This window comes from Psittacula echo (genome assembly GCF_963264785.1).
Source record: "Psittacula echo genome assembly, chromosome: 3".
In the NCBI taxonomy this organism is placed as follows: domain Eukaryota; kingdom Metazoa; phylum Chordata; class Aves; order Psittaciformes; family Psittacidae; genus Psittacula; species Psittacula echo.
In genome coordinates, this window is record NC_137736.1 from 109,762,540 (window position 1) to 109,819,550 (window position 57,011).

Here is a 57,011-nt window from a genome sequence, read left to right on the forward strand (position 1 = left end):
ATGTTATTATTTAACGTCTCAATGACTGCAGATCAAACATGTTCTGTCCATACGCCAAATAACGATTTCTGTAACTAACATCTTTGCACACACTCAACCAAGGCTGTACAAACCCTCAGCTACCTCTGTGTAGTCAGGGCCACAACCCCCAACATAAGGTTCACAATCTAATCCAATTGGCAATACTAAACAAACTAGACTGAAATCCTGCCCACTCTGACCACTCAAAATAAATAAAAAATGAAACCTCATCTTTGTAACTGCAAAAATACCCAGGAGATTGCCATGAGACTGCAAAATGGCCCTAGTTCAGGTAAAGATAGACTAAAATTAAGATGCTTTCTTCAGTGTCAGTATTAAGTGCTTTGCTGAACTGGGGCCTTAAAGATGACCAAGATCATATCCAAACATTTTCAGAAAGTCAATTTGGAAGCCTTAAATAAATTCTAGCTTTGGATGAAGGATACGGGACTTTCAGCCTTACAACATTGCTTTGAGGTATTTCACACTGAAAGGTGAAATTTTAGAGGCTGCTGTGTTTCCTATTATCACTAGACATATCTCTGAAAGCAAAAGCTTTACAAATTTGGTACAGCTTGCCATGAGTAACTGTAGTTTTTATGCATGACTGAAATAATCTCAGCATTTATTAAAAAATAAAAACAATTATAAAAGATTGCAACTTCAAATCCATGTGTTTAATGTAAAATACCATATACCCAAAGTGTTTCACAAAGATTTTATCAAAATCCAGGTCATCATGGATCAAAGTGTTTTTGCTAAAAAATTTAAAAGGATAAAAAGTTGTGAGTGGACCATATGCTACTCTGGAAGCATATCCTCTCCTAGTTCTTCATCAGCAAAGTCATCTTCCTCAGCTCTTTTTCTTGCAGCAGTTTTTGGTCTTTCTGCTTGTGGGCCAAGTGGATCTATATAGGAGACATCTAGGTTTTAAAAAAATACATTTGAAACAGTTACCCACAAGTAATTTTAGCTTTGTTTCAAACATATATAATCAAACACAAGGGTGAGGTTTAGCATTATACATCTGTAAGATATGTCATTACACATCTTGTCTTTGATATGCAGACCAGAAAGAGGTATGAACAGAAGAACAAGATACGGCATTCAGGATAACTGGGCAGGCATGCCCCATGAGCAAAGTACCTGAGTGCTAGTGATAGGAGCTTTGTTCTTAAAGATAAAGTTATCTTATTACAGTCATTAAGTGAGAAAAAGACTTAGGAAAAGTGCATGGAGCGGCAGTACTGATGAGCTGGTTAAGGAAGGGCATTTTAGGAAATACCACGTTCCACATGGATTTGGATTTTTAAACTCCTTTGAAAATTCAGTCTTAGTGAAGAACTTCTAACTGCAGAACCACGAGAACTGGCAGCAGATGTATCAAAAGTAGTAAGTATTTACATGGGCCACATTTCTTAATATTTACTATTACTTTATAGTGAGCTCTAAACAATGAACATAAAGCCACTCTTCACATTTATTTTACAAGGAAAATGTATTTCTAATTGTCTAATTTACATGTTCTTCCAATAACTTATTTTTTCCATTTCCCCATCTTTAAGGGCCAGTAAAGTAAGAAGGTGTAAGATGCCCACTTACCTATTTCTTTACAGACGCTACTTTCATAGGGTTCCCTTGTTTCAGGAAAAGCTTTTAGTCTGGCATTCAGCCTTTCCCCTTTGGTGCCACCACTATCTGGGAGGGGGGAGAAGTTGAAGACAAATAACATGCTGTTACTTTCTATGAAATCCCTATACAAGGGCAACATAAATTCAGCTACTATCTGTCAAACAAGATTTGGATGAAGTCATCTTTTCATGATGGATACAGTACTTATTTGTAATAGTGGTCATTAAAACACAACAGACACTGTGTCTACACGTGTGTGTTTTAATTTGAAATACATATACATATACAGCCTTATTTACTTTGGAGTAAACACATTAAAATATTTCTGCTTCAAATGCCGACATTTCAGTTGCTTATACATTACAGTCACATTTTGGAGTTAAAATAAGCATGATAAATATAAACACTGTCACAATGTATATGGACATTTCATACATCTGTGTGCTTACTAATATGTTAGTATGATCCACCTGTCGAATACTGTCAAGATTAAATACAACACTAAGATTGCTTTTAATTAGAAGAGTATATTTGGCATGTGCTGTCTGCATGGCAGGCAGGTACAGTTCATGTACACAGACCATCCTGGCCCTGCATCTTGCTGTAAACACTGCTGGCAGCTCAGCTTGCAGCAGGGCCCCAAGGAATGTGTCAGCTCCAAGGGCTGCCTCCTGCCCAGACGTCAGATTAACATTCTCTTGCCACAGCAGTATTCCAGACACTTTAAATATTCTGTTCACTTCTGAATCTCTTTCTCACATTCATGGCAAGCTTTCAATCTCTTCTGCTACAACAAATTTTAATGCAATTTTTCTCCTAGGAGAAAACTTTTCATGTTTGGCTTGCTATATTTACAAGGCAAGATATGCCATGCAGCCAAATACAAACACGCTTATTTACAATACAGAACAATGCTGTTACTAAAACTCCTCCATCTGTATGGAGGAAAAACGGGTTTAATTCAGCAAACATGCATTACAAAGTCTGGACTTGGCGACACACTTCCATTGTATTGTTTACTATAAATGTTCTTTTCATAAATGCTGTTACTATTAAAAAAACCCAAAACAAACCAAACCCAAAACCTCTTCCACAAAGATGACAAACCTTTATTTCTCTATAAACACCACTGCAGACTTCAGTTTACTCAGAATTGCAGGACAATGTCTCTGCTCCAAGAAAGATTTAACACAGTCACGTGTTAAACACTTAGTATGTTTACAAGACACAAATTACAGTCGAAGTGTTGAAGCATGGAAAATCTATTTTAATGTACATCAGCCTCCCTTGGATCAATTCTCACTGATAGGTTTAATAGAAGAAGTGAATGCTTGATGAAGGATTTGAAGGAACTTAAAATAAATCAATGGGTTTGATTGGGAGGGCTCAACAAACAGGTTGTAAAATGACAAAAGGGCTGCATCTTGATTTCAGTGGGCTTTGGACACCCCTGCACAACAAGGAGGTGCGCACTGAGCTTCAAAGATTGTATGGATGAAAACATTCTGTGGTCAGTTTAGAGGAGAATACAGAACATTTTAACAGGGAGAGAAAGAGTACGACAGAAGCAGGCACAAACTCTTGTGCAATGGAAAACAAGTAATTTACAAACTGGTGAATAAAGTTGCAAGAAGCAGCAAGGAAATGCGAAGACAGGAACAATACAGCAGCAACTACACTAGGAGAAGACTGAACTAGTGAAATAAACTCCATAGGTTTAGTTGGTTGGTTCCAGAAAGGAAGAACTGGGTGTAACAACAATATAAGAGGAAGAAGCTGGCATAGCAAAGGTTTTCAACTGTGAAGGAGAAAAATACACAGCTTTTAGTGAAAGTACCAGAAGAAGGCAAAAGATTTTATATTAACTAAAAGAAGAAAAAGAAGTATACCAGTCAAACCAAAATGGCTGTGATAAACATAACACTGGAAGTTACGTGTACTTCTTACTGCCTTAAACCAGCCGAAACCAGAAGCATTCTTGGGCATCCTAGGACCCTTAAGTTTTATTAGGACTACATCCAAGATGGGAATAAAGCAGCATGTCCAAAATTTGAAGCTGGATTTCCCTCCCTTTTCTCTGTCCATCTACTGGATGTCCAACCTTTGAAGTATCTAAACCTCACCAACTGCACCCCCCACCCCCACCCCGGCATGGCTCTGATGTTTCTTAAGCACTTACTGCTGTGATTGAGATGCCCAAACCACCATCCTGAGCAGCAAGATGCCTGCCTGATGTTCAGCATGTAATCTTGGTGCCCAAGCTTCCCTTTCCATTTATGAGTCAGTACAGTAAACGGAATTGTGAGTGCTGTTACAGTGAGCAAATTTAGTTGTTCACACAAATGTAGCTTTTTTAGGTTTCAGACTTCAGTCAGTTGCCCAAACACATTATTTACTGTGTTTAATGTGCTTAATCAACTCACTGAAGGGTTAGATTGAAGCTAGAAGCAGCACAAGGGAATCAGCAAGAATATATGCCCAGGAATGGGAAAGAAAAGAAATGCTGGAAGGGGCTGGACTGGTCTTCCCTGAAGTTGCAAGTTATTCAATCAGTATATTCCACCTCGACTAAAAGCACCATGGAAAAAAACTATGAAGAGTAAACGCCTATGGGCACAGTGTCCTCTTAACACTTAAGATATAAGAACATAAGGATGCCTTAATAGATTAAAGATCTATCTAAACTGGCTTATTGTCCATACAAAAGAATGACAAGATGCTTAGGGAAGAGCATCACAAGTAGAGCAAGCATATATAGTAGCTCTCCAAGAATAATTTCCTAGCCTGCCAACAATCTGTAAATCAAGCATACGTTTGAGGGCTGGGGGCTGCTCTTCATATTTAATAATGGATTGATTCCTCAAGAATTTGTTCAGTCTTCCCTGAAGCCTCTGTGAAATTTTTGCATCCAGAACAAACTGAGATAAGGAGTTCCATCTTTCATTTACTCTGAACCTACCAATCTAGCCTCATCTTGCCACAGAAATGAGTACCCTGCCCTTTCTGCCCTGCCACATACTGTCAAGTGGCAGCAGGCTGTGCTAAAGCAGGTTACTGGCATGTTTAAAACTAACCTAATGAAAATTATTTTTTTTTTTTTTTTTTAGGAATCTCACTGGTTGCAATCACAGTGGTGGATACTGTATTAGAAATTCCTCCAGTATTACAAAGGACATAAATTAGAATTTTTAGTACCATTTTACTGGTATTAAAGATACCAAAAGGTAAGGTTGTTTAGTAATCTGCCTCCTCTGGAAAATATTTATGCTACAAAGTGCATAGTGGGCTAATGTTTTGAAAGACTACAGGTGCTTCACTAAATCCATAATGTACTTAAATGCAACTCTGTGTATCTTTCATATTTGGGATGAAGACTCCACCTCTGGAGAAGAGGGAGCTTTGGTTTGATCAAAGAGAACAGCAAGTTCAGTGTAACAGGCAGAATGTGAAAATGGAGAAACAGCATGGGAAGTAGATGCAAGTTCCTTTTGATTTGAAATTCTGTTAAATAAAAATCAACACTGTTTCTGGTATGTCAGTTCAGATAGCTCCTTAGGTGATTTCAGTTGCAGAAAACAGATTTTAGATGTTTTTCTTCACTCAGGTATTTTCCCTGTCGATTTATAAAAAACCTAAATCCTCCCCACTCTCAGCCAATGGAACCATCCCACAATGATTTGTAAATAATGAGGTGTGAACAGGCACACAAAACCTACAAAATATAAATTATTTCAAAGTCCTGGCTACAGGGTAACAAGAGAACCACTTGCCTGTATTACAGTGAATATTGAGATGCTTACAGCCCTAACATCTATAATGTGCTTCCATATGATATGACCAACTCTATGGGCTGGTAAAGGGTGCTTGACTATGGGATGTTTGTTTGAGATGGACAAAGCCATTTCTCCACTGACACTGTCACAAGTGAAAATGAAAAAGGGAAAACGACACCTTAATTATTCTTGCATGGGTTCCTTTCCAAATTCATCTGGCTAAGCTGAAGTAACCAGGAGGATGAAAAGTGCTCAGCCTTTCATGTACTGAGTTCAACACTGCTTCTTTGGGCTCCTGTCCGAGACTGCATGGCTCCTCTCATCCAGTACAAAACTCACCATTCACAGAGCAAGGCAAATGCAGAGACCAAGTAAACACTCCCATGGTAATGTATTCCTTAAAGTCATACTTTTCGTTATCTATGAAATGCCTTATGCTATTGAACAGTAAAAGTCTCTTAGGGTAGTAAAAACTACAGTGCCTGAACTTCCAATTTCTGGATGTTACTATCACATTTCTGCAAAACACAAAAAAGATGAGCATGAAAACAAGAAAAGATTATTGGAAAGGAAATCTTTGAGAACTGCCTAACCTCAGATGTACTGCTAGCTCCCTCCAGGGGTTTGTGTTTGTTTGTTTGGGTTTTTTTGTTTGGTTTGTTTGGTTGTGGGGTTTTTTTTGTTTGGTTGGGGTTTTTTTGTTTGTTTCTTTTGGGTTTTTTGTTTTGGTTTTGTTTTTTCTCCTTTTTTAAATTAAGAAGAGGAATTTTAAGGGACTGTACCAATGTCATCTGCTTCCAACATGATCAGAAAGATTACAAGTCATAAATCTGATAATGTGGGAAGAAGGCAATTTCACTTTTTATAACAACAGGGAACAAGCGTGTTCAATTTTGGGTAGGCCTTTTAGATTTCACGCTTATCCTTCTCACAAAAGTAGACTTTAATTGACACAGATCTAGATGTCAGTTTTCTTTTTCTCTATTTTTCCATTCTGTCTTTTTTTTTATGATTTATGCATCCATGCATAATCATAACTTCAAATTATGCTTTGATGCATCTCATGCACCTTTTTGTTTAATTTATATTGGCAAAGTAGTAGGTGTTCTATGAAGTATAAACACTGCTGACTTAAAGTTCTCTTCCCTCTTAGCTTCCTCTTTAAAGGCAATTTTAGATCATATTTCCTAAACCAAGGAAGCCTGATTTATTAATACTCCTAATATAGATAACCATATAGGGACAAAATACTTCGGGGAAAAAAAAATCCGTTGTGAATGCCAGCAGGTATGGGGATAGTGAGCTAGTAAAACGAAAGAAATAAAACATGCATTATACCTAAAATATCTGGAATGCATACACACTTTATTTAGCTAGTAAGTACTTCAATTTAGCTAGCAAGTACTAAACTAAGGAGGATTCCATACTTCACTGGGTTCAGTCATGATGGCAAGTCCCTCATACAGGGTGGGAAAATGATCCCTTTTGCTCTTGGCAGCAACACTGGGAAAGGCTAATCTTAAAATATACACAAATGTTTCTTTTTTAAAAAAAAATTTTGAAGCCATTAGTTTATCAAAATTGTACTAAGATTCTGAAATAAAACAACCCATGTTTATACTTCATATGTGACTTCACTGCAAAATACAGATTCATAATCTGGTGAATAATGCCAAACATCGGACAAAATCACGTTTGGGTCTTCAGATTTCTCTCAGTCATCCTCAGTAAAAGGCAGACAAACTACACCACAGCCCTTAACGTCTGCTGCTGTGAGTTTGCAGTTTCTTCACTGCTAAAAGTTCCCCAGAGTCAATCCTAGTGGTTAAAAAATGCATAATGTGCTTGACTCCTCCTAAAATTGCAGAAGTTGTACATCTCACCACAACTTTTAATGAGGAATCCCAGCAGAAAGTTAACTCCAGGCTCAATACAGGACCTTCTTTGTACCTCTGCTTGTTTGCCAAGTCATATCCAGAAAGGCTGGATCTTTGGCACTAAATTTGTATAATGGAGACTTCTCAAATATGTTCTTATACAGACTTGTTCCCAAACTGCTTTTTCCTATTCTTTCATAAATTTGATGTCATCTCTTGAGCCACAATCTAAGAGTTATTGATAGGACAAATTGTAGGTCAATTCTGACCCTGGTTACCCTCTCATCCTTTTTATGTTGGCATCTTAAATGTCTGCATTTGCTCTTCTTGCATTATTCTCATTATGGAGAGAAAGAGTAATGCCTTGGAGTCACTAGAATTTGCAGCCAAAGTTCCTCATGTGATCAACTTCAGAGTGGAGGGAAGGGATTTTTATATATTTTGTAATTTTTAATTTTTAAAATAAGACAACTTTCCATAGAGTCTTCTGTCTTTAAAAGACAAATTGGTACTTTGGAGGATTAATATTGTCTTTGCATCTTTCCAGCTTGATCATTATTTATATCCTCTTTTGCTAAATTACTTACCCTCTCCTTTTCCACTAATAAGTGTAGAGATAATTACACAACATAGCTGTAAGAAGAGAGACCCTTTGTGCCATTTACCTATATGCCTTTTGCAGTGTTTTGCGCAGCTGTCAATATCCTTGCCTGCTACAAATGCTACTCTTAATTTCTATTTATTATATGCCATAGTGCTTCTCCACTTTATGACAGAAAACAGGTACTGATGTGGTCTCACGCTGCTGTTTTGCTGGCACCTCCAGCTGGCTGCCTGATCCTTACGTAACAAAGGAGAGTTCAGAAATGTTTCCATCCTTCTCTGTTACCAAAATAAGGAATTTCACCCCAAGAACTACTTTGGCCTGGGGCACAGAACTGGTAAAATTCAATCCTAGGTGAATGGTGTTTTTGCTACACATCAAAAAATGATTTAAAAGCTTCCATTGTGCAACTATTGAGCTAAAAAAAAAAGGGATGAGATCTCTTTTAAGCATCCAACACTCATTCTTAACCCTTAAGAGAACCCAGGAGAGCAGTCTTTATAAATGGAGCATCACACAAGGGTTATGATTACGCTAGGAATTTCCATGACCCTACAGAATTGGATAAATGTAGTAAAGCTATGTAGACGAAGAAATAAAATTACCAAGTAAGAAAAAAAGAATCTGTAAATTATTTCTCTGCAAGAAGAAGGGAAAAGAGGCAAGAATTTACAGAGAATATCTTTTTATGATGCCCACCAATATTAAGATAAACCAAAAGCGGAATACAAAGAAACTATTTCCTTTTTGAGTCAAAATAAGGATATTTTTGCCAGCTGTCTGAAGTAGCCTGAAGTCTGCTAGTTTCCTTAGAAGAGCAGTGGGGAACAGTTAGGTTTAACATTACTAACATTCTGTGGATTTAATAATGGGAGGGAAAAATCATTAGCCCTCTAAAATGCAGACTACTAAGTAGAGGAAAGACGAAGCAGGTCAGTTTCCAGACTTATATGGCTGAAGTTTTACATTTATGAAAGTCAGCATTGTAAATCTATAAAGGCAGAAAGACTTGGTAGTCAGAAAGCAAGCTTTCCTCTATGGAAGACTCTAGTACTTCAACTTTGCTGTACTGGGAAAAGGGGAAGGAGCTCAAATATAGTACAAGTGTATTCTCCTTCTTATGGAGCAGGTTGCATAAAACAGCTTCTTGAACTTTTGACAAACACCTAATGTAACAGGCTAGATGGCAGGCACAAAACTCCCTTTCCTCCATGTTAAAGACTATGAATTCTTGTTTCTCATGGGTTATATGTTCTGTTTTGTTAAAATAAATTATTCCTTTGAGTAAATATTCCAGAGTTAACGGGATAAAATGTTCAAATCCACAGTACTGAAAATAAGTAGAAATTTAGCTTTATGAATACACTGAGATTTGTATATAAAGCACAAAGCTTAGACCAAATGCATGCTGCTATAGCAGTTGAAGTTTCATACAGCAATGAGCTAATCAAAATGTGTGACAATTTGTGAAGTACTCCCATATTACTCCATGCATGTTTGTGTGCATTTCAGAATGTAAGGGGGTTTTACAAACACTTTAAGAAAAACTGATTTCTTTAAAATCCTGTCAAATCTGCTATTTAAGCAGAAGCATTAGGTACTTACCACCACCAGTATTTCCTTCTCTGCGACTACGTGCACTGCCATCTCTGCCAGATTTAATGCGCTGGAGAACAGTCAAAAAGGTTTGAAGAGAACAGAACAAAACCTCTATTTAGTAATATACAGTAGAGACAATTGAAAACTTAACTTATTAATAAAACAGTATGAGAACATTAATTTAGGCTTGCTAAACTGTAACTAATAAACCTTGTTTTTTCAATGCACAAAAATGTCCCTAAAATCAGTGTTAAATCCCGTGTTTACATAAAACAAGAGGTCTGTGAAATTCAAACAGAGTATCTCAAAAATTATTTTTCTTCAGATAAAATTTATACAAGGAATGTGTGCAAAAAAAAGTTCAGATGTACCTTTGTAAAGTACAGCTGAAAAAACAGCCAACATAGCCCTTCTTGGACAAGTTCAAAGTAGCCTCTGCCTATTAACATCTTGTAAATCCCACAAGCGTTTTATTATTGTAAAGATTCAAGGGGAGGAAGTAAGGAAATCTATAAAAAGAACTATTCACCCCATATATTTTAAATTTGGAATACTTGGCATGCCACTGTGCTTCACAGCAAAATTTAATTTGCTGTTGAGTGTTAAATGCGAGATAAAGGTGAAGGTAAATACTTTAAAAGCTGTGTTTAAAAAGCCAGCTCTCTTGCACTGAGGAAGGTACCATAAACATCTTCCAGCTGTGGGGCTTTTAGTGTAATTTGAAAACTTCAACAGTTTATCAAAGCAATACCTCTGTATCACATAGCGGACTTGTCTTCTGGCAAAACACCAAATTTCTCATGTATGTACCTTGTCAATTACAAGAAGGTACGTCTGGGTGAGGGACTTTTCAATGGGTAGGTATAAAAACTTGGTGTTTGCAGCATTCAACTGTTAATAAAGTAATCTCTTCATCTCATTTAAAAATACGAATTCGGGATCTGATTAACACACGTGCACACTATCTAACCATGTATTCAGGTCAATTACTGTGGCTTTTTCACTCATTTTTCATCAGAAAAATACCATGGAATCTGGCAAAGTTGGAATGACACAGAAGAAGTGAACGAACTTTCATGACTCATGCCAGCAGAAAGAGGAAGAGCCCTTAAATCAAAATTCATAGGAGTCAGACAGGAAAGCAGCAAGCCTATCATGAAACCAGGAATGGTCCTGGAGCAGCCCAGTCTGGGACCAGAATTTCTCATGCTTTTTATTTATTTTGGGAAATCCTCAAGTCTAAAGTATGTTCTCTGAGTTTTGTATTAAATATCCTATTCATAGTCCTGTGAAATAGCACATATTGGTCCTTCAGGAAGCATGTTCAGACTCTCCAAATGTTGAATGACTGACAAGTCTGCCAGTGGAAGCTCAGCTTCTGTCTGCCAGAGGGAAGTGGTCCCTGTATGACAGAGCCCTCATGGCATTTACATCCGAGGGCTTTACTCCCAAAATATTATAGAAGCACTACAGCTTAAACCATATGACTAAATCCTGTAAAGTTCCAAGTGAGTAGTTTATAAGTCACCCCATTTTAAAAGCAGACATTTAAAATAGGCCCAATGTTTTCCACGCTATAAATGCCTATTTCTCTCCCATGACTGCAAAAGACATCTAGGATGATTAGTCCAGATGTAGATATCTGAAGGTAAAGGCAGTAAATCCCCCTCGTCCCTCTCCCCCACGTTTGCACCTATGACCACTGCTTCACACCACTACCAATTAGGCCCTCACTCACAGTCATTAAGCCCACTGAAAGGAAATAAATAGCAATGTGCATATACATCAGTGCTAAGAAGGTTGTGTGAACTTTTACACTATTATCTCTCTTTTTTAAACTGAAACATGAAAAAGGAAGATTAATGTGGTTAGGAGGGAAAAAAAAAAAAAAGAAAAAAAACCCCCAGTATACGAAGGTTACAGAAAAATCCAACGCTGTGAGAGTCAGGGAGAAAAACTTCTACACAGAATGAACCCCACAGATGTTCCGAGGTTCTTGGCTGGATGTATTTAACAACTTGTCTGTATTTGAGAACCAAGTGCAATAAGTCTTCTGGAATATTTATTTTGGTATAAACTCCATGTGGATATACTTATTCTGGAAAAAACAATGATAGAATAGCAAATGTTGATAAATTTCTACAGGAAGACAAAGCCTGTGTGCAGACTTTGAAATGTCACTATATTACACTAGCATTTATCTTTTCTCTCTTTACTGGGTGCAATCAAGAAATCATGGGTTGGTCTGAAATTAGGAGCAGGAACTGAACTGTATCTGGTATTGCTAACTGAAACCAATGTTCCTATTAGAAACTTAGGTGGTTGAATATTAAAATATGGTAATTTTAGAACTTTAAAGTATAGTTTATGACTATACATTCATGAATGACATAAGGAAGTTCTTCGGACAAAAATACCTAGTAATTTCCAAAGCCAGATGGTAGACATAAGACTGAAAAACACACACACACAAACCAACCAAGCACAGAAGAAAAAAAAAAACCAACCTCAAAGCAGGGGATGGGAACCCAGATGTTAGCAAAAAAGAACTGCAGGGCTATTATATGCAAGACACCATTGACATTGAGATCCTGTCCCAGAAAGATACTCAACGTCTAATGCAGGACAGCAGTGTACTAAATCGCAGTAAGTTAACATAAACATCATACAATCAACTATGTTGGACATTTAAGATCATCAAGACCAACCATTACCCCAGGACTGCCAAGTCCACCACTAAACCATGTCACATGCACATTTTTTGAGCACTTCCAGGGACTGAGATTCTACCACTTCTCTGGGCAGCTTGTTCCAATGCCTGACCACCCTCTCAGTGAAGAAATTCTTCCCTAATTTCAAATCTAAACCTCTCTTATGAAGACAGGCTGAGAGAATTGGGGTTGTTCAGCCTGGAGAAGAGAAGGCTCCGGGAATGCCTTATTGTGGCCTTTTAATACATAAAGGGGGATGAGTGCAGAGTTTTTACTGGTGCCTGTAGTGACAGGACAAGATGCAACAGTTTTAAGCTGAAAGAGGGTAGACTTGCATTGGACATAATTTAAAAAACAATTACGATGAAGATAGCGAGACACAGGTTGTCCAGACCAGTTGTGGCTGCCCCATCTCTGGCAGTGCTCAAGGCCAGTTTGGCTGGTCTAGTGGAAGGCATCCGAGCCCTTGGCAGGGGACTTGGACTAGATGATCTTCAAATATCCCTTCAAACTCAAACCATTCTATGATTCTGCTTTGCAAGGTTACCTTGTAACAGGATAGAGTCACCAGACTCTTAAATAGGAATCCTGAATTATAATACACAGAGTGAACTTTCCATGCCATGCCTGAATTATGATCACTATTAAATTCTGAATTATGATCGCTATTAAAGTCTTAAAACAACTATGCCATAACTTGTGATACTATACATCTGTAGTGGATTCCACTGATACCTCTGTCATTCAGGTACCACTCACTAAGTCCCTTCACACAATGTAGTCAGAATGAAAAAGAATTAAACAATTTAAACATTATTTCTGTGTTACTAAAAATCTTTTAAATATTTTACTGGTAGCATTTTCCCCACCAGAAAGTACAGAAATGTGTTCAGGAAAGCTCCTGCTTCCAACATGAAATGAAAAAATGATGTGACAAATTATTATTTTCATATTCAAACATTAGCCACCTTAAAGGAAAAAGAACCCTCAACATTTGCAGATCTACTGTACCTAATTAACACCTTCAGTGTAAAAAATGTTGGAATTATATACAAGTAAACTGATAACCTCTCCATCCCCAGGGACCTCTTTCTTTTATTAGCTATAAAATAATCCAGTTTTAATTGGCTTCATCTCAGTTTTAAAGAGTAAAGCACCAGCATATTGGAATTTATTGCAAAGAACTATGTATGTCACCAACGTTGAACTATGTTTCCTGGAAACCAAGCAAAGCCTGTTTATCACACTTCAGAGAGATCTCTTAGTTGCTGAGTTTTGCAGAATAGGAACACTGTACGTGGTCATCTGTTTTGCTTACGGATACCATTATGGGAGAGATAAGGAGGAATATTAGTCTCACTACATTTGTGGGTTGCTTTTTTTTCCCCATTTTCCCAAGTGCTTTAAGTTTTACATTTTCTGAAAACTCAAACTGTAACCCAAAAAATATACTTCAACTACCTCCCACAAAGTAAGCCTGTAACATGAATTTGGAATGCTTGGATCAGTGTTTCCCTTTGTGAGTTTCATTTCTAAAATGTCCTAATGTACATGTACACATTCAGGCTCTCTGGAATTCAAGTAAAAGCAATTAAGGATGCCTTTACACATTATTTGACATCAAAAGTGAGCCAGTAAGTGTTTCTAGGAACAGAGTAAATTAGGTGAAACTTCATGTGTCCTAATGTGACTATGTAGCTTTGAGGCAATTCACTGGATATGAAAAGCAAGCTTGAATACCTTGCAGCACAACAGCATGGATAATGTTTTCCAAACAAAAAGCTGACTTTAATTTCAAAATCTTACTTTATCACAGGAACAGCAAGAAAACTATTCACACAAGTGCGTGCATCACACGTGCTCACTCCTCTGAATAGAACACAAGTTACAATCCCATGCCTTTCAGCCTGTAGCTTTTCCATGGAACTTCTTTTTTTTTTTCCAGTTTAAAAATTGACATTAATTTACTTCCATCTATGTAACCTGTCAATGTTACAACTTTGCATACAGCAAAAAGGAGTTCTACTGCATGGCCAAATTCTTAGGCTTCCCTTCTCTGCCTGTAGTTGCATTATTACTTGGCTCATAAATACACTTTATACAGTCTGGCAAATAAGTAGGAAAGATGACATTCCAGAGACATTGAATTATGCAGGTGGCTCCAGCATTTCCATCACATCCACATAATCCATCTTTCAATAATATTTAAAATCACAGGAAATCTGGTGCTTAAAAGCCATTCAGAAGTAAGGCTGATCAGTAGTTTAAAACTAAAAACCTAAACCCAACAAAACAGAAGCCTCTCCAAACCAGGAATTTAATATACAGTTTAACTATCATAAAGGCCATTTTAACTTCATCTATATAGGTAGTGAAACTGTATCACAGAATCATAGAATAGTTAGGGTTGGAAAGGATCTTAAGATCATCTAGTTCCAACCCCCCTACCTTGGGCAGGGACACCTCACACTAAACCATGTCATCCAAGGCTCTGTCCAACCCAAGGCTCTGTCCAACCTGGCCTTGAACACAGCCATGTGTGATGGAGCATTCACAACCTCCCTGGGCAACCCATTCCAGTGCCTCACCACCCTCACAGTAAAGAACTTCTTCCTTATATCCAATCTAAACTTCCCCTGTTTGAGTTTTAACCCGTTACCCCTTGTCCTATCACTACAGTCCCTAATAAAGAGTCCCTCCCCAGCATCCTTATAGGCCCCCTTCAGATACTGGAAGGCTGCTATGAGGTCTCCATGCTGCCTTCTCTTCTCCAGGCTGAACAGCCCCAACTTTCTCAGCCTGTCTTCATATGGGAGGTGCTCCAGTTCCCTGATCATCCTCGTGGCCTTCCTCTGGACTTGTTCCAACAGTTCCATGTCCTTCTTATGCTGAGGACACCAGAACTGTACACAATACTCCAAGTAAGGTCTCACAAGAGCAGAGGGGAAGGATCACCTCCTTTGACCTGCTGGTCACGCTCCTTTTGATGCAGCCCATGATACGGTTGGCTTTCTGGACTGCAAGCGCACACTCCTGGCTCACGTTAAGTTTTCCGTTGACCAACACCCCCAAGTCCTTCTCTGCAGGGCTGCTCTGAATCTCTTCTCTGCCCAACCTGTAGCTGTGCCTGACCCAGGTGTAAGACCTCGCACTTGGCATGGTTAAACTTCATCAGGTTGGCATCAGCCCACCTCACAAGTGTGTCGAGGTCCCTCTGGATGGCATCCCTTCCCTCCGGCGTATCAACCGAACCACACAGCTTGGTGTCATCAGCAAACTTGCTGAGGGTGCACTCAATCCCACTGTCCATGTCACCGACAAAGATGTTGAACAAGACCGGTCCCAACACTGATCCCTGAGGGACACCACTCATTACTGGTCTCCAGCTGGACCTTGAGCCATTGACCACAACTTTTTGCATGCAGCCATCCAGCCAGTTCTTTATCCACCTATAATCATAGAAAGAAACAAGCTTACCTGCTCTCTTATTTCTTTTAATTTTTCCACTTTCTTGAGCTTTGTCGTGTATTCCTGGACTTCTTTCATACCCATATCTGTGCAAAGATGAACTAAAAATCGAAGGCCTATTTGAAAAAGTGAAACATTTTTTGAAAAAGGCTTCCAAGCAGGTAACTACAAGTACACCCACCCTAACAGAACTGGACATACAGAATGGCAAACAATGCAAATAACTAGCAGTGCAAGGTGATTCTAGTCCAGTATTCCTGTACAAGTTGTGATATTTTGCAAATAACTTGACATTTTCTATGATGTAGCATCTATATCCATGAACAGTACAAATGCCATTTATACATGGGGAAGGCATAAGACATACTAACTTATCTGTGTCAGAACTATTGATGTTTGCAAAGTACTTTGAAAACTAGAAAGCGCAATAATGGTATTAAGTTATTACCAAGGAGTCACTATCAACAGCATTTTGTTGAAAACAATTTCCCAAATGCCAAGAGAATCAGAATGGTTCATTTTTTCTGTTGCTGTGGTTGATTTTTTTTAAGATTAGGATTTATATAATTAAAAAACCCCCAACAAACCAGACATGAAGATCGACTATAACTGCATGATGGAAGCAAAAGAACCTCTGAAAGCTGTCTCCTGAAATATTATACCAAGCCCTGAAAACATGGTTGCTATTCCTATGGGTTTGTCAACTTTCCTCTGAAGCAGAAATGAGCACGACATGACCCATTACTCTCCTGACTGTTTTCACAAGTATGTTATTTTATTTTTGTGCTGTTATTTTTCTGTTGGTTTAGGGAGTTGAACTTGTTCACTGAGGGATCAAAAAAGCATCAGAATAAGCATAAGGAAGATGGTTGGGAGCACATGGTTAGGGAGGAATGAGTGAAGAACAATTGTTTCAGCAGCAGAAAATTTTAAAATCCGTTAAATCGTCTAATTTCTGCCTTCATTTTGTAAGTTACAGAAACTACATTCAGAAAAATAATAGCATTCTAACAGGTTTACTAAATTTACTACCTGTCCTTCTCTTTTTAGCACATAATGATGATAGATACGGTCAGAGAAATTCTAACAGGTTACTAAATCCCTCTGAAATGCGTGACCATATGAATGTGACATTTTGCTTATAACTTTGAGGAGTCATACTACTGTATCTCTTTTGTACAACAGAAGTGTATGACAACAGTACGATTATGTATGAGCAGTGTGTTTGTTAAAACAGAATGATACATTTCATTGTAAAAAAGATTAAATAAATAACACAGTTATAAAACTTAGGAATTATGTATGAGAAAAAACTCAACCAATCCACTACAGTTAAAGTTAATTTTCATCTCTTCAGCATTACCTTAATATTTCTTAAATTATGCTTTAGCGTTGTCACAGAAAACATGCAGCATTAGCATGAATAAAAACGTTAGTTCATTAAAATATTTTTGTATGAAAAATACTTCCATCATACGACTACTGACACACATATTCAACGTAACAGTGTTTCCTCTGATAGCTGTACCACTCCACGAACTTACATTCAATGTTCTCCGGGAATTTTCTGTGAATGACTTTGTATTTCTCTAGAGCTTTCTGGTAGTTACCTGCAAACAAATCAAACATCTCCTATCCACATATCCAAATACAATAAGGAGTAACTTATGAGAAACTGGTACAGTTTAACGTTACTTCATCTTTTCAGTACGAGTACATGATTTAGTATTGTAAGACCTAGTTTTTGCTCTTTTTTGACCTGCTTCTAGGACCCCACTGTTGTATGAACAGCTAGACAAGCTGTATCAAACATACCAGGGCTCATCTGAGGCTGCATATGTATGGACTGGCCAAATAGGAATGTGTACCGGCTGAGCTCTGCCTGTCCATCCTTCCATCAGAATAGTAAATGTGTCTCTCCTCTTTGCCCAGATTCTGGTAGTAATTATTCTTTACAATTTTGCTTTCAGTTTTGGCTTGGCTTGATCATGATAGAAAGGACTGACAGATTCTGTGAATCTACAACCTCATATCCATAAAATATCTGACAATAAAGTTTGAGATATCACTGATTTTATTTTTCTAGTGTGAGGTAGAAATCAAATTGACCTGTTATGTGTTAACATGATAAGCTGGGAATTTTGCCAATGAGTCATACATGAACTAAAAAGCAGCCAAAACCATTGTGTTTCTTTTCTGGGAAACCAGTTAACATGTCTGGTTTTGGGTGGTGCTGACTGTTCTTAATTCACTGGCCTCCCTAAGTCATGTTTCTTTCCTCATTGTTGTATTAAATATCTTATCAAAGTGAGAAAATGCATTTATTTATTATGGAAGTCTGCTTTGCAAAGCTTTAAAGAAGCATAAAGAAGAGTGATAAAATGGGAAAGCAAGAAGAGTACCATTTACATCATCAAGTGTCTTGAATGCATTTTAGGTGGTACAAAAAACCCAGAAAGATTAGTCTCTTTCCATTTTGCTTACTGGTGTATTATATTCACAGTAAGAAAATACAGCACATTAAGACTGTCTTTGTGTAATGTAACTACTATTTTAATGTTGAAAAATTATACCTGATGTTGAAAATAGGAATTACACAACTTTAAAATCTAATTACTTATGTTAGATCAGATAGTAGTATAACTACATTGAAAAGATTTCTATCAGATAATTTATGCTGTACTAACTTCTTTATTTTACTTATTCAATAGCCATGGGCAGGGACACTTTCCACTAGACCAGGTTGCTCAAGGCCCTGTCCAACCCAGCCTTGAACGCTTCCAGGGATGGGGCAGCCACAACTTTTCTGGGCAACCTGCGCCACTGTCTCGTCACCCTCATAGTAAAGAATTTCTTCCTAATACCTAATCTAAATCTACCCTCTTTCAAGTTCAACACAGTTACACCTTGTCCTATCACTATAGATACTGATAAAACGTCTCCTTCTTTCTTACAAGCCCGCTTCCCTTCTCCCAGCTGAACAACCCCAATTAATTACAAAAACAATGTTACAAACCTCCAACCAATTACAAAAAGTACAGAACTTACCGCTTCTCCTGTAGCAACTGGCAACCATCAGGTGCCACCTCTCTTGTGTCGGTCTGCATACAGATAAATTAAAATTATGCACGCTGCCAAACAATGAATAAGCTAACTCACCTGCAGAGTATTGGTAAAGATCTACTATTAAACTACTTTTAAATTTTTTCACCTAACATACTGCCTTCCAAGGAAGAATTTAGCCTGCTCAATATACACAGAGTTTGCCCTCGCATCACATTCCTGTTCAGGCCTTGATGTCATTCACTTGTAGTCTTATATTATAGTCTTTCTCCTGGTCATGATTCTGTGCACCAGACACAATTAGTTGAGCTGACATATGAATGACTAATCTTTGTGTGAGGTACAGAACCATGCAATAGGGGAGAACAAAATTCTAAACTGTATTCTGAGAAGAAAGTCCCACAAGTAGGGTCCCATGCACACCCAAGGGATGGATCCCTGTCAGGAAGTACATACACTGCTTCAGACTCTCTTCTTCTGTCATCGCCTTGATGGCCTAGTTGGTACCTGTCCTTCTCTTTTTAGCACATAATGGTGATAGATATGGTCAGAGAAAATATTTGAGATGTTTGAGCATGTACACCAAAACTGTTGGACTCTCCTCATTCTTACCGAAATAATGTGAAAATTAGGGAATTTTCATGTCAACATTGTAAGGATGCTCTGTAAGTCAAAGCACTTTTCGCACATGGATAACAATTCAACAGTAGCACATCCCAAAAGCACTGTATGCCAACGTTTTCAGAATAGCTTTGCACTTATTTCTTCAGTTTTTCCCTCCAGTCACAGCACAGGCCATTTTTAACTCCAATTAATCTATTTGCCTGGTAGTTGCCAACGGGTTTACGAAAGACAGCTGCTTCATCTTTTTCAGTTTCAGCTGAATATTGCTTGCAAACAATAAAGGCAGCCAAGCAGACACCATAATTTTTTATTTTGCAGTTCAGTACAAAAATTCTAGAGCGAATAAACTGTCAGCAGCCAGAATGAGCTGCACAACTCCTTTTATTTATCATAGATTTGTGCAGGCTGGTAAAATGTCAAATAATAGAAAATTGCTTCTCAACTCAATGTCTAACATGGTATCTTAGACTGCAATTTAAAATGTAATTATTGTGATTAAACCACTGAATATACTAAACAGACTAAAAAAAAATTAAACTAGAAAATGCTGGTCATGGTTAAAATAAACCTAGAATTTTAAAATATAACTTTATTTACAATTAGTAGTAAATTATAACCCAAGATTCATACTTACCAATTAACATACCCAGATTCTATTTTTAATACCAAATAAACAGCAAAATACCTGTTCTGTTATCTACTATTAACAATCTTGGCCCCCAGAGAAATAATTTCTCTGTATTACAGATAGATTACAATTACAAATAATACTAAAGAATTTCATATGCCAGTTATTCATAATTACTTTACAATCCACATACTTCATGCATGGAATGAGTGCAACATGAAGCATAAAATATTTAGATCTTTGCCAAAACAAGATTATGAAATAATCCTTTTTAGTTTCAGCTGTTTCTTTCCAAAGCTTCTAAGAAGGCTGTGAATGCCAGCATATGCAATCTTATAGCTTGACTAAAATACTATTTTTGAAAGTGGCCAGTATTTATGAATAAAATAATACTGGCAAACCTTTGAACTGTGATTTCTGTGAACTGTCTCCAGTGTATTTTCATCTAATCTACAGTTCTATTTCTTTGTAAGTCCACATTTTCCTGTTTATTTTTGTTTCAATTTTAATTTATTTAAACCTCATATTATCTCTTCTGTGATTAATGTCTACTCTAACTCAAGCCCTTTCAAAATCAAAATTACCATTTTTTACTGAACTAATAACCTATTCACAGTATAAACTCTCCTTAATAATACTGTACAAATTTTTGTTCACATCTTGTTCATGCATGTCTTTTAGATTCACAGAACAAAAAGAATGTCAAATTTTATACCATCACAAGACAAGCAACAACCGAGTTTGCTTAGCCTGATTTTTAATTGGTTTCTCAAAATACCAAATAAAGAATGGAGTGAATTTTAGTTGCATGAATTTTGTTTGGCCTATTAACAGAAGAACAGTGTTTCCATACGAAAAGAATATATAGATGCCTTTTTAGAATTCTGCTTAAACTCTGGATTACAAATTTAAGTTTGACCAAATTTCTGTTTAGCTATTTGTCTGGTAAGCTTCCATTCTAATCTAAAACAAAACATATGGCCCATACACTTTCTTAAGTGCATCATATTCTGCTAAAGAACAATATCAGCAATTAATTTCCTGAACTCAAGATATTTCAAATATCTCTATCAGGATTGATTTGATCTGTCAACTTATTTTCACTGACCATTGGTAATTCTGCACTGCACATTTCTGCTTACTTCTACACCTTATTTGTAATATCCTTTCCATGGAAGGAGAATTTATGTTAAAAGTAGAAATACAGCAAGAACTGCTGAAAGATGCATTTATCTAAACCATCAAGTCCTCACCGCATGATAAAATAATGGAAAGGAAATATTTCACATAAAGCAACAGAGAAGGAGATCTTGGTGGCTTAGGAGAGCTGTTCCTCACTTTGTAGCAGTGTTTAACGGCAGAGGATAGAAAAAAGAGATTCTAACACCTATTATCTTGGGTCCAATGGAGGATATTACTTAACACTGAAATTGCACAGTAAGAGTAAAAACATGCTGTAGATTATTAGACAGTTGAGAAAATTAAATAATATCCCAAATATTTTTAACTTTGGTTTATTTACAGTATTAAAATTATCCAACTAATTTGTCTCTAGGTATACTTATGGATGTCTAATCATGAAATATTTGAGTAGGCATAGAATAACGATTACTTACAGGATAAGTGCTGCTCTTTCAAAGTACTCAATGGCTTTTTCACAAAACTGGGTTTCAATGTAATAGGCTCCAAGCCATTCAATGACCTCAATGTTTGAAGGGAAATACCGGTATGACTGACAAAATAGGAAACGTGAAAGAAACACAATTTTAGTGATAAGCAACATCTCTGTTACTTCTGGAATATCTTACTCAGGTGTTTAATTCTCCAGATGCCAAAACCATGTAATATATGAATGGAAGTAGTGTGCTACACTAACCAATCATGAAGAAAAAAAAAAAAAAAGAAAAAGGCATACCAATTTTTCTAATTACAGAATGCTTTTAAGAAGTTACCTAAGATGAGTCTGTCAAATTTTCCATCCAGCCTTATTTGAAAACTGTTATTTTAAATAGTTTGCAACAGCAAAAATGTTTACTTACATCATGTCTACATTTCAGTAGATTACCTAGAATATTAAAAAACGTTAACTAACACGTATACAATTCCACACTCAAACCAGTCTGCTGGAAAAGTCACTTAAAAGCATTCTTTTCTACAAAACACATTATGTACGTAAATAACAGTTTCAGCTTTTTAGAAGTTCACACTGAAACAGGCAACAAAATTATCATCAAGCACAACTCTCCACTAGTATTCAGACTGCAACACAGCCTTTGGTCATCCTCGCTTTACACAGAAGAAAAGAACTCTCAGACTGCAGCAAAGCAACTTCCTGTCTTATTCCTGTTTCTAAAACAGACTAATATCTACAAACTACAGACAATACTATAGCTGCTTTGAACTGAGAGAGGATGGCTATCTTTGGGCAACTGTGCATATATGAACTGAAACACATTATATATATGTATCTCCATATCCACTATATAGATACAGCTTCCAATCAACACAGTTATATTACACTCCTTTAAAATGAAATTTATTATATCTGTTCTTTATTTAATCTTAGGCTATATTTTAAATTAAAATTGTTAGGGGTCAATGTAAACATGAAAGTCTGAAGTCAAATACCATGTGGAAACACCAACTATGTGCTTCCTTAGGATCTGACTTAAAAATGTTAGATTTTGTCAACTGTCCCCCAAAATTACCTTTTTTTTCCCCCCCTTTTTCTGGATTACATTTTTAAAGGTTTAAATAAAAGTTTAATCAATTGTTAATTTGATATAGAAAGCTATGGCAAAAATTTTCCTTTATTATGACAAAGTGCATTGGAAAAACAATAAAGTACCTCACAATAGTAATGAAAAGCCTGGGATTTATCCCCTTCATTATCATATAATTTCCCTAGCTTTGAAAGTACATGCGGATCAGTCGGTACTACACTGATCAACTGCAGAAGCCACTCTATGGCTTGATTGGGATCTCCCATGATCTCATATCTGAGTTTTCTTCAGTCAAGGACTGATACCGACAATATTTTGATTTAGTCGTAATTCCTACTACTTTACATAATGTGATCCATATGTTGGACAATTACCTAGTCACTGAAGTGTGGAGATACACTGTCTTTTCTACACATTGTTTTCATAATTTCATTTGTATTATAAAGTATTTTTCCTATGAAGAAGAGAGAAATATTGAGAAGCTTTGGCTGCTCTTTTACCTTAAAAACACCTTGGGCTTGGTTCTCCTCTCTCTCTGTCACTAATTTTACTTTGACTTCCTCATTTATAAGAATCAAGTGTGAGCACCAGGTGATCTATCTGTAGCCTTCACAACTTGGTTAGTTTCTCATAATACGTTATTTTGTCCTAAAGCAACTGGTGAGGTAAACTGCTATCCTCAAAGTACAGACTTTTGCCTGCGGTGAAATTTTCTGCTGTATGTCTAAACAGCACAGCACAGATAGTGTACGATGCTGGTTCAGAGAACAGAGGCAGCTTTAGCTGAAATTAGGCCTACAGTATCCCCTCCTCCATCACCCTTACCTGCACAGATCTCTGCAGCAATGTGAGCTGTGGCTGCTGCCCAACATGTTTTTTTCAGTTTCTGCACCCTCCCCTTCATGAAGACAGCTTGCTAGTACTGGTGGAAAGAAGTTTTACATAGCAGTGGAGCAGAGAAACTCTTCCCCAGGTGGGAGTTGGGAGTTGTAGGGCCATTTATGTTGTTGTAAAAGAGCTATATGAGGAATAGAGATCACAGCCCCTTTGTATTTTTGGAGGTTACTTATTTTACTAAAATACATTTTTATTACCTTCACTGTTCTTAAAAGTGTAGTACAGCAAGTGTGTGCACGACTACGGGAGTATAATGTAGAAGGCATCACAGAAACATGGTGGGATAGCTCCTACAACTGGAGTGTTGGAATGGAAGGTTACAGGCTCTTTAGAAAAGACAGGCCTGGCAGGCGGGGAGGGGGAGTTGCTATTTATGTTAGGGATAGGCTGGAGAGTATGGAACTGTGTCTGGGGACGGGTGAGCAGTCAACAGAGAGTTCGTGGGTCAGGGTTAAAGGGAGAACAGCTATGGGGGACATTACTGTGGGGATCTGTTACAGACTGCCTGATCAAGAGGAATCTGTGGATGAAGTGCTCTATAGGCAGATAGGAACAGCCTCACGCTCACAGGCCCTTGTTCTCATGGGGGACTTCAACCACCCTGACATCTGTTGGAGTGAAGGTACGGCCCGGCACAAGCAATCCAGGAGGTTCCTTGATTGTGTGGAAGACAACTTCCTTCTGCAAGTAATAGAGGAGCCGACAAGGAGAGGTGGCATGCTTGACCTCGTGCTCACCAACAGGGAAGGGCTGGTTGGAAATGTGATGCTCCAGGGCAGCCTTGGTTGCAGTGAGCACGAAATGGTCGAATTTGAGATCCTCGGGACAGTGAGAAGAGCATGCAGCAAGCTCACTGCTCTGGACTTCAAGAGAGCAGACTTTGGCCTCTTCAGGAATCTGCTTAGTAAGGTTCCATGGGACATAGCCCTAGAGGGCAGGGGGGCCCAAGACTGTTGGTTGTTATTCAAGGATCACCTGCTCCAAGCTCAGCAGTGTTTCATCCCAAATAGAAGGAAGTGCAGCAAGAGGGCCAGGAGACCTCCTTGGATGGATAAGGAGCTGCTCAGGAAAATTCAAAGGAAAAAAGAGGCTTATAGAAGGTGGAAGCAGGGACAGGCGGCCTGGGAAGAATACAGGGATGCTGTTCGGGAAGCTAGGGACCAGGTGAGGAAGGCTAAGGCCCACTTAAAATTGAACTTGGCTAGGGATGTTAAGGATAACAGGAAGGGATTCTATAGGTACGTAGTGAATAAAAGACAGACTAGGGACAATGTAGGCCCCTCTGGAAGATATCAGGAGAACTGGCTACCCTGGATTTGGATAAGGCTGAGGTTCTTAATGACTTCTTTGCCTCAGCCTTCACTGGCAAATGCTCTGACTGCACCACCCAAGTCTTGGAAGGCAGATGCAGGGACTGTGAGAATGAAGACCCTAGGCCCACTGTAGGAGAGGATCTGGTTCGAGACCATCTTAAAAACCTAAACGTACACAAGTCCATGGGACCTGATGAAATCCATCCACAGGTCCTGAAAGAGCTGGCAAATGAAGTTGCTAAGCCACTGGCCATCATATTTGAAAAATCATGGCAGTCAGGTGAAGTTCCCGACGACTGGAAAAAGGGAAATATAACCCCCATTTTCAAGAAGGGGAAAATGGATGACGCGGGGCATTACAGACCAGTCAGTCTCACCTCTGTGCCTGGCAAACTCTTGGAGCAGATTCTCCTGGAAGGCATGCTAAGGCACATGAAAAACAAGGAGGTGGCTGGTGAGAGCCAGCATGGCTTCACTAAGGGGAAATCCTGCCTGACCAATTTGGTGGCCTTCTATGATGGGGCTACGAAACTGATGGACAGGGGCAGAGCAGTTGACATCATCTACCTGGACTTGTGCAAAGCCTTTGACACTGTCCCACATGACATCCTTGTCTCTAAATTGGAGAGACATCAATTTGATGGGTGGACCACTCGGTGGATAAAGAACTGGCTGGATGGCCGCACTCAAAGAGTTGTGGTCAATGGCTCAAGGTCCAGCTGGAGACCAGTAACGAGTGGTGTCCCTCAGGGATCAGTGTTGGGACCGGTCTTGTTCAACATCTTTGTCGGTGACATGGACAGTGGGATTGAGTGCGCCCTCAGCAAGTTTGCCGATGACACCAAGCTGTGTGGTTCGGTTGATACGCCAGAGGGAAGGGATGCCATCCAGAGGGACCTTGACACGCTTGTGAGGTGGGCTGATGCCAACCTTATGAAGTTTAACCATGCCAAGTGCAAGATCCTACACCTGGGTCGGAGCAATCCCAGGCATAGCTACAGGTTGGGCAGAGAAGAGATTCAGAGCAGCCCTGCAGAGAAGGACTTGGGGGTATTGGTCGATGAAAAAATGAACATGAGCCGGCTTCAGTGTGCGCTTGCAGCCCAGAAAGCCAACCGTATCATGGGCTGCATCAAAAGGAGCGTGACCAGCAGGTCGAAGGAGGTGATCCTGCCCCTCTACTCTGCTCTCATGAGACCTCACTTGGAGTATTGTGTGCAGTTCTGGTGTCCTCAACATAAAAAGGACATGGAACTGTTGGAACAAGTCCAGAGGAGGGCCACGAGGATGATCAGGGGACTGGAGCACCTCCCGTATGGAGACAGGCTGAGAAAGTTGGGGCTGTTCAGCCTGGAGAAGAGAAGGCTGCATGGAGACCCCATAGCAGCCTTCCAGTATCTGAAGGGGGTCTACAAGGATGCTGGGGAGGGACTATTCATCAGGGACTGTAGTGACAGGACAAGGGGTAACGGGTTCAAACTTAAACAGGGGAAGCTTAGATTGGATATAAGGAAGAAATTCTTTACTGAGAGGGTGGTGAGGCACTGGAATGGGTTGCCCAGGGAGGTTGTGAATGCTCCATCTTTGGCGGTGTTCAAGGCCAGGTTGGATGAGGCCTTGGGTGACATGATTTAGTGTGGGGCGTCCCTGCCCATGGCAGGGGGGTTGGAACTAGATGATCTTAAGGTCCTTTCTAACCCTAACTATTCTATGATTCTATGATTCTAAGTGGAATCTGGAGAGGATTTCACACATCCTCAGAAGCATTATTAAAGAAATGCAGTGAGTGGAGTATCACTGGTGATGTGCAAAGCCAACCCCTCCCCTCCTTAGCTTTTCAACCTGTTGAGCTTTTGCAGGGATGGGAGACAGTTATTTTTTTAAACATGCACTAACTAATCTGGAAACAGCTTTCAGAACAGAGCTTCACTTTCATTAACTGTATTATTTTTTTCTGAAAGAGTTTACTCAGTTGTGCTTACATCTGTCACATTATTTTTGTAATAAAATCAGCACCATTTTAAATACTCCAGGGCACAGTACTGAGTGTAAATATATTCCCTGCCATGTGCACAGTCTTAATGTATTTCTTCACTTGCTCCACTGGAAAGGTTCAAGAAGGTTCTAAGTTCTGTTCTCATTTTCACAAACATCAGAAAATGAATCTATGCATGATCATCCTAATTATAATGGACACTACAGTAAATTTCTAAGTCATCATGTCATGACTGATACACATTATTTCAGATTAAATGAGTCTACTAAAACCACCATCCCTTATCATAATCCAGAAAAAGATACATGTTTGCTATCTGGTGAAGGACTTCGGCGCAATTTCGAAGAATTGCATGGAGTTTCAGAAAACAATCCAAAGCTTCATCTATTCTGTTTAACTTCTTGTATGTTAAACCTAAGAAAATAAAGGTTACGATATTATTGCAATGAAAAAAAGATGACTTTAGCATATTAACTGACAGAATAACCAAGAAAAATGCAATAGGAACATGGTACTCAGGGGCAGTGTAACTGCCTTGGCATTGATGGACTTTTATTTGAGAGAGCCATGCTTACAATTCTTACCAGCTAGTACAACTTACCAAACTGATAAACACAAGCAACACAAACGTAATCAAAGACCAAGAACATATGCAATCACACTTTTTTAACAAGATGAGCGAGGGAAGCAGAGGGAGTGCTTTTCATAGAATCATAGAATAGTTAGGGTTGGAAAGGACCTTTAAGATGATCTAGTTCCATCCCCCCTGCCATGGGCAGGGACACCTCACACTAAACCATGTCACCCAAGGCTTTGTCCAACCTGGCCTTGAACACCGCCAAGGATGGAGCATTCACAACCTCCCTGGGCAACCCATTCCAGTGCCTCACCACCCTCTCAGTAAAGAATTTCTTCCTTAGATCCAACCTACACTTCCCCTGTTTAAATTTTAACCCATTACCCCTTGTTCTGTCACTACAGTCCCTAATGGAATAGTCCATCCCCAGCATCCCTATAGCCCCCTTCAGATACTGGAAGGCTGCTATGAGGTCTCCATGCAGCCTTCTCTTCTCCAGGCTGAACAGCCCCAACTTTCTTAGCCTGTCTTCATAAGGGAGGTGCTCCAGTCCCCTGATCATCCTCGTGGCCCTCCTCTGGACTTGTTCCAACAGTTCCATGTCCTTTTTATGTTGAGGACACCAGAACTGTACACAATACTTTCACAGGGGAATAACTGATCATTTAATAATGCTAAAACTGGTGTATCTTTAGTTGATAGTAGAAATTTTTATCTTTAAAGTGACTTAATCAGCTGCAGTTACTAGTTGATGTTGTTAACACTGGCTTTTTTTTTTTTTTTCAGAAGAGATAGGAAGTACAAATTAATACCTTGCTATAACATAAATTATTGAGTAAAGTAATAATAGTTCATATATATTTCTACACAAGAAAACTTCGAAAGCCAGATTCTTAGAAACACTAGTGTTACCCAGAGACAAATCTAAATCCCAAAAGCACCTTTGGCTTACCAAGATTATAGAGTGCTTCAGTGCATGAGGAATCGTTCCCGAGAGCTTCCTTATAAAACTCAGCTGCTTTTTCATAGTCTCCTTTTGCAAAAATAGTATTTCCTTTGTTAGTTAGAGCTGCTGGATTGTACCTATCAGAAATTACAGCTAAATCTGCATAGTTAGCTGCTTGTGCCAATTCATTCTCCTACATGAACAAAACAAACATTGTATTAATCATTTGACAATCAATTTTCTTGCAGCTGTCTTCTTACACTTGGTGGAATTTCAGAAAATTGAGGATGAAAAAAAATAATACATTCTTCAGTCCTAAAATATTCCATATGTATTTGCATAAGGCAGATAATCTCTTTCTAGTTTTAGAGAACTTAAGATGAGAACATAAGACGTGTTTTGTCTCATTCAGTTTTCTTTGCAACAAAGCAGTATTTCTATTTAAAAAAAAAAAACAAAAAAACCACACACACAGCAAAACCAAAATCAAAAAAGCCCACCACATAAAAAAACCACACCAAAATAAATTCCTATACTCTACAAACTTCATACACAATCACACTTGCCTAAGCTACATAGCTACATATTTCACATGTTCCTGAAGTTCAGCCAGGGTCTTCAGGACCTGAGTTTTAAATGCAGCTGCTGTGCTTCTGCACAAATCACACTGCAGGCATACTTCTGGGGCCTGGGGCTCATTCTCACTCTTCCTCCCAGCAACAGGATACAAAGGACATGTTCCAAACTTAAACTACAGCCAGAACTGGTGTTCCAGAGTTAACTCCTCTATATACAGATTCTTGTAGTTTACAGAGATTCAAAGACAGAAAAATTGCTACAAACATACAGAAGTTGCTATCTAAACTGTAGTTCTTAACTGGTTTTGTTGAAGCAAACACTTACCAAATAATAAAGGAATGAAAGGTTTGTTGCCGCTGCACTCTTTACATTGCTATCCTTTTGCTCGAACATTTTTAAAGTCTCTAGTGCCTAGAAGTAATTTGGAAACAACTTACTTCTCACTGAAGCAAACTTATACCTAAGTTCTTTCAGAAAACATTCATAAACTTGACAGTAACAGCAAAGATTATCAACTCACATACATGATAATTACTAGAACTTGTAACACACTCTTGTAAGCACGTATACACAGAAATGTATCTGTAGCAAACGCAATCTTGGTCACAAAATTTAAAATGTATTGGCTACTTATTACTGCTTCGAAATTTAGATTAGATATGGCTACCTTGAGGTACACAGGTATCTGACAATTCTACACATACAAAACACAAGTTTATATTATTTATATTTAATCTAGTCAACTAATTAAAATTCTCATAACTCTCTAAGGGAACACAAAAGCATTAACATTAAAACTTTTATTAAAAAGCTAAAAAAAGTACACACTATATAAAAAATACGTTAAGACTGTAGGATTGGATTTCAATTTGCAGTTGTTTCATTTAATAAGATGATGACACCTGTCTAAGTTTAGGAAGTACTCCAACATGAAGACTGAGATCAGAAGATTTGTTTTAAAAACACTTTTACATGAAAACTAAATTTCATAAACTTCAAAATAAAGAAGTTTGTGGACAAAAAGAAAACAAATTTGTAGCTAATAAACCATCAAAGAAGCTTTGAAATAAAAGGCAGCTTTTTTCATTGACTATGTGATAACGCTTGTAATTGCAGACTACATTAAGAAAGTCTGGCCTTTTTACACTAAATATTTATATTAACTACACAAACTGTTAGAATATCACAGTGAGCCCAATTCCAATCACCTATTACAACACAGATGTGGCAACTTCAATTTAGCCATCAACGTTAGCAATTCAAAAAGTTTCCCTCTTCCTTTACGTGAAACCTAAAGCTGCTGTTTACATATCAAAGTGAAGGCATGATACTGTATGTGGAATACCAACACAAACAAATGAAACAAATCTTAATTGACTGCCACACATACTTTTTTTTACAGCTACTTTACACAAAAAACAGGACTGTACTAAAGAGGTGTAAAATGATGAAGTATATACAGCTAGATGTAGTTCATTGATTTGGTCAACTACATTCCACCCAAGAACTATGTACTACTAAAGATTATAATATTCTCCTAAGAATAGTAAATTCTGTAAAGAAATACACCAATTTCAATGAAAAGAGCATTTAAAAAGTTAGGCTCTAGATTTTGTGGTCTCTGAAATCTAACACTTCACTGTAATAATGTTAAACTTATATATATATATTTCTTTCTCCCAGAAAGGAATGGTCCCAAATACTTACAGATGGAAGGCTACTACAGCTGAGATACTCTATTCTTAAGAAAAGATTCAATTCTTCATGGAATTAATTTTTAGTAAACTTAAACTATATATATAGTTCAAAGGCTCTTTCTGAAAAGCTATTTCCCATTGTAGCTGATTTGTTAACCTTTGTTTTGACTCCCAAATGGCACCTTTGACAATAAAGATTAGAGTGGAAGTAATCTGTTTTTCATGTATAATGAAAAGTTTGTATGATTCTGAACTCCATCCACTTATGTTACAGATCCCTTGAACTGTTTCAGTAATTACGAGCCCCAGGATGAAAATCCATAGCAATATTCCTTTTGTTCTTGCAAAGTAGAAACGTTCTCACTGTATCATCAGCTAAATTTATACTTTCATAAATAACTTCTAAATTTTTAATCTCAACAATAATGATTAGATTCAAGAAGCAAAACACAGACTGTTCAAATTATTCTTTGTGACATGTTTCCAAGGTACCTAAATCATTTTAGTTTGGAAAAGAGGAGACTGAGGGGTGACCTCATTAACGTTTATAAATATATAAAGGGTGAGTGTCATGAGGATGGAGCCAGGCTCTTCTCGGTGACAACCAACGGTAAAGACAAGGGGCAGTGGGCTCAAACTGGAACACAAGAGGTTCCACTTAAACTTGAGAAGAAACTTCTTCTCGGTGAGGGTGACGGAACACTGGAACAGGCTGCCCAAGGAGGTTGTGGAGTCTCCTTCTCTGGAGACATTCAAAACCCGCCTGGATGCCTTCCTGTGTAACCTTATCTAGGTGTTCCTGCTCCGGCAGGGGGATTGGACTAGATGATCTTTTGAGGTCCCTTCCAATTCCTGATATTCTGTGATTCTGTGAAATCATTTGCTTACAGAAGTTAAACTTCAAAGCAGCTTGCCTGACTGAAGCAGGGCCTGCAAGAGATAATAGAGAGTTGCATGGCTAACCTGCAGAATTTTGGTTTTAAATTAATTTTCAAAGTTTTTATTCGAAATTTAAAAAACATTCAACATCTAATACACGAACCTACTCACTAATAAAATAGAATCTAGATATATTATGGTAATTTCCACTTTTTTTGCTAGGACTGTTTTCAAATATCATATTCATTATGATAAGCACATAGTTAAGCCCATTATAGTTACAGCAGAAATCTATTTTAGTTCTTTTTTTCAAAGCACAATAAAACTTTCAACTTTGAAACTGAGTACTTCACAAAGTTTCCATTCTTGTTCTTCAGCCAAAGGTGTGTTGAGCAGGTGGTGAGTTAGTAAGTATATGAACAATAGACAGACAGGATGAATACAAGTGGCAGCTGCAGTTGTATTAGAACAAAAAAAAAAAGAACAACAAAAAAAACTGCAATCACCATTCTGCAGTCCCACTCTAATATTAAGTAGTTTCAGTGCAGGTTAGAAGTCTTCTATCACATGATCAAATTAAAAGAGCATCTCCTCCACTTACTCCTAACTTCCAACACCTTTCCCTCTTCCTCCAATGGAGTACTCCACAAAAACATCACCAACAACCTCTGGATCTCATTTTACCTCTGAGAATTGTTAGGGATTTTTTTCATTGTTGGTTTTAGTTTGGTTTTTTAACCTATGCTGGATACTAACTGGAAATTGCAAAGAATTACCATCAGAATAGTAAATTCTTGAGATTATGTAACTGTTTACCTAGTTGTAACACTCTCACCCTTCAAAAGTTATCATCAATAAAGCTACTAGATTTTTCCCAGATTTTCCAAACTCTCAAACTGCTTCCTGATCACAGAAAAGCTATCAGTCAGACATGCAGTATAATAAAGGATAACTCTCTTGCTGTATCTACAGGGAAGGAAAAAGAGGACAGGACAGACAGGAGGAGCAAGAGCTGCTCAGAAAACCAGAAAAGCTTAAATACGAGAAGGAAAAATGGTCTAAAGTTAAACAAACGGCTCTGTGTGCAGCTCTCCAAGCTATAGAAAGGTTAGGGACTTAGAGATGAGAGAGATATTCAGCTTCAGCTGTAATTTTGCTGTACATGATCTCTCATACTTCTTTCCACACCTGCAAACCCAGGGGTTGCTGTATTTCTTCTTATTTATTCATCACTGCTATTATTGAATGTACTGAACCGTGCATGTTGGAAGGAAATTGAGCAAATACTTCAGATATCTGAGCTTTTTGTTCAGATGAAGATTTTTTTTCAACTGCTCCCAGTTCAAACCAAAAACTTTTTCACACACACACACAAACAATAAAAAAAAAAATCCCATGAGAGTTTTGATGAAAACCTGGCATTATAAATTATAAAAATTTGATGAAGACTGAAAAAATACATTTGTCTTAAAAGAAAAACCTTAAAAGAAAACTGCACATTCACCTAGATAATACCAAAACATAGATAATACCATGGTAAGTTGTGGTATTAATTTATGTGCATACATTGGCAATTTATATGCATAGAAAAGGGAAGCTACAGTTAACAGCCTGATGTACTTATTAGCAAGAAATTGGGGAAGGCAGTTCATCATAAAATTCATTGGCACAAATGCCTCTAATTAATGACTGGACAGCCAGTTGCAGAAAGAGATCTTACCTACATAAACATACATAATTTCAACATAGCCAAAAGTTACTTCACATGTATATTTTAAAATACAACAAAATAATGAAGAGGGAACATGTAATAATATGCATGATAAAAACTGTAAAAATCATGAAGATTTTGGTAGATCTATTGTCTGAACAGTTAATGAGTTTTGAGCAATGAGCTATACTTTTACTTGAAAGTATCAATACTGTACCTTTCCTATGACCTCCTGCATTTGGTCATATACACTGTGGCTTAAACTGCTATAGTATCTTTTCAGTCACAGCGATTCATCCTAGCCCTCTGCTTTCCAAGGGGCCAATCTTTCATAAAAGATGCAGAACTGTTCAAGCTCCTGAGCAGATGCTGAATTTAACTCCAGTTCATATTTCAACGGAAGTATAGGAGCGCTGACTGAAGTTCAAGGTCAGATTATAATATTTTAAGGAATGCTGTAGTACATATGTAGCAGTGAGAATTCCGTAAGCTAAAAAAATACTTATGAAGTGCATCTGCATGTATTTTGGTACTATAGTCAAGCTAACTGAGAGAAAGATTCAGCTCACACCAATAAATCCCTTCCACATTGATTAGCAACATGCCTTCTAGGCTCCATTGACTGTACTGACTACAGTTCCATTAACTGCAATGACAGCTTGGACACCCAAGGAAGATAATTAACTTTAGGCATCTTAATTTTGACTTGAACTGCATTCACTGTAACTTCTGTGGGAGAAATTTCATTTAGATGAAACTCATCTTTTGCTAGTGCTTTTATAGTTATTTTACTGTGCAGCATTTATCTGATTGTTTGCATAAATCATTTGTCCCTTCCTGAAAAATACGCTATGACTAAGAAAGATATCTTTGCCAATACAGTATTAAAAAGTAGTAATGTGAAAAGCTACTATACCTGTTTAAAATCCTGCTGCCTCAAGTAAGTAGTGGCTTTATTTATTTCCAGGTCATTGGCTAACTCTACATATTGGGAAGTTTTTACTGCTTCAACACACCTGCAACAGAAAGAAACCCACTACCAAAATGCACCTGTGCAAATACCACCTTAAGTTACAGACTTTTACAGCCAATTTGCTTTCCAGAATGAGTTGTTTCTAACTATTCTTTCTTCAACTAGGCAAAGAGCACTTTGAGTAAAAATATGTGGAAAAAACCCCAACAAAACAAAAAAACAAGCCCCATTTTATTCCCCCAACCTACCTTAAGAATACAATCTCTGCACTCTGGTTGTTTTTTTTTTTGTCAGCTGCCTAAACATCATGTTATTTTCCACCACTGAGTGATACCTGGTGTCAGATACTGACTAAGATGATTTTTCGAACCACATTCTTTGGATACATTCTGTGAGTTGATTTTTCAAACCTTATATCCTGTTGCATATCCTTCCAAGCCCATAAAACAACATGCAGATTGTGTCCTTAAGCTACATAATAATAATAATAATAATAATAATAATAATAATAATAATAAAGTCATAATAATAAGCCTCTTCCTGGTTATCCCCTAGTTACTTCTGGCTTACAGTCTTACGCAAAATGAGGGCAGAATAGAACACAGCAGACAGTTCACATGTTCATGCGCAGACATCATCTTCCAGGGCTTGATGTGGTGTACTTTAAAATTGCCTAGTCGTTTGAAGCATGAACTTCATTTATTGTAGACATATACTTTTCTCTCTAACTGAAATTAAGCACACTTTGTGGAATTAAGAACAACTTTGTGGGATGCTTATTTAATGCCTTCCACTTTTTTTTTTTTTTTTAAGTGGTGGAAAGTCACCTTCCTTTCTTCTAATAGTTGGCTAATTTGCCAGCAAGTTTAATTTAGCAAACTGCCTGCTGCTGGAATTGGGTTGGCACATGGACAGTCTCCGCACAAAGTATAGAAATGCCTTTTGATGTTGGAGGAAAAATTATATAGACAAAAATAGCAATTTCTATAAAATCTGTAATAAAAGAAAATTCAAAAAACAGTTTTCAGCTGTTACTATTAACATCTTTTAACCATAAAATGCAGTAACATCTAACTATCCAACTGTTGCTTAAAGAATATGACAGAATAGTCCCAAGACCATGTCGCATTTTAAGTAAGAATTTATGATATCCAAAGATTATTTTTCCTCACTTTATTTTTGTAAATAAAATTAATCTGATTAAAAGCACATTTAATACTTAAGGACTCATAACAAAGTGCAGTTTTTGCAAAACTAAGCTCATGCTGCTAGCTGAATTTCCTCACTGGGCTTGAATATCTCAGCTTAGAAGAACAGAGAGTAAATCTGTCCTGATATACACAAAACAACTCCACACATCTCACCAGAAGTTGTTTAGTCAGCCAGAACAGATATCATAGGGGTTTACTTCATGCCAAATATTTTGTGGATAGCACTATGGAAACTGCATATCTAACATCCTTTTCCAGTTTTCTTGAACAAAAACCAAAATACAAAGCAAATAAATCTGACTTCCTCATGCTAACAAGTTATAAAGCAGCAAGCTGATTTTCACATGACATACTATTTAAGTTCTTGTAAATCAGAAAGGCAGAAGTAGGGAAATTATAAGATTATGATTATTAAAACATCAAACACCACCTTGTGGACTCTAGAAGACTACATGTCTGTGTCAGAGATTATTTCATGTTAGTATAAACAGCTTTATAAGTTAATTATAATTATAGGACCTGCAAAATTTTAAAATAACCCTAACTGGGAAAGAACAAAACAAATCAACCAACGAACCAACCAAAAAAATTACGAACAAGAAAAAACAAATAACACCGAAAAAAACCAAGTAAAATTCTCTTTTCCCACCAAATTTCCTTCACTTCCCAAACACTGGGCATACCTTTTAGTAATGCTATGGCTGCAGATACACAACATTCATTTGTGTACATGTTATTTTCCAATATTATCAATTAAAATACTAAAAATATTAAAGTCCTTATAATAGAAAACTGAATACTAATTAAAAATAAACCTGAAAAATTATGTTAATCAGTTTTATACTGTCCTTAACAGGAACTGTGTCTATTTTGTTTTGTGTCAAAGAAAAGAGTAGTCTGCTGTAGGAAATACAACAGAAAGCAAAAGCTAAGCTGTAAATTGAAAAATTGAGTGGATTCAGAAGTCCAAATGGTAAGCTTTATCAGCAACCTATAACTGTGTACACTTGTGTGTTTAAAAAACAGTACATTAAGTTTACATTTATAAACTTAATGCTCATAGATGAAATGCAAATAACCCTAATAATATTTAGATTATAGTGTTTTATATAATGGCTCTATTGAGTAACAAAAACTTCTAAGGCCCCCCAAGTCTTCATTATGCTATCTTCAAACTTACAGCAAAGAGTAGCAATCGTTACCTTTTTCATAGCATTAGCCTGTGGAGACCTTTAAAAGTTCTTTAGTACTCAAATTATTTTTTTAAATTCAATTGATCTTTAAGAAGCACTTTTTGTGCTAATACAGAACAGTTCAAAATGTATGATTAATAGTTGAGTTTCAATAATAAATGAAACTTATTTTTAACACAGAATAGACTCTAATGCTTTGGTTTATTCTTCTCCACAGCATTATGGAGGCAAACTGAAAATAGGCTGGACACTATGTTTGAGATGTGAAACAAACTATGTTTCCTAGGCTGTTTGTCTGTGAATCTGGTTTCATAGCCAGCATATAGAGACTGGCATATAGTTCAAACAAAAAAAAAAAAAAGCCCCACTTGGCTCTTACCAGTCATAGCCCACTGCAAAAGATGTCTCAATTACTGGTGCAATGAGTTTAGCAGCTGTCATGATGTATTCCTCTGCCATGGATTTCCTGAGAAAAAACAAAAACAAGAAAAAAAAAAAAAAAAACAACCAACACACAAACATGTCACCATTTAAAATACATGCATAGAAAAAATAACCACGTCTTGTTCTTGCTTCTTCGTGTACTCAGGACAATCTTAGAAGTCAATCTAACCAGTCCCCTGCTACTGTCCTGTATCTTGATAAAGCTCTCTGTTTTTCTGTTTTCCTTTCACTGCACACTGTAGTTGTATTTAAAAAAAAAAAACAACATAACAAAACACAAAAAAAACCCTAAACCACCAAAAAAACCAAAACCAAAAAAACCCAAAAACCCCACAAACAAGAAAAAAAAACAACCAAAAAAACACCAAAACCATGCTGCAAGTGTGAAGTAATTTGGGGTAGATCTTCTGCTTTAGTGCAGTACACTAAACTGAGTGATCCAACCATTTCTTCCAAGCGTGCTCTTTCCTAAGAATTACAAGGACACTTTTATAACAAGAGTTGCAAACACCTGAGAAGACTGATAATACTTTCAGGAGCTAAAATCCATGGCTTCAGTCAACAAAGAATAGACTCCACCATTACCTCTCACGTTCCATTTGTCCTAAGGTGTCATTCTTAATAGCTTCGATCAGTAGATTTGTATGTGGATCATCCTGGAGGAAAACAAAGCAACAGCAAATTATGCCAGGATACATGCATTTTAATTATTTTATGGAAAATATGACTAAACATAAATTGATGCAAATTACATAGTCTATAATGTCACTTATTACTTCTCACATTTTAAAAAGTTAGCTTCAGTTTGAAGTAGTTTTCTAACCTCCAAATCTGAAATCTGGCATTACAACTACTTTAATCCTGTTTTCCTGCTCATGTATGTGGTCATAACTCACATTAGGGTTGTTACTAGGTGTAGTTAATGTCATGTGTATCAGACTGGGAAGGCTGCAAATCACAGTGAGAACACTCACATGCTTAGAAGAGCAGCCTAAGCATCTGCTGAACTGCAGCGGCATTCAGCAGGTGAGGACCTTTGCTACCTTCTCATCGCAATAAATCACACAGTCATCTTGTGGTTTCTATCACAGATCTTTGTTATTTCTAAAAGAACTAATGCAGGTATTCTGTGTAGCCACCCCTTCCTCATTTGTTGAGGATAGATCATAGATTTATACAAAATAAAAACCAGAAGGAAACTTTGTGATCTTTTCTAACCTCTTCATAACAAAATACATAACTTGGAATGTTAAAAGCTATAGCTTGCCTATCCTTATAAAGAACTTCTACAGTCTAAAGCCTTTCTTCCAATGGATAAATCTTATGTAGTTTTCAATTAATTTAAGTCTTTAATCACCCCTACTGTTACATAACTTCTAATACAAGAAATTTTATATATATACATGATGTATCAATATATAAGAAATTCTATGAATATTAATATACATACTTCATCTATTAAACTGTATTTGTGTATGCTAGGACAATAGGAAGCAACAGCTACTCTTAAGCTGCAAATAGTTTGAAGACTATTTTGTAACCTTATCTAGGTGTTCCTGCTCTGGCAGGGGGATTGGACTAGATGATCTTTTGAGGTCCCTTCCAATCTCTAACCTACTGTGATACTGTGTGATACTATTACATCTTTGATCTTTAGGACTGAAAATGGAATCTTTGCATCACTGAGAAAAAAAAAAAGATTGTTAAGAGAATACGAAAGGCTTGCCTCCATCTTTCTATAGAGGACCTTTCTAAGAGGAACCCTAAACCTATTATGTTTTCTTGTCTTTAACATCATGAGCTGCTGGTTTCATGGCACAAAGGAACACCAGTTTCCAGGCAAGTCTAATAAGCTAAAATAAGCACCTGTGAATTTCAATGGAACTTTCTTCTGTAAGATAACACTATGATATTTTATTAACATTCATTTTGCGATAACTTGCATTAACTCACTCATCGCTTTGCTCCCTTTATTTTAGCTTATACATATTTTATTAAAATTTTATATGAATAAAGGAAGTAAAGCAGTAAGAGAGCTATGTAAGTCAGCCCAGATGAATTTCAACAAAATCATTATGAAGACAATTGTGTGGTGTGAATTTTACATATATAATTTTTATCTTTTGAAGAAAAAAAGGATTTGAATGTTCCAGCGTTATTTTACACTTCTGTGCAGTAGTGCCACACCAAGTTCATGCTAGTAAAAAAATGTTATTTTTGATACATAAATACACATTGCCTTACATATTCAGTACAGTCCAAGCATTCAATGTCTCTCCCTCTTTCTGCCAATTTACCATATAAAGACACAGTCTGTTTTGTTCAAAGATACATAGTTTATTTTGTTCAAACTTACATTTGGTGAAATGTATTTGTCATCGTAATTCACTTCACAGGGAACTGCAATCAGTTTTTGGAAGGCTTTTTTCATTTGCTCACAGTTTCCAATAGCAAAATAACATAGGATCAAGTTGAAGCCTGTCTTCAGGTTTGGGGACATGCTCATTATAAGTTCAAATGAAGAAATGGCATCAATGTATTGGCCAGTTTTAATAAATGCAACTCCAATATTTTCCATTATTTTAATCCTAAATAAAGAAATCAGGATTAGGTTGTATTTTTAAGCTATCAAATCATACTGTATCCAAAACTTGTACTCAGAACTATGCTTACTAGCAGTTAACTCACCTCATCTCTTTGTGGACACTAGGAATCTGGTCTAGAGCCATACGGTAGAATTTAATAGCTTTGGAATAGTTCCGTTGTTTTAAATATATATTTCCCATATTGACCTTCAGTCTACCTATCAAAAGAAGTCAATGAGTTATAGCCTTTTAAAACATAATTACAACATTCTTACATTGTTTCAAAGTGACAGACTGGAACAACTTCTTAACAAATTTGCCTTCGTTATAGGGTATCAGTGTCCCTTTAAAGAAGCACTGCACAGAACAGCCTCGTGTGAATTTTCACACAGAGGGAGACACAGTAATGAAACCTGGAAAAGAATTGTATTCTGATTTTGATTGTGAATTAAGTGATGTGGTAGAGATTATTTATAGTGCTCTCCAGGAAGACAGCTGCAAATAAGCATCTCTGAGAAAAGTGCACCATGGGAGTCTCAAATATGTGCAAAATACTAAAAGAAGCTTTCAGAAGGAGAAAGCTGAGTCAAAAGAGGAAAAAAAAATAGTATTTGAGCAGACAATTACAGTGTGTGGTGTCAGAAAATTATGTATGTGGCTTTATGTTTATCTTAGCCTACGGAAAGGAAAGACTTCATGACCTGAAGAATAAAATGACATTAAGTTATACTAAGTAGGAGATTACGAGTGTCTGTCATCCACTCTGACTGATAGATACAAGAGCTAAGATCTCTGCGAGTCAACACCATGCAGACAAAGTCCTCACGTTGAATGTCTGACTACCAGTTTTGATCCACTTTGAAATGTAACTTACCTCCACTGGTGAACAACTTATTCTTCACTATAACTTGGTAACTATTCAGTGCTTCAGTGTACATTCCATTAGCAGCATACTGACAGGCCAGATTTAAAAGAACCTACAGAAAAATGCAATTATAGGTACAAGAAAATATGTTGTTCTCTCAACAGTAATAAATATGAATTCATAATAGGTCATTTTAAATTAAGTTTACCTTGGCAAAACTATTGCTTTTACCAGTTTTAAGCTTCCCATTTTTAATGCTCCTTTGTTCTTGTACATTGACATTGAGAAAACAAGTTTCAAATCCACTTATTTTAAGTGATTATTTTAATTTTGTCCTTAAATTTAACTACCATTAAAAGTCATGCTAAGTGGGCCTCAGACCCAAGTAAGCATAATATTATAATGCAAACTTATTAGAAGACATTCATACAAGGTAATTCTCAGAGACTGTGTGTAATTTGTGACTCCAAACATGTGGAAAATGGTCCTACTATCTGCGGTCACTCAGTTTATGAGGAGAGCATTTTTTCAAACTGCTGTTTCAAATCAGAAGTTCTGTTTGTGTCTGGTAAAATATCTCTGCATTTTTTAACCCAGCTTTACTCTGACCTTCACTGTAAAATGAATTACTATGTCTGCCTAATTCCATGCATTCATTATTAACAATTGTCTCTAGAGCACTACCTGTAGTACAACTTTAAATTCTCCCTAAGTATTTTTACGTATGTTGTATTCTTTTCTTAAAAATGTCTACTAACAATTTGAAAACGATGATGTAGATCTATATACCTGCTTTAAGATTCAGGATTTAGGAATATTACTATATCCTATTTCATATAATTTATTTTCTGTCACTTTATGGCTCAAGTTAAATGCAGTGTCTGATCTCTCCTGTCTCCTTCTCTTGTCATGTCACATTTTCTAGACTATTTATTTTTCAAGTACAGGGTTTACATCTGTTATATTTTTGTATACATGCTTTGCATGTGAGTAGGTAACTGTAACAGCATTCATGGGCATCCTTCTTCCCTTAATGTTGACTACATGGTTCCTCTGGTACTTGAGATTGCAGGGGCATAGTCTTGATGACCTAAATGGAATTTTGCAATCCAATGATAACTTTTTAACTTCAAGAAGTCATTCACTTTATCTTCATAAACCTCTCCTACCCCCAAATGTAAACTGTACCTGATCTGGTACACTGCTAGGAGCATTATAGCAAACACACACTCAGCAAACACTGAAACGTCTCTTCAGGAGACTTTTTTACCAAGATCTTTCACTCACGGAAGATTTCTAAGCACTTACTGAGTAAGTGAGGTCTAAGTTTTCTGGAGAAGCAATTTGTTCACGTTGTCTCACCAATACTCTTTCCTTTCTCCCGGCCTCTCTTGCTTTTTCTAGAGCCTTAAATAAAACACTAGAATATAAGCAATGCCTTGAATGAACCCAAAACAAGTATGAAAAGAATATACTCCTGTCTGTTTTCTTCAGATGCACAGACTGTACTCAATGCCTGAAAAGTAGCAAAATAACCCAGAGAAAGGTGTTGATTAGCAATAAGGAAACACACAGTTGTCTAAGTCTGCTTAGCTGGCTAATGTTAGAGAAGTATAGTCACAACTACATACACCATAATTAGATTATGGTGAGCCTAGAAGATTATTTTACTTGTTTTAATCATAGAAAGCACACATAAACGTTAAACAACCAACACCCTGAGTCCACACCTTCATCTCCACCCCCCAAAAAAAAAAAAAAAAAAAAAAAAAAGGAGTACTTGGGCTTGGCATGTTTCCTTAGTTGCAGAATCCCAGTGTATGCAGGTGTTGGAAAGAAGAAAGTGAAGGCAGGAAGTGAACTTCCATGTTATGCAAATGGAGGCTGTACATGTACTTTGGCTAGCTGGTAAATTGCTTCCCTTTTTTAATCTATCCACAAGTGGTATTTCCCATGTATGTTCACAATTAGAGTAATTCCAAAATAATTATTTTATCCAATAATAATCTTCTGCAGATTGGTGTCCCTTTGTACAAGTAATGCTATGGGTCTGCACGTGCCAATAGCAGTCCTGTTTGGCTCTGCAAGCATTCAATGTTCAAGAAAGTAATGGCTAGCACTACTGCTATTTGGAAGGTAGCAGTGAAGGAACTACTTCTCAAGGGATAGCTTGATTCTTAGTCTTTATGATAGAAGGCAAGTCCAACTTGACTGTTTCATAGATAATGAGTTGGCAACTTTGATGGCAGGAAAACTGATATTCTGCCTACTCCAACAGAGCCCATAGATTAGACTGGGCAAATCTGTGCCACTATGACTAACTGATCAGACCCATCTGAAGAGGTCAGTGGGGTTATGGGGAAGAGAGCTTTTCTAGCACTGAAATCTTAATGAATATATACACAAGAAATATAGCTCCTACTTTTTTTTTTTTTGACAATACAAGGTACCACTGGATTAGAAGTTACAATGAAGATGATTTAATAATTTGAAACATTTGAACCCAAGTCAGTTTGAAACATCTATTTATACAAATTGTTCTTCCCATAATAGCAAAACTGAAATCCAGAAAATTACCAATTTCAAGTCTCCACAGCTGTTGGCCATGCAGCTTTCTTCAACCAGTTCATTCACTTTTTTTTCCAACTGCCTAATCTTCTCTTCTGCACTAAAACAAAAATAACAGTAAAAGGATTAACACCAGTAATGTAACTGCACACACCAAGCTTTTACACAGGATATTTTCAAAATAACACAGTGATGTATCACATAGCACAGCTAACCGGTTCTCCCATCAAAGAAAATATTATGTGAAATTATGCCCAGAGAAGATCCTCCAAAGATATCACATACATACTTTCAATCTGAAAACAGACAAGAAAAAATAAAACCTCTTATGAGAATAAGACAGACAAGCAAATTCTATGGACCCGATTTGTTCAGAAGTAATGACAGAACAAAGAGTTGGGCTGGTAAACCTTTCAAATATAACACTTAGTGAAATGAAGTACTGTATAAAGAGCAATTCATTGAACTTTCATTTGCATAGATAACTTTAAAGTATAACTTGCAAATGTAGATTTTATTAAAAAGTTGTCATTTATCTGGAATTTTTTCTCAGTTAAATAACTGAACATTTCAGTAGGATTCCCTCTTCCTATATAACCATATTTAAGGAGTACAACTCCTGTACTGAAAAGCTCAATGACTTGTTCTGAGCGCACTCAGAACATTTGCATTGGCACCAGCCTGCAAGTTTTACCTCAAGTGCTAAGGTTAGAGTGAAACAGGAGAAACAGCACATAAATTCTCCCAAAGTCTTCCTAGAGAGCTGCAAGAAGTGTGGTGTTCATGTACTTTTCCATGATCCTCTGCAATTCTACATAAGTATCACAGCAACTGTGTGGTAACAACTAAAGTCAGATCCAGAAGTCACTGAAACTCGACATTCCTGAAAGTCAGGGCTGCTGAGTCAGCTAACCACATGCATAAATGTTTGTGGCATTGTTCCACTTAGTTAAGAGTATGGCTCCTTGAAGTTCCATAACTATCTGGATGTGAATGGATGTGAAAACATGGATGTGAAATCCTAATTCTACCCACAGTTGATTTTTCGTTGCTGTTAATGCTCTGAAATAATTTAATGCAAGACTGAACAAACCTGTCTGCATTTTTTGCTTCCAGAGGTGGAATGGGACCTCTTCCCTGACCAAGAGGATCAAATGGAGAACCTGCACAATAAAAAGAGTACTGAAAACTGTAAAGTAACATCTCCCTCTGGCAGCTGGCGATTTCTACAAACCATACCTCTCATAGCTGCCCTAGTGTAACCTGCAGCACGCACTGCTGTCATTGGTCGAGCAACCCCATCCTTAAATAGAGAGGAAGACGTATTAAAATAATCCTCCTAAAAATAGACTGTGGACAGTAGAGATATCAGTTACACATTACAAAACCTTTAAATACAAAAATCAGTTGTTCTCACCTCAGTAAACTGAGTATTTTTAAAATGTTTTTATTTCTCAAATATTATACATCATAACTGTCTGCAATGTAGAGGAGCAAACACTATCAGGAAAATGCAACAAGGGAACACGTATTACTTTGTGTCAATTTTATATATATTCAGAATGCTTTATTTCAAACATCCTTAATTTTTAGAACATTCCACTCCCCCTTATTGCATAGCTGCAGATCATGATTTCTATTTTTCTGAGGTTTTCAAAAATACTGTATGTTGTAGAGAATTCCAAACACTCTTTAAAACTGTCGCTCTTGAGATCTGTAATGTACTCTAGCCTACTGCCACACTGTTTCAGAATTCAGTTGCTTTTTTCATTTTTATTGACAATAAAGAGAATCCTATGAGATTATGGATCAGGATGTTTTACTTGATCTAAACCGAGAGGCACAAGCCAACCAGTTTCTAGTATTTGCAACTTATTACTAGACAATGCCTCCCAACACAACAGTGTCTGATCCCACCACATGCTGGTTTATTAAACTTACCTGTCAGGACACTTAGTGCACTAATACAGACCTTAATGGTCTGGAGCAGACTCACAGGGGTCCTCCAGCCACACACCATACCTGTAGGTCCAGGAACTTTGCCTAATCTCAACCCTGATCCCTCAGCCCCTGCCTGAGTTTTGCTGGAAAACTACTTGTTTCTACATCAGCCACTCCTATGCCTGGCCAGAGTCCCCTGATGCAGATTTCAACCTGACCTCCTGGACTGACCTTAGCCTTGCCTTGTCACTATGGATCTGGCCAGTCATCACTGGTCCTAATCCTAGTCTATGCACTGACTTTTTGGCTTGACCTTAGACCTGCTTCATCACCATGCTATTGCATTACGTTCTGGACTTTTGGTTGGACACGGACACCATTTCTGGGTGGATCCTACTTGCCTAGCTCAAGTGTTGTGGAACTGGGTCCTACTTGGTGGGGCCCCTGCACTGCTGGCTATGCAACTTCCCCCTAGGGTCTTGGCTTGCTGTCCTTCAGGGAGTAGCTCTACTCTTGATTCTCCCTGAAAACTCCCATTTCCCTCCTGGGCTGACACAAAAGAGTATAGTGACTGTAGATATATTTAACATTAAGTCAATATACTTAAAGGAGTTGGTGGGAAAGTCATTGGTAAATTGCAGCAGATTCTTATTAGAGTATAAGTACCTAAGAAAAACATGAAAGCCAGAACGTACCTCTTTCCTATTTCAACGAAAAAAATACTCACTGCATGTCAATAAGTGTTAAAAACACTACACTGGTACTGCTTACAACCTTGTTCTCAAATAAAATAGTCATCACAAACCTTGTGTTTTCTGACAGTAAGAAAAAGGACTAATTACACAGTGTAATAATCGGTATTATTTCAATAACCTTTTTAATACTTGTATTAAACCCAAACATTTAACAGAAAACTTCACTGTTCCAAATCAATATAAATTGTAAATATTGAAACTTTTTACCTGTATAGCTCCTGTCACTGGTCTTCCCATAGATGAAGTTAAGGTTGCCTTTGACTATAAAAATAAGTAAATTGTTTTAAACTAGCATTCACAAAGGATTAGAAGGCTGTAAAGGCTATGTATGGTCTTCCCAATATTGAGTTTTAAAAGTTGATTTAACTCTCACATAAGTTAAATAGCAAAGTTCCCATTTATGTTATCCACATGCAATATACTGCCAGTGCCTGGCAGACTTAAAGATGTTGAACACTTCCATTAGCACAAATTCACCATATTGTTTTTTACGTGTCTGGATATTTCTGTCAGACCTTTTAAAAAAATTTATACAGAAATTTACCTGAGGCAGCAGTACTTTGCATTATTAAATTATTGAAATTACTACCTTTAAATTAAACAAGTTATTTATACAAAATATATTGGTAAGATTCTCAGGACATCTTATAAGATATTAATACTAGGACAGACTTTCAGTCATACTTTCACACATATTTATTTTACAGTAAATATAGATATACCTTAAAATTGCCAATGAATATTTTTTCCCATTAGCTGACATGCCACATACTGTCCCTCTGTAGTTGTGTTAAAATCATAAAGAAATAAACATGAAATACTTAGTAGTAAGTGCTAAAGATTGCTACAAATATACAATACAAACAGACAAAATTGAAGGGTTTCAACCATGAAAAAGTATTCCCCTAATTCCCACTCAGACGCCTATGATTCACTATTTTACCCACTATCCATCACACATGATGACTGAGTTTTGGTTTTCCTGCTAAGGCTGAATCTGTATTAACAACGACTGTAGTGCAGGAGAAGCAAATCTGCAGAGTGAAACTGGCATCACTGTGGAGTGGACAATGGTTTGGAGGTTTCTGGCTCTACTACTGCAGATGATCTCAATCTTTATGATCCTTAGGAGGTGCCTTTTTGTGCACTCCTTTAAGAAGATAGCTTTTCCTGTTACAGCGTGTTACTGCACTAGACATCTGCAAACACAACTGCTAAGAAAAAGCAGACTTAAAATGAATATATCCAGAGCAGGTAACAGAAGGTTCAGAGTAAAGGTTGTATTTCAGTGACAGAATTCAGGTGTTCTTGAAGTTGTTAGCCAGCTAACTTGCATAAGAGATCTAAAGCAATGTGATGTTCCTTCTCGTCATAAAAGTTGAAAGAATCTAAGAGTACTGTCTTTTCAAACTTGACTGAGAAAGCCTAACAAGTTTAAAATCTATTGGGATAAGGGGATAGTGGATATACCACTAGTTTATAACTTCTATTTCCATAACAAACCAGGTTAATTAGTTAGTTAGTTAAGAATTACAAAGATTAAGTATACCAAAGAATATAACCAGCTTTTCCTGATTAAACTAGAGATGATTTCAAAGCCCACATTTTTTAAGACTTAATTTCACCTTAACTTCCAGACAACTTTCCTGCAAGAAAATCAGGTTAGTATCTTGGAATCTACTGCCTTACACAGTACAGAAGTTGATTTGCAGTATGGTTTGGGAGGAAAAAAAAAAAAAACAACCCCAAAAAATCAGCGATCATGCCTTGTAATGACCAACTTGTAACTCTACAAGTGTAGAGCTGCAAATGAATTAAAAATCAATGAATACATGTGGTTCACTGGAAGGAAGTATTTGTATAAAAAGAGCTCAATTTGTGCAAGGCATTTCTGGTAAATGACTCATTTTCATTAAGAATACAACAGAACAAAAACCTACCCCAAATCCAGTAGCTAAAGGTCTTGAAGTTGGTGTACCAGGAATTTTGGCTGTCCCCTAGGTGGGGAAAAAAAACAGTCAAAGAAAAATCACCAATTAACAACCATATATGTTAATTTTTAGTCTGTCTGTATAGTTTCTATAGTGAATTCATAGAAATAATGCTTCAATTATTATAGAAAGGATTTTCATTGTACCAACAGATTATTCTGGCAAAGTACTATTAATCAGACAGTTCCAGCTCTTCTTTAGACATACAGCATATACTTCTAAAGTGCAGGTGCTAACTTTATATTTGGTTTTGAAAACTGATGTAATATTAAATCAGAGCTAAATGAAAATAAACAATAATGTAAATTACATGAAAAAAAAAATCAGAATAATCACACATGGTTTTCTAAATCACACTGTTCAGTATGCATCTCAGCCTCTTAACTGTATGTCAGAGCTACTAATTCTATATATAGAATATTAAACTAAGCCCTTTCAGAATGTATTGCTTCGCTTTTTAACAAGGTTTTATCTCATTTTATCAAACAAGAATACATATTTTTAGCCAAAGTTCCTTATTTGCTCTAGCTTACTCCCTGAACTTAATAGAACTTATGCTCTGCTAATTTTTTACTTATTTTTCATATAAATAACTAAAGTCTGTATCTTCATGTTAGTAGTAGACAAAAAAAGTTAAGAGGTTCCAAAATAAGTTTGTATCAGTGTCAAAATTATGGCTAGGCCTCTAGGCAATGTTTTTTAAAAGGTACTTACAGGGGGTCTTCTACCATGACTCGTTCTTGCTGCCTGTTGAAAAGATACATCATTTTCTAAATCCTAGGAAAAAAAAAAAAAAAAAAAAACAAAAAAACCCACTTTTTTAAAACCCCCAACAGCCAAAGCCACAATTCCAGAACCTTAGAACTACTGAAAGCAGATAGGTAAAAAAACAACTCTTCTTCCAAAAATACTTGACCTGAAAATAAACAAATTACAGGTTTTACTGACAATACGTTATATCATTTGGTCTACCTTTTTTTGTATTTTGCATCATGGAACGTACAACCTCATTATTCTCTGGAAAATGAAAACACGCTGAAGACGAGCTTAAGTGATGAAATGTAACATGGTATTTTATTTCCATCCAAAAGCTTACTACTAGCACTATTTCTACATTTTAATATTAACACCTGTCATGCAAATATATTGAGAGATCTCATGTCTCAGGTCACACTGAATTTGGCACTGGGATTTCACACAAGATGCCAAGTCTTGCCAGACTGGCCCTGCTTTGAGCACAGTAGTGGGTTTGGACTGAATGACTCCCCTGATGTTCCAATTCCATTACACCAGCAGTTACCAGAAAGTGGTCTGCAGGGTTACCTTAAGTTATCCCAGATGCTCTACTGATTGCACAGAGACCTGCAGAACTCTGCTCTACTGCTGCCTCCTTCAGCAGCAGGACCGTAAGAGACTGATGACCTACTGACCAGTTAAATAGCCTCTTGTCAGAAAACTTACTGCTGCACACTGCCTGGGAAACATCATAGCGAAAGTATCTGAATGTGAATATGGCCTTCAAGTGACTAGGATTTTATACTTCGTAAATTCTAACCATTACAGCATGTTAGATCTGCTATACGATGTACACAGGTATTTTGTTGGAATGGAAAACTATCAAAGAAATAACTATTTAAAACTTGTGAAACTTTATATAATTTTTTGCTACATAAAGAAAATTTCACTTCAAAGTAGTTAGTACACTTCTACATTACTATACCCCTATGTCCTTATCTTGTACTTAGAAGGTAAAATCCTATGTATGGGAAAGGTGGAAAACAGCAAATATATATTTACCTCTGTGTCAAACGTGGGATTATAATCATTGTAGCCAGAATAGAGATCATCTTCATCAGCATCAGGAGCCAGATGCACATTTTGCATCATTTTTCTGTGGAACATTTAACATGCCAAGTATTCTCTCAGTGGTTTTATATAAAGCTTTTAAAATGTGAAATATTTCAATTAAGTAATGAGGTTTGCAAGTTCAAAAGAGTACAAACTGCATTTCAATTTTTAGTTGCTGTCTTTGAAATTAAAAATAAGTTATAACTAGTCATAACTGGGATTTAGCTATACAAAGTATTAAATGGCACCGTTTCATACAATTATATTTTGTTACGTATTTATACCACTGTCACAAAAATTGTCTTAAAAATATTTATCATTAAAACTGAATCATCATTAACAAATAACTATTACCTTTAGAATGCTATCTTTACATTCTCAGATAATTCAGATTTAAGATAATTCTCTAGTATCCTAATGTTTGCCTTTTTTATTGGGCCATAGTAATCAGTCTAACGAAGGACATCTCTTCCAGCTTCCGATATTCATTCCTTCCTTCACCTGTGTCCTTACATCGGCACAGACACAGCTATTCTCTATAGACAACATTCTTCATATAATTTTCCCTTTTCCATTCAAATGGTTTTTAAGAACTAGAATTCCAGGAGCCTGGGTTCCAATGTCTTTCTTCACAAATACTTCAGTGTGCTACAAAACACGCTAATACTGCTGCATTCACCTTGTGGTCTTTCCACCGAGGACACTAAGGAAGTCTTTCTGCCTGGCTCCCTGTTTTCATTAAAATCTTAAGAAGACAACATTTGGTTTCATCTAGAATATGAAACACAAGCCCTGCAACAAGCGAGCCTTAGCCAGGACGCAGCGCAGCGCACCCCACCGCGGACCGGTTCCACTGCAGCATTCCCCTTGAACGAGGCCTGCTCTAAGCTTACGCGGTACCACCGCGGAACGAACCCGAATCGCTCCTGTACGCGGGTTTCCTCAGTCGCCACCGAAAGCGGAGAACGGCGGCGATACGCCTCACAGCGGCTCCGCCTTCTCGAGGACGGCGGAGGGGAGGCGAGAGGCTCAGTGAACCAATGCGACGGTACCAACGCGATAATGCCAACGCCCCGGTGCCAACATCCCCGCCCCAACACGGAGAACACGGCCTGCTCTGAGGTCGGCTGCGGCCCCCTCCCTCCGCGCCGAAGTAGGCCACCAGCCCCGGCCGCGCCGCGTTACTAGGGGTACGCCCGTGGACGCGGTCCCATAACGCACCGCGCATGGATGGTCACAGGACATCGAAGCACGGCACCTCCCAGAACCAAGGTCGAGTGCCTGCGTGATTCGCGCATGCGTAGAGCAACCTCCGAAGCTTTTTGCCTGCAAGTCTGCTGCTGTGAGGGAATGTTCTCGTGGTAAAGGGAGGACTCCTTGTGCTAAGGGCTAAAAGTGGTATTATATGATAGACGTGCAAACAAATTTTGTTTCCCCCTATGCTTTCCTCATCTTCCGGAAAAGGAACATAAAACTACTGGTAAGGGCAGGAGGCTCATCAGACTGCCTACCTTTAGTCCACAGGACAAGGAAAACATAAATGGAAAAATGACCTCTTGTCTGCTAGACACTGCTTTTCTGTATGCAAATAAAAGTCTGTGAGGTGGATATTTACTGACTGTAAGGGGAAAATTATTAGGATAAATGAGTTTCTGAAACATTAAATAGGCAGCAATTAAAATTCAAAATAAGGGGGAAAATCCTAGACTTCTCCATAATGGGAAATTTAGAATTACAGAATCACAGAATAATTTATGCTCAAAATGAGCTCAGGAAATCTCTCCCATCCTAGTTTAAATGTCTTTGTGACTCTTCCCAAGAGTAAAACCAACCTGCTGACATTTTATGGTGAAAATTGGTATTTTAGGCTACAGATTTGCTATCATGAGAGTAAAGCAAATCTGCTGTCATAAGGTAAATGGCTTCTTGCGTAGCTGTCAAACCTTGTGTTCAAGCACACAGCCCATAACTGAGTATACTTCAGAGCATGTTTCTCAAGCTCCAGATTATTGCTGGCATGTGCCCTGTGGAGTGCGGTAGGACTTCACCTTAGGCACAGCTCTTGGGCAGGAGCCAGCACCTCTGGGCAGAGACCACATCACAGCCACCACTCAGGGTACTCAGCCACACCATTTTCTCCACTGAGCCGAGAAATCCACTCTTGAAAAGCTCAATGAAAAAAAGTCGGTAAAGCTTCCCATATGCTGTAGTCTCTGAAACTAAATAAAAAGTTAAAGGCCCTAATGTTTTCGAAAAAGATGATTCCTACAACCATTTCTGTTACATTCTTTAAGTTGATATTTTGGAACTCCTGACAAGTGTCAGCTGATTTGCCCACAGAAAAACACTATGCTCCAGGAAAGGTTTCTCATGCCTAAATGGGAAACAGATTCGAGCAGGGATCTCTGAACATGCCTGCAGCATTTTGAGGAGAGAAAATATTTTACAAGACAATTGTAACCTACCCCTATTGTGTTAAGCTAATGGCATAAGAAAGCTGCAAAGACAATATACAGTGCAGAGTCAATCAGAACAGCCTTTTTATGGTCAGGGTTTGTGAGCATTATGCAATGTCAGGACCTGCCGTTTTAGCCTCAAAGTGCTTTCCAAAGAGATAAGGCACAGAGGATATGAGTGAAAGGTCCTTCTATTCTGGCTCCCAACCATAGAAACAAAGATAACATAAAGAAGTATTAAGACATTATCACTTCTTGCATTAACCTGTTAACGTTCCATGCATGAACCACTTTCACACAGAAACTTTAGACTTGAGACTTTTGGACATGAGAATCTTTATACCTGAAATTTCTGGATTACAAGTATTTTGCAGAATAACAGACTTATGGTGGGAAAAAATTTCAGGTGAGCTATTTGATGAACCCCAGCATAAGAAATATATATACATTTCTAGCCCCCTTTTTTGCCTGCAACTCCTCACATGTAATTGAGCCTATGGTTTTTAGATTTTTCTGATTGTCCCCAGACAATCATATGTCACATTCATATGTACCTGAGCAGCAGGTACAGTTCTGTGACAAGAGTCCTAGCTCTGCTACCCAGCTTGTCAATGTTGCCAACTTGGACATACTGGTGCTTAGCATATTCTGATATTTCAGCCCAATTATCTAGAGCAGTGGAAAGAAGGCACTATGATATGGAGATATGATATGATAAGGAGACAGTGCATCTATCTTGTAAATGAAATGGTGCCGAGGCACCACTGGAATCTTACCATGTTCATTTCATCAGACTTTCTTACCCTCCGAACATGGGTGTATACATTCAAATCAGCTGTTAGAAGTGGTCCCTGACCACATACTGAGAATTGTTTTGGAGAATGATAACTAGCTAACACTATAATGGGCTACTTTGATGCCAGAGACAGAGTGCCTGTCCAGCCCCTGGCAATGCTGCATGTTGCCCACACTGCCAGAGTGTGTACCAGGGCCCAGGAAGAGTCCCTGGCCTAGCTCATTAAGCCTCTTAGTCCAGCTACTACTTCTGATGTCCTCACAAAATCATGAGGGTCTCATCAGACTCTATTTGTTTCCAAAGGCTGTGTCAATCTAAAATTCTAGGTGGTTTTTGTTTGTATGTCTGTCTGTTTTCTTGGTGCTGTGAAGTATAAATAGACTTTAATGCACGTGGATTTAACAAACCCCAATAATCTCAGGATCCTTTGTGGCAATGTGGGACTTTACTCATGGGTTGTGATTATAAGACATTTTCTAACAAGACCATGCTACAGGGAGAAACCCATATGATGTTAATGTCTTTACTGGTTTTGGCTAAATTCAGAAGGCAACCTGGAATGCAAAGCTGCCAAAAAATACCAAAACAAAAAACAACCAAACCCAAAAAAATAGTGTACAGCCCAAGCAGTGTTGTCTGCTGTGAATTCCTGATCATTTTAGGTTGGATTAAGCCAGCACTCACTACGTGAAGCAGTCCCATTCTTTTCCCACCTTCTCATTCCTCTGACTGGCATCAAGCTAGATGCTTGTGCAGTTGAAGTAAACTGCAGATCTGATCAAGTTTTTCTGCAGTTACCTTTCAATAAATCAGGTATCTGATCCAGTAAATGCAGTGAAAACTTATGGCACATTAAGGAGACCATGAAGCTATACTCTTAAACAGTGCAAATCACTTTGCCTTTCAATACATGGTGCATCTTGGGTTTTTTCCATCAATAACACTGCAAGTAAGGACTCAGACAAACTGTTCCATGACCTACTAACTTGAGTTCAGGGGTTACTGGCCATTGACTGCCTGTTACAATCTCTGTTAGTGTGTACCTTACCCTTGCTCTGGCAGTTGAACTGTTCACCTGATCAGCCATGAATTGGTGTTTTTAGAAAATGTTCTGAATTGAAAAAGTAATTCTCCCATTACAATCTTTAAAAAGTATTTTTCTAGCATTGAATTCTGGACTGATGAGGTGTTCATCATATTCTACTGTCACCCTTCCGATAGCTTGACTGTCACAGTGAAGCTGCATTTAACTAGCCCCTGAGAAACTAACAGATCTTGTCAGCATACCTCTAAAAATTACTGAACGGATTATGGAACACATTTAAAATTAAAGCCTTCCTAATACTTAAGCTTTCAAAATATTTTCTTTTTTTTTTTTTTAGTTGAAAATTTAAGAGTTGAGAGGTAACTGAACTTAATGGTGACTAAGTTTATTTTAAAGACAATTCAAATTTAAAAAATTAAAGCCTCAGATCATGCTCTCCTGTACCTGAAAATTCAAACTTCAACTCTTATTTTGCTGACAGGTTTGTGTTAGGGCCTTGATACTCTGGGCTTATTTATCTCATCAACAGAGCTATATTGCATATTACTTTCCTCTGTTACCAAGTGTATGAACTGTATGGGTATTACAATGTTATTTATGTGCTTTTATAAACACACCTCTATAGCACTTTTTAACATAAAGTTGTCCAAGTTAATAATGTTTTCTAAGATAGAAACAGTAATTTAAAGAAACCTTTTGTCTCTTTTGGGAGATTTAAAAATCAGTTTTATATTTGTGATCTTTGAGTTGGTGTGCCTAAACATATAAATTACATTAAAAGAATTCAAGTTAGAAAAGAAAGTTTCTAGAGCTACTCTTGATGCAATTTTAAGTACAAGTTTCAGAATGTTTTCAGGGCTAGGTTTTTAATGATGAATTAATTAGGCAAAATATTTTATAGAGTTATATTGAAAGTTTTTAAAAAACTACTTCAGAACAGTGCTAAAGGCAGAAAATAGTATAGTTCTGCTCTAAACACCAATTTAATCTATAGTCTGTATTCAGTAAAGCAAGTAAATAAATCAATTTATGTACAATTTGAAAACAAAATTAATGGAAGAACCTCATGATGAATAATACATATGAATAATGTTTATGTTGTATTTTGGGTTTAGAAGACATTTGCAAAAGCAAAATTATCTTGTTAACAGGTATTTTTACTATAAAAGGATATAACTTCATCTAGTTTTGCTGAATCATGATTTTGTAATATCCATTTTACTGTTTACTTTCTGATTTCTGCAGATAGCTTAAGAATCAGCATTTTAGCAATATTGGTAGCATTTGCATCAGACCATTTGTAGTAGTGAAAGACTACCTAAATAAACTGCACAAACTACTAGCAGAAATTAAAATTCTAGTCTGAATTATAGCATAATTTTAATATCATCACTAGTTATAATTACAGTATGCAAACCATTACATAGAACTCTATAGAATTGTAATAAAGTTATTAAAGCTATCATTTTAAAGCATTATGTTTTCTGAACCATTAGGATCATAGTAGCAATGTAGCATAGTCCATTACAAAAGAAACGTACTTTCTGGTTGCTCTGGTGAGCAAGTAATGTATTAAACCAATGTAATGCTTAACAAGTGTGAACTATGGCTCTGTTTTCTTCCCATGCCAAAAGCTCAGGCTAGGGGCACTGGTTTTTAGAAGCATGCAATTCCTTTATTTTCTGCAAGGGGGAATTCATGTCTCCTTCATATTCCACCTCCCTGTGGCTCACAATTAATACTAGCCATTTCTGTTTATTACATGGCTCTTTTATACTATCCTGCTCCTCCCCCGCAGTAAGCCCACCTCCTCTCCTCAGCCAGTAGATTTCAGCTCCTCACGTGGGGTAGTGGAGGAGCATGCTCAATAGAAAGAGACTAAAAACATGGAGGAACCAACTTTGCAGCTCTCAACATAAAAGTCTGCTCCTACTCCTGCTGGACTTAGAAGAAAGAATATATATGCTGGTGAGTGCATATTTGCTCCACTAGGGCCTCTTGCTGCCAGTACAAACCCTACTTTTCATTCTCTAATGGAGTCCAGGACCTTTCACCATTTTGTTGGTTATAGGTTGTTGATGTTTCTGAACTTGGGGTGCCATGTGGCCTTCCTATGAGAGTTGTGGACGAGGGAGGAGAGTCATTCTACCTGATTCATGGAGGCTGCAAGTACCGGGCCTAACAACTCTTACGCTGTTACACAATAATGTAATGTTGGGGTTGGGTTTTTTTTGATATATTTTCTTCCCTTAAGTTTTTTTGAGAATTTAATTCTTTATATTTTACTTTTTTCTTGCAAACTTCTGATCTATTCAGTTTGGACTCATCAGTGTATCTGCTCATCACAACAGGGAATGTGGCTTCTGTCACTACCTAATGAAATAACTACCACAGAGCTATGTGGCTTTGTCACTAATGTATGGGTGATAATATAGTTCAGATTTCATTGCTGCAGACCTCTTGTTTTGTTCACCAACAGGACTTAAAGGCCCTTTAATTGCTATTATCTCAACTGTGATTAGGTCTCAAAGCCCTGTAGTAACACCTCTTGAACAGTTTAACTGAGCTTTTAATTCTGCTGATTCTAATTGTCTATCTGTAACAGCTTTTGTCTCTAATAGTCTATTACTTAAAGTATGAGTACACATCTAGGGAGATCAAAGACTATTAAAATAACTGACTCTTCCAAATGGGAGTAGCGGTGAACTTGTTCTGAAAACCATGTTTCCAAGCCCAGGAGACTAGTTTTATGTTCTAGGATTTTTTATTTTTTTTTTACATAAAAACTTGAGTACACAAACTAAGGATTCATTGATTACTTCAGTTATGCTTTGGCTAAACAAAGCTCTTTGTGTTTGTAACATATGCCAAGTTATGCCATTCTGAATTAGTCTTCAAAGGAACAAAATTGCTACTTGATAAAATCATAAACCAACACTTTATACACTAGCCTACAGAAGCAGCAATACTGGCATGGCACTCTTGTCCCACTTCCTTAAATCTTTCTGCTACCCAGTGACAT

The 57,011-nt window shown here is 37.3% G+C and overlaps 1 protein-coding gene across 1 annotated transcript; it reads right to left on the reverse strand.

Annotated features, from left to right (window-relative positions):
* Positions 1-822: 822 nt before the first annotated feature.
* On the reverse strand, positions 823-50,623 carry IFT88 (intraflagellar transport 88; the record flags this gene model as incomplete). The annotated part of the gene is made up of 26 exons (XM_080612355.1): positions 50,608-50,623; positions 49,642-49,735; positions 48,559-48,621; positions 47,794-47,850; positions 46,061-46,114; positions 44,397-44,460; positions 44,251-44,320; positions 43,167-43,257; positions 41,898-41,996; positions 40,595-40,701; positions 39,828-39,938; positions 39,496-39,727; positions 37,725-37,795; positions 37,075-37,161; positions 34,235-34,334; positions 29,356-29,442; positions 28,459-28,645; positions 27,235-27,343; positions 22,849-22,999; positions 21,617-21,732; positions 18,734-18,786; positions 17,230-17,295; positions 15,695-15,801; positions 9,519-9,573; positions 1,624-1,719; positions 823-944 (listed from the first exon to the last, which is right to left on the reverse strand). The coding sequence occupies exons 2-26, from the start codon at positions 49,729-49,731 to the stop codon at positions 823-825; spliced, it is 2,445 nt and encodes an 814-aa protein (XP_080468481.1). The 5' UTR covers positions 49,732-49,735; positions 50,608-50,623.
* Positions 50,624-57,011: the final 6,388 nt, after the last annotated feature.